The following is a 72089-nucleotide window of genomic DNA, read 5'->3' as shown; positions in this document are numbered from 1 at the left end:
TTTAGACTGTTTCAGAGAAATACAGAGAGTAGAAGCAGAGACAGCAGTATGTGTTGAGATAATAAGGGGTGAGTTGCTCATTAACATTTCTTTTGTTTCCAAGGGTGGGAAGGTGTCTGGTGGAGGGAGTCATTAAGGCCACCTGGCAGGGGGTCTTCAAGAGGAATATGAGGTGTGAATGGTCATTAACATATCTTTTGTTTCCAAGGGTGGGAGAGGTCTGACAAGCTTGGTAGGAACATCCTGTGTTCAGTGTTTTGTCCATTTGAGTACCTTAAAAACGCTTTGCATGTGTTTTTCATAATGAAAAAAGGCTCTGGACAGTATCGGGAACTGGAAGAGTTAAAACAAATTTGCAAACGTTTATAAACGTGATTTGCAAGCGTTTTGCGTTTGAAACACTGATAAAATCGACTGCTGAACGCAAGTTTTATGCGTTAAAAAAAGACTGTAAACTCAAATGCCTATAAATGACTGTAAACGAAGATGTGTACATGGATACATAGGAGAACATTAGGGTGAGTTCAGGGGCTGCTGAAAAAAAAGCTGAACAGCTCCTAAACGTGAGTTTATCAGCGGCAGTGTACATGAGCCCTAATATGTAGTTAATGTCATGCATTCATTTTATATGAAAGATGTACTGTAAAAGTGGTGCCCCTTCTTCTCTGTAACATAAGTAACAATGGGATTAGATCTTCTCTGAGGATAATGACTAATCAAAACTGCTACACTGCTGATTCACCTGATTGGCTCCTGGGATCAGTTTCTCCAAGTCCTGATTCATTTTGTGGAACACAAAAGCCACTTTAGGAGTAAGGATGGGCTGAGTAATTTATTGCTGTATGTGGTCAGCTTTCTCTCAAAGCAGCCCTGGGTGAATCATATCTTGGAAAAACATGCTACAAAAAAGCTGATTAGTTGAATCTGTGATTCATTTAAAAGAAAATATAATTCCCATTCAGCTTTTCCATACTCAGACCGTACAGTATATTGTCCAGGCTCCTTCTGTCTATAGCTCATCTGCTGCCTTTTGTTTTGGGCCAGCTAGGCTTCTTCCAAATAAATGCTTCTGACCTGGTCATGATCTCAGAGTTGAGGTGCTGACCATTCGGCTGCAGACTTAGTATGGTCTTATTAACTACACGTCTGCATGCCAACACTGTGATCCACTAGTGCTGTTGCTAGCCAGGAATTAGTTATGTTATATATGAACTTGGTAGAAAAGTTTGACATCTTGGTTCTACATTTTCCACCCATTTGTTGCTCACCCAGACCCCACCTCACATATTTCCTGGATATGTTCATGGCAGTCGAAGAGTGCTATGCCAAATCACTCAATTCTTTCATCTCAATTGCCAAGAGCTGTGAATCGTGCAATTCCTTTTGGATTGGTGGTATGCCCCTTAACCTCCCTGGCGGTATGATTATTTCCGATTTTCTGTGCTGAAAGCGGTACCATTTTTTTGCATGGAAATATGTAGTTTTTTATTGTAGGCCTGTAATTTTTAGGAATAACTCACTGAAATCTGTCCGAACAAGAGTCTAGTAAACATCCCGGATATGATAAAACTTGAAACACGAAATCATAAATTATAATTTAATAAATAATCATAAAAAATAATAATATAATAATAATATATTTAATTCAATAATATAATCAAACCAAAAACACTGAAATTTGAAATACAGAGGCAAATTCGCACATCGCTGAGCAAAGTCGCAAAATCGTTTTCAGTGTTTGATGACGAATTTCCCCACAAATCATTATCACTCAATTCTGCAAGTGGTTCTGATTGACTATCGCTGTTCTCTAGCTGGTCTAAAACTGCTTTTGACATAAAGGGACGCTTTTTGGACGCCATGGACTTTTCTAAGTTTCCAGGCAGAAAGAACAGTCAAAATGCAGGCAGGGCACAGGACAAAGCACTCGGGACAAAATATATGTGAAATGCATTGAAACAGCAATGTTTTGCTATATAATAATCATTTTAAAAAAATGAAATTTTTTAAAAATTTCAAATTTGCCGCCATACGTCCCGATGTCACAGGGACCGGAACACGGAAGCCGGATGCTGGCATCGGCCGGAGGAGATGGCCGGGGACGCTGCAGGGGACACATCACGGGAGCGAAGGACAAGGTAAGTGCTGCAGGGACTCCCTGAGCAATGCCACATGGTAAGCCCGAGTGTAGCTTGGGGTTACTGCTCTTGGTAGTGACATTGTACCCGAGCTACACTCGGGAATACCGCCAAGGAGGTTAAAGAAGACTGAAGAAGAGAAGGTGGATTCTCTTTGTTCCCTAGTTTAAAAAGCATTGAGTACAGCATGAGCAGTAAGCGCGGGTACAAGTGCACATATGTCCAAGTTAGGTCTGGGTGAGCAACAATGTTAGTGGAGGACAAGGCAGAACCATAGGAAAGGCAGCACTCTAGTCTATTATGTTCAAACAGTACTATAGTCAAGTCCAGGCTAGGATCAGCACTAGTGGATTAGCGCAATGGCATAGAGAAATGCAGTCATAATCAAGTCAAGTCTGCAACTGAACAGTCAATACATCAACTTTCAGGTCTAGGCCAGGTTAGCAACAGATCGCCAATAAAAATGAGCACCATTTATTTATTTGAAATTTTGTGGAAATTTTGCTTTTTTGGAGTAATGCATTGAAGTCAATGGGGTATGTAAAATTAAAGTGGTTTTTATGAGCGCAAAAGGCTTTAAATGGCTCCTTTTGGTTATGGAAGCTCCTTTCAATTATCCTGGATTTGTTCTTGTGCCACAAAAACGTGAGAGATGCGATATCTGGTGCAACTCTTCATAGTAACCAATCAGCTTCCAGGTTTTATTGCCAAAGCATAATGGAACAAGCTGAAGTTAGAAGCTGATTGACTACCATGCACAGCTGAATCAGATTCTGAGTGCACCAGTTTTAGTAAATCTTCCCCTATAGCTGCATTATCACGTTTTTCTTTACACAAAATGAGACAAACTGAACTATCCGCTGACCCTCCCAAAAAAAGAACATGATCTAAATAAATGGTAGATTTTGTTATTAAGAAAATTACAAACAGGTCAGTGGGTACATTTTAAACTGTTTCCAGAATAATTGGTCAAATGGAAGCAGATCAGCTATAGACAAAATGAGCCTGGATTGTACAAGGATTGGATTTGAAATTAGACTGAGAACAAGACTGATCAAATTATCACTTAGCAACTGTTCTGTGCATGGGTTTAAATAGCCTATTTGGCTAATGGTATGCTTCATAATGTGTGTTGGTGCAAACTGCTACAAACCAGGATATGTGATTATGAACAGGCGAAGGAGCATACCTAGGTGCAGCTGCAAAAACACAGTCAGGTGCACGTACATGGCAGGTCTCCTGCCCCCTAGCAAAAGAAGGTATACATAACCATATATAGGAACATATAAAATAGCAAATGTGTATAAAATGTATTAATGTAACCCAGTCTATCTTGACCAACTCAGTTCTCAATAAATTGCAGGTCAGTATTTGCATCCCTGCAATACAAGGGTTTAAATATTTGGGGTATTTAACTTGGATTAATGTAGTTTTTCCTTTAAAGGTAAAATAAAAATGCTATTTTTGAATCAGTCTGTGGGGTCTCCAACAACATGACCTCCCCATCATAGTTCCAGCCACCTTGGAGTGTTCTGATCCCTCCTATTGCATAATATTACTTACATTAAAAATCCATTGAGGAAGTTTGGATGCCCTCTTAATTGCTGTAGCAGAAGTGCAAACCTGTGAACTTAAAGCAAATATTCACCCATAAATCGAAAGTGCCTCTTGTCCACCCCTCCTCTGCCCCATTACCTATGTAGTTTTTTTTTACCCTTTTTTTTCAGAAAAAGGGTTCAGTCCCGCCTCCAATACACATCATTTGCCTAGTTGAATGACATGTACTGTGCCCACTATGCCTCCTGAGATATGTATGTTACATATTCCAGGAGGCCTTAATGATTCATCCACAAAGAAAGATGGGGAGGCCTTGGTTCTGCATCATCGGGAGGCCCACCTGCTGAACCCAGATGAGCTGGCAGGCCTCTCAATGACATCAGAAGCAATATGGTGCCTCAAGACTGAGTAGTGGCAGGGCACTGAGGATCGTAGTGGGACAATGCTAGATCCATTGGATGGGTGAGTATCTGAAATATGCAGATCCCACCTCCCGGTAAGCAGGGGTAAAAAAAGAAGGGTGTGGGAGATCATCTTTAAGTTTCTCACCGAAAAGCACAAGAAATAGATAATTTATCTACCAGGCATCTACCAAAAGGTGAAATTGCCGTTTCAGGTGGACTGAACCTTTAAATTATTGTCATTATCCAGCCTAAGCAAGAGATACATAAATACTTCATCCCAATATCTTGGAATCACTGCCAAATGAAATAAATAAATAAAATACAAACAATTCTATAAAACGTAGAGAAACAATAATCAATTTCGCTACAAACCTTGCAAGTCTATTTTTTTCTGTTTTAAAGATTTCACACCTATTATCAAAGAGCAGCTACATGTGGGAAAATTATCTTGGAGGCGAAAATCAATGATAATTCTGGAAACGGCACAGTACATAAAACATAAGATGCATTATTGTATTTTAGACCTGAACCCAAAGGAGTTGGCTTTTGAAATCTATATTGCCTGAAAAAAATGTTTTCTTTATTAAAAATTATTTTCACTTGTAATATACATCAGACAAATAATGATTTCTGCCATGATACATAAAACAATATAAACAGAGTCAAAGAATCACTCACTACAGGCAATAGTAATAAGCACAGAAAATAATAATTGAAAGTTTGTCACGGCTGATTTTTATACGGCTGATCGGCTGTGTCAAGCGGGTGACATAAATATTGCTGTGGAGAAAACGGGACGCTAATCTATTCATCATCTACTTTCTGTTTAGTGCATTGACATTGTGTCCTACAGATGAAATTACTTTTATTGGAAAGCTTAACAACTGAATAGGTTACAATACAGCTATGACATGTCCACTTTGCCAGAATACTTACATGTTACGTGTAACATCTACAAGGAAGGTGTTCTGGAAGGAATATAATCAACGAAAGAGCTTTCACGTCACAACTATGCATTTTCATTGTATTTAAATTCCTTAAAGTGACTCTGCCACTATTTTTTAAAGTCAAGTCATACCTATAAAAGAAGACAGTAGATACTCACTTTCTCTGATGACCATGCTGCTAGAATCAGCTTCAATCCTGAGAAATCTTCTGCCAAAGTCCGAAGGGAAACCAACAATTCTGGAAGTGTTGCTCTTCTGGATTTCCACAGCTCCCATTGGTTCCTTCCTCGACCCTCCACCCTTTATAGCAGAGAATGATGGCAGAGAGGTCAGCAAGAGAAACAACTGAGAGCCACAAGGGACTCAGGAGACCAATACTTTTGTAAATATTGGTTTCACTGAGGATTTAAGAAGAACATTGGAGAGACGTGTGGCAGTGCAGGCAGCAGGGAAGGGGAGCACATACAATTTATTTTTACACGTATGGTTTAGCTGTAAGGAGCAACTACAGATTCTCAAGGAAAAATAAGCCTTCTGGGTGATCAATGGACATTGCAGGAACTTGAACAAACTTTGAAACAGAATCTTTCCTTTTGTTACATTCTTGTTTCCACAGACTGATCGCATACTCATGTTAAATGGGAAGGTCTTGTTTGATATTAACCAACTGGTGAACTTTTTGTGTTTCAATGAGGAAAGTTGCAGTGTTTGCATCCCTTTAGAGCAGTGTTTCTCAACTCCAGTCCTCATGGACCCCCAACAGGTCATGTTTTCAGGATTTCCATTATTTTGCACAGGTGATTTGATCAGTTTCACTGCCTTAGTAATTACCACAGCTGTTTCATCTGAGGGAAATCCTGAAAACATGACCTGTTGGGGGTCCATGAGGACTGGAGTTGAGAAACACTGCTTTAGAGTAAAGAAGAATTCCAAGCATGGTATTTTTTTATATAGTTACAATGGTCCAGTTTAGATGTATTGATGTATATACCACACCTAATCAATGCTCCGGGAAGCTGGAAATCACTGAAGTAGACACCACACCAGTGATCTCCATTTGCAATGCAGTGATCTGAGCAGCCGACCTGATGCATTGTGACCACAGAAGGTTGGCTGCTCAGCATGGATGCCACTCAGAGAATGCTTTGCATTTTCTGAATGAATGCAAAGCATTCTTTGATTGGACAAGGTAGACCACATGATGTCGTTGCCCCATCTTTCCACCTCATACAATCAGGGATCCCTGTCCAGGGATCTTGGCCAGGTTTTACACATGCATACTTACATTGGTCCAAGCTCAATTGATGTAGCTATGCAACAAAGTCATACCTAAACTTCAGGCTGCTGCTGCATTCATACATTCTATGGTGACGTCTACTTTAAATATACAGTTGAAAAACATATATTTAAAAGAATATATCCCCACCTTGCAGCGCTAGGGCCCTCAGATCAAATGTCAAGCACGGCACTGTCTGCATTGAATTTGCATGTTCTCCCTGTGCTTGCATGGGTTTCCTCCAGATACCTAGGTTTCCTCCCACATTCCAAAAACATTCTGGTAAGCTAATTAGCTCCTGCCAAAATTGACCCAAATATGTGTATGTATGTGAGATAGGGCCCGTGAAGGTAAGCACTGAAGGATGACAACATGTTCAGAACATGTTCAGAACCAACAATTCTACAGGCACCATTACAATGATCCACTACCCTAATGCTGCTCTATATGAGCTCTCTTCCTCATGTAACCCACCTAAGTACATCCCCCTCCAATTCAATGTCCAACTGCAAGCCCGATCTCAGTTTACAGTTGCCATCAGGCAGCACAGTATAAAGACTGATTCAGGTAATTTCATTAAGTGAGCTGAGAAACGATTTCTTAGATTTTCAAGGAACACAATAAATGAGGTGCACATGGGTGCATTTGGCCATGAATCTTAAACAGGCTGCGTATATTTGGTGTATCGGATGTCCTGGAGCTCTTGCTATTAGTGTAAGGTATAGTTTGAAATGCCTCCTACCTGTGTTTGTGCACTGCCTTATGCCAATAGCTGTGTACATGTACGTACAACTGCCTTCACCCAACCATGTCTTTGGGCAGCTGTATGCAGCTGCAGGGTACCTGGGGCACCAGAAATATGCTGCCTGTTTACACTGCCTGGGCAAATGCGCCCATGTGCATGTAGCCATATACATTTGCCCGGAGTTATTACTTAATTCTGTGTCATTTTGACGTTGTCTTGTTTATACAAACGATTTCCACAGTTTTTGCAGCTTTTTCTTGTTAACCTCCTTATCTGCATGAACTTTCATCTTTCTACGCTACGTCTGAGGGGCCTTCTGAGGGTTGGGGACGTTCCTATACGTGGCAGGTGAAATTCTGTGTCCAGGCAACCTCATTTGCCTGAGGCTCCGTTCCTTCACACTCTTGTGCCCAGCAGTTGCAGCTTATTCCATTCTCTCCTCAGAGCTTCCTCTAATGTCTACAACACCAGAAAACAAAACAGATGGGATGGTGGAAAATGAATAATTAGCCTCTGCACCAGTGAGTTCAAGCTAATACTCTGAACCAGGTATGACATCAAATCTTTTCCGGGGGGACGACAAATCACAAATGTCATGATGGAGATGAGAAATTTTCAGATGCCTCTTGTCACAAGCAAACACGAGAAAGGTTTTAACTCTTCCAGTCGTCTCGGCGTCCCTGAGGTTGTGTTTGTTGGTTACAGCCTGGAAGTCACCTCGTTTTCTCCACACAGCAATGGCTGCTACTAGCTTCACTGGCTCCCCCAGGACGCACCATTCTTACTTGAGGCCTAAAGATGTTTTATATCTTTTTTTTTTTTTTTTGCGTACAAAGTCTTGACAAATGTAATGTTTTTTTGCAAGAAAATCTTGCCGTTTGTAGGGAAAAGACTTGTTTAGAGGCTGAGAAATGGTAATTTGATTTTTTTTAGAAAAGCTCCAGGCAGATGTATAGGACAAACAGCGCTGTAGAGATTAACCTATGGCAGCCCACGTAACACATATGTGTGTTGCACATACGCTTCTACTGGGGGGGGGGGGGCAAGTTTTCTGCATTGAGAGCATGCTGACTGCATGCTCCTGGTACCTGTTCCTGATTGTTTACACTCACAGATCTCTCTCCTGTCAGCTGCTCCACCGATCACTGAGTCCCAGCCATGAATCGCTAGTCGGGACCCAGTGAGTGACACCTACAGGAGCCAATGACAGCACAGGTAGGACAGCGCGTGCCCCCTACCCGTAAATGCAATACCACTTATATATATATGATTTTGCGCAGAGCAACAGCCCTGTAAGTAAAACTGCTACGGGTGATCAATAAGTGGTTAAATTAGGTTTTTGGGTAAATTGAATGGACTTTCTTTAGCTGCATTGTTGTCAGGATAGCATTAGGACTTCACTAATTGACTTTACTTGTTATTTGGAGTTGCTCTTTAAGAGCAAATCTCCCTCTGCTGACTTAATAAATGAAATCCTTTTCTTTGTCAAATGTCAGAAAGCTTCTCTGTTGTCTTAAATAGGATAAGAGGTAAATCCTGAGCATCTGGTCCCTAATTGAGTTCACTAAAGTCTCTGACATTTCCCACTAGGTGATGTGAATCAACACAAGATGCCAACATGACTAGCACATAATACATATCTAGGTTTCAATGTGCTCGCTGTGAGCGCCCCACCTGCACCTCCAGTGATTAATTGCTGTCCGTGGAGGCAGCACTCCTGATAGAGTATTGAAAGAACTTCCAGGAACTATAGAGGACTCCGTTCAGTCCATGTGTACAGTCACCAAATATTTGTTAGAGTTGTCTTTTCAAGCCTGTGCTAGGTAACATATCCAGATATGTTCTTTTTAAATGAAAGTGTATATAAAGTCAAAACCTGTAGATTTATTTTGCAGACGGTGTCCCTGATTTGTAGATTCACCTTCTCTCTTTGTACTGGTAACTATTGTCACTGGGACTGAAAGTGAGGGGAGATTAAAAGAGTTGAGCTGTCATTGAACAGCAATAAAGGGGACATTTTTTGCAAAATAGATTTAAAAAAAATGCAAATACTTCCTGCATGCAGACCTATTATATGTTCAAATAACATTAAATAAGTCCTACAAGTCCAGATTCCATATGCCCATAGAACATGGAGGTACATTTCACCCAAAGGGCTGGCAGGTGGCTGAAGGAATGAACAAACGACGGCTTCAATCCACACATACGGACTCTGAGATAGGAATAAAACACACTGCAGTGCACCAGAGTGAAGAAAGCTAAAAAAAACCCCCAAAAAACTGTCTTTCACTTTGCTATGGCCAGAGGTGTATGACGTTGCAGTGGCTGTGATTAAAGAAAGCTGGCCTACACAATGATGCAAAGAGTTGGCATCCTGTTTGCTGTGCTTGTCTGCCAACCACAAGCACCTGTTCGTTGTGCTTAGTTTACACCTGCCTTGGTGTGCTAGTGAGGAACTATAGCATTGTGTATAAGACCTGAGGGCAACCGAGAATCGGTAGCCCTGCTTACATTTTGGGAAAGAGGGGTGCCATAGGTGGGCTTTCAAAATCGTTCAAAGGTAGAATTTTGTTACAACTGAAAATGAAGCCTTGAGATGCATCCATGGAATAAACACCTATATGCTCAGGCTGTTCCCCAGGAGCATAGAAGTGTTCTTTTTAAATATGTTGACATGGATATCATTAGCCTGCTGATCACTAAACTATGTACCTATTCCTGCCTTTCCAGCCACTGCCCAATGGCCTTATTATATGATTTCAAAGTCATAGGTATATGCTCCATGGTGACAATCCCCATTGGTAACATTCTCCAATCAACGTAAGAGGTCTCTACCTTACTGGTGACAGTCCACCTTTGCCACATCATAATGCCCAAAGTTAGGCTAATCCCCAAAGCTGACCTCCAGGAACAGCTAAACATGCAGATGAAATATATACAGTATATGGGAGGCATTTTACCTGCCAAAAGATTTGTATTCCTGTCCATTCATGACTGCAGGATATAGTAGTGATGTTATGGTCAGTGGGAGTAATTACCAAAAGTGTTTCCCAGTGGACTTCCAAAAGTGTTTCCCATTAGACTTCAAAATGTGTTTCCTAGCAGACTTCAGGGGACCATTTTTAAAAATTGTCACCACAGGCTCCAGATAAAGGAAGTATTTTCAGTGTTCTTTTACAAGCATGGCTTCACTATAAAAACTTTTCTGTAGCAACTGGAGACTGTAAGAATAGGTCTACTTTAAGAATACATTGTTGTCTTAAGTTCTGAAAGCTGGATACATTTTGCTTAAAGCACTAACTACTCATTTGGCTGTAAATATTAATTTTGGAATCTCTAAATCACTTCAGAAATAAAAATCTCACACCGGGTTTTTTAAAATAAATAAACACAGATATCTATTTCCTTTAGCCGTGAGTCTTTTTTTTCTGTTCCAACAAAATGGGAATAAAATTAGTAATAACACTGATTAAATTTAATGATAAATAGTTGTAAGGATCAGAGGCTGAAAAAAAAAAGTAGAAAAATAAATGAAAAAATTGCCTGCCAGCTTCATATTAAGGCACTTGGCGCTGGTCTTTATGGCCAGAGCTGCGTTGGTCCAGTTGGCAGATTTTGATCTGTGCATAAATACAGAGCGGCAGTGTGATTATGTGTGAATTTCATTTCTGTGTTTTCCAATACTTGACAGAATATATCTCTGTGCATAAACTGCCTTTTCAGTAATGATGGCACATAGATGAGATGTTTTTTTTTAGGCATCAAGACACCTCAGTGTGTTAAGAGGCCTGCTTATTAGGATTGGTGAAATAAATACCTAATATTTTGTCATACTTTAGCCTACTCCAGTACTAGTTTGCTACTTTTAGAGGATTTTCATTACAACTGCTACCTGCATGCCAAAGCAACAGGTTCACTTTAATATAAACAAAAAAACACTTCAAAAAGTATTCAGGTGGCGCATAAATCAATTGTCAGTGCAAAAAAAAAACTCATATAAAATATATAAATAATATAAATAATATTTTACACATGAAAAGTGTTAATGGTGGAGGAAAACTTGTGCAAAAATAAATGCATAAATAAACATGTAGTTCTCCACTTTCATGTGTGCACTCACTTAAAAGTGTTGCCTCCCACTTTCGTGGTTGGAACACTAGGCTTTAATGGACAATTTTCCAAGGAATAAATCAGATCACTGTGATATTTTATTCTCCTTAATCTTGAAACATTGGAATTCCAGGACAAGCGCTCCCGAACTCCAGCACACAAATTCCTCCTACCAATGCTCTACACTCAAATTACCTTTGATCTCTGATGCTCCCACGTCACTTCCGGTGATCCCCTATGACTAAGTCGGAAGTGACAAAACGCGTCAGGGCGTGGCTGTGCGGCGACCGGAAGTGACGCTGACCGGAAGTGATGCGGGAGCATCAGAGATCGAAGGCCGGCTGTGGTGAGAGCACTGATTCGGCTTTCTTTACATTGAGAGCTTATTAAAGCTAACATCTTTGGGCTTTTTTTTAACCAATTTACATCTTGAAAGTGGCACTCTATTGTGGCAATAAAATCATATAGTTGGTACTGCACCATTTGGGGATCTCTCATTTTTTTCTCCTACATGGTCATTTGAGTGTGGAGCATTGGGAGGAGGAATTTGTGTGCTGGAGTTCAGGAGCGCTTGTCCTGGGATTCCAATGTTTCAAGATTAAGGAGAATAAAATATCACAGTGATCTGATTTATTCCTTGGAAAATCATCCATTAAAGCCTAGTGTGCCAATCACGAGTGGGAGGCAACACTTTTTGGTGAGTGCACACCGTAGAGGGGAGCACTACACGTTTATTTATGCATTTACTTTTGCACAAGTTTTCCTCATGGGGTGATTGTTTTGTGGACTGATTTATTTGGAATCTCTTTTTGGAATATCATCAATTATTAATTATTGTTATACCATTGACACTTTTCATGTGGAAAATATTATTTATATTATTTATATATTTTATAAGAGGTTTTTTTTGAACTGACAAATGATTTAGGCGCCATCTGAATACTTTTTGAAGTTTTTTTTATTAGATTTTAAAGTGGCAGCATAGTGGTTATACTCAGATGTGATATAGCAGTGATAAGCATCACTTATTTACTCATTCAGCGCAGTTTATTGGTCTTATACCGTCACTATTTTCACAGGTTCACTTTAATGTCTACCCCTGTAGCACATACTAACCTTTTCTCTTTTCACCTCACTGCTGTCTTTCCTTCTAGAATCGATGAGAAATACCCGGTGTTCCCAAGTATGGGGGATCACGTGACTCTCTCACTTTTTTTCATATGAGAGTGATGGAGCTTGGCAGCTGGCCACTGATTGCCAGTGCTGAACTATCAATTAGGCAGAATAGGCAATGGCCTATCAGCCTAACGCCATTTAAGGGGCCCACAACAACAGCTACAAATAATAATGATTTGATCTTGAAAGAAAATTGCAATGAAGCTTTCTTAAAGGATAAGTTCATTTAAAAATAAATAAATAAATGCACACTTTTTTGCAGGTAATTTATTATTATTATTTTTTTGAGCCTGTAAAGCATTGCACCAATTATCTGGTGCCATGCAGGTCTTCAGCATACTGTCAATGTAATCTATGTGCTCGTACAAGCAGACCATTTAGCACTGACCGGGAGACTGAATGAACTACAACAGCGTCGCGATAGTTCAATGAGAACTACAAGTTGACATCCGCAAAGGATGTCGGTACTTGTAGTTAATTCATTCATAGAACACTGGGAATGAATGATGCGGCCGTGTGGACAGAGCTCCAGCTAGTATCCAGCTCCTGCCAGCTAGTATCGGGAACTTCTCCCTGTACTCCTGTCACAAGGGGGTCAGCTGCAGTAGTGGGAACATGTTACATGCTCCACCCTAAAAACCAATGGAGCATTTAATATGTTCCCAAAGGTGAAGTTATCCTTTAAATTTCTTACAAAAGATAGAAAAAACGAGTCAGCTCAAAGAAATGAAAACATTTCATTAAAGACTATAGAGAAAATACTGTATTATTGTAATGTACCCAATAATACCGTAAAATACATAAACCATGGACATCAGGTTCACATTACAGTTTGTCTCTTAAAAGCTCATCTTTCTTATGATAATATAAAGATTATATTATAATATCAGTTATTTGCTACAACCTAATGTACAGTAGTAATGGTCATCTCCATCTAATAGCCAACCTGGACACTACTTAGTTCAATGTTAACCCACTAGAACACACATATGAAACCTCCAGACAGGGGCGGACTGACCATTTGGAAACTCAGGCACTGCCCAAGGGCCGGGGGTCAGTAGGGGGCCCCATGAGATCGCCCTTGGTACCTTTTTCATAGGCTTTTTTGAGTTTGGGCAAGGACACAGGGGCCCCATGATCCCCTATTGCCCGGGGCCCCATGAGTTGTCAGTCCACCCCTGCCTCCAGAAAACTGTGAGGGGGGCCCAAGGTTTCAGCTGCATAGGGGTCTCCACTGAGTTTAATCTGGCACTGGCGATTGCTGTCACTTATGGGCAAGTCCTCACCTTTGTATAAGTTCCAAGCTGACTTACACTGGAAGGAAAGTATACACTGCTGGTTCAGCCACTATAAAATCAACCTGCTACTTTGCCCTGCATAGGCAGATATACTGACTAAATAATATACACTGATTTGGGGTATAATGAAACACCTGTTTTTTTTAATAATTTTCAGTCTTTCATTTATGTAGCAAAAAATAAAAAACCCAGTGGTGATCAAATACCACCAAAAAAAAGCTCTATTTATTTGAACTAAATGATAAAAATTTAGTTTGGGTAGAGTGTTGTATGACTGTTCAATAGTCATTCAAAACGCGACAGCGCTGAAAGCTGAAAATCAGCCTGGGCAGGAAGTAGGTCAAAGAGCCAGTAAAACCACTATTGAAGTGGTTAAATTATATCTAAATACATTTTTTTGTTTTCAATTTTTTTTTTCACCGCAGCAATGATGAAATATATTCAGAAGTTGCGTTTTTAAAAACAAGCCTGCAGTGCCATCTACAATAGTTGTGTTCTGACAAACTGCAATTTAAGACTGTGGAGTTAAACTCATTTAGCCATTTAAAAGTATGGAATTTTCATTCAGGTCAGACGTACCCCTTAGAGGGAGAATCAGTGAAGCACAGTCACTATAATGTAATCATAATGAGCAAAAATGTCACCTTACATAGATACTAACAAACTACAGAAAAAAACTACTTCTTATTATTAAGATTATTTGCATCAAGGTAAGCTATAATGGTTTTTCGTCACTTGTGTTTAATGTTTTTTTTTTGTGTTTACAAGTTTATCACATTTTTTAAATATTGTATAATCTCTTCTATTAATTTAATAACATTTTAATTTTACAAATAAATATTTAAAGGATATCTAGATTGTAACCTCATAACATATGCTATCTCCATCCCTTACATAGCGCCAAATACAAACCTGAGATCGATGAGTGACCCTATTCCTGTGCCACGGGCAAAGCTGGGTCAGGCAGCTCTTCTATGCTCCCCACTTAGTTGGCAAGCCATATTGTTCTACACATGTGTGGCCTTTGCTCCATAGAGAAGCCTGCAACTAGCCCCAAAATAGACAGCTTCTTCATTAGGGCTTGTAGTGGAGAAATGTGTAGAATAAACCATGGCCCACCAGCTTCATCTGGAAGAGGGAAGAACAACCCAAGCCTATGTTGCCAGCAACCAGTAGAAGAGGTCACTCACTAATCCGATGTCTGTAGAGTCCCTTATATGTGGGATAAGGAACATGAGAGGGGGTCGTTAGTCTCATAATGTTTAAAACTATTGTTATGCTTTCATACTGCATGCTAACAGTTTTTGTTTTGTTTGAAGAGCTTGCTGGGTTTTCTAATGCAAAAAAAGCCCAGCACTAGCTCTGCAGTTTTTGTCTGCTTCCTTCTCAGTGAATATCAATACAGGGATAAATCAGCAGACCAGGAGATGGGGTGTTTCCCTCGTGTGGTGCATTTATCATGTTCTTAATACAGCTAAACAACCAGAGATCAAATTATACCCCATCATTCTTCACAATACAGAAGTACAACACTGCAAAACACCTCAAGGCACCAGACTCTACATCTCCTTCTGCTGCCTGCACGTGGTTAATATTAAAGATTAACATGCAACATCTGAAATATACCTAATCAAATGAAATCTATTTTTGCTATTTTTTTTTACTTTAAATAGATACATCAATAAATGCAATATACAGTATACAAAAGCACCACATAGCTTATCATATACATAGAAAAATAAATAAATACATAATTAAAAAAAAAAAAAAAAATATATATATATATATATATATATATATATTTGTGTTCAAAATAATAGCAGTCAGACATCACTAACCTGATCAATCACTGTTTTTGGTAGAAATGATATTTCTACATGGCAAATAATTTACTAGCAGGTGTAGTAGAGTAATAGAAATCCAACAGACCCAACAGTCATGACATGCATGCTGCTGATTCTGTGTAATTGAATCACTAATTGAAAGGGGCATGTTCAAAATAATAGCAGTGTGGAGTTCTATTAGTGAGGTCATTCATTGAAAAACAGGTGGCAATTATTGCCCTTATTTAAGGAAGGAAGGCAGAAATGTTGTACATGCTGGTTACAGTGCATTTCTCTCCAAAATTCTGACGAAAATGGGTCGTTCCAGACATTGTTCAGAAGAACAGCGTACCTTGATTAAAAAGTTGATTGGAGAGGGGAAAACATATAAAGAAGTGTAGAAAATGATAGGCTGCTCAGCTAAAATGATCGCAAATGCTTTAAAATGGCAACCAAAACCTGAAAGACGTAGAAAAAGGCGAAAAACTACCATTCGAATGGATAGAAGAATAGCCAAAATGGCAAGGACTCAGCCAACAATCAGCTCCAGGAAGATGAAAGAAGGTGTAAAGTTAACCGTGAGTACTGTTACAATTAGAAGACGCCTATGTGAAGCCAAGCTATCTGCAAGAAGCCCCCGCAAAGTCCCACTGTTGAAAAAAAGACATGTGCTGAAGAGGTTACAATTTTCCAAAGAGCACATTGACTGGCCTAAAGAGAAATGGTGCAACATTTTGTGGACTGATGAAAACAAGATTGTTCTTTTTGGGTCTAGTGGCCGGAGGCAGTTTGTCAGACGACCCCCAAACACTGAATACAAGCCACAGTACACTGTGAAGACAGTGAAGCATGGTGGTGCAAGCATCATGATATGGGGATGTTTCTCATACTACTGTGTTGGGCCTATTTATCGCATACCAGGGATCATAGATCAGTTTGAATACATCAGAATACTTGAAGAGGTCATGCTGCCTTATGCTGAAGAGGAAATGCCCTTGAAATGGGTGTTCCAACAAGACAACGACCCCAAACACACCAGTAAACGTGCAACATCTTGGTTCCAGACCAACAAGATGGACATTGGAGTGTCCAGCCCAATCCCCGGATCTTAATCCAATAGAAAACTTGTGGGGTGACATCAAAAATGCAGTTTCTGAGGCAAAACCAAGAAATAGAGAAGAACTGTGGAATGTCGTCCAATCATCCTGGGCTAGAATACCTGTTCACAGGGGCCAGAAGTTGGGTGACTCCATGCAACACAGATGTACAGCAGTTCTCAGAAACAGTGCTTATACAACGAAATATTCATTAAGCGATACAAAGGAAAGCAAAATCTTCAAACATTTTTCAGTTTATATAGTGAATGTTTGAGTTTGTAAAGAAGAATACAAACACTGCTATTTTTTTGAACAGTCTAATATTCACTTTTCTTCAATTTTTTTAGAGGAACAACACAAATTTGATATATTTTTCTTCATGTTTTGATTTGGAATAGAATGTGTTGTGTTCCCAATGCATTTGTGTGTATGGAAATAAAAGCTATTAGAAGGATTTTGAGCTTGATTCACTTTTTTCAACACACTGCTATTATTTTGAACACAACTGTATATATATATATATATATATATATATATATATATATATATATATATATAAAAACTATATTGCCAAAAGTATTGGGATGCCTGCCTTTACACGCACGTGAATTTTAATGGCATCCCAATCATAGTTCATAGAGTTCAAAATTGAGTTGGCTCACCCTTTGCAGCTATAACAGCTTCAACTCTTCTGGGAATGCTGTCTGCAAGGTTTAAGGGTGTGTCTCTGGGAATGTTTGACCATTCTTTCAGAAGCGCATTTGTCACGTCAGGCACTGATGTCGGACGAGAAGGCCTGGCTCACAGTCTCTGCTCTAATTAATCCCAAAGGTGTTTTGTGGGGCTGAGGTCAGGAGTTTGTGCAGGCCAGTCAAGTTTCTCCACCCCAAACTTGCTCATCCATGTCTTTATGGACCTTGCTTTGTGCACTGGTGCACAGTCATGTTGGAACAGGACGGGCCATCCCCAAAACTGTTCCCACAAAGTAGGGAGCATGACATTGTCCAAAATGTCTTGGTATACTGATAGCTTAAGAGTTACCTTCACTGGAACTAAGGAACTATGCCTAACCCCTGAAAAACAACCCCACACCATAATCCACCCAGCACCAAGCTTTACACTTGGCACAATGCAGTCAGGCAAGTATTGTTCTCCTGGCAACCACCAAATCCAGACACATCCATCGGATTTGCAGACAGAGAAGCATGATTCGGCACTCCAGAGAACACATCTCCAGTGGCAGCTTGCTTTACACCACTGCATCCGATGCTTTGCATTGCACTTGATGATGTAAGGCTTGGATGCAGCTGCTTGGCCATGGAAACCCATTCCATGAAGCTCTCTACGCACTGTTATTGTACCGATCTGAAGGCCACATGAAGTTTGGAGGTCTGTAACTACTGACTCTGCAGACAGTTGGCGACTTCTGCACACTGTGCGCTTCAGCATGCGCTGACCCCCCTCTGTCATTTTATGTGGCCTACCACTTCATGGCTGAGTTGTTGCTGTTCCCAGTTACTTCCACTTTGTTATAATATCACTAACAGTTGACCGTGGAATATTTAGTAGCAAGGAAATTTCAGGGATGGACTTATTGCACAGGTGGCAACCTATCATGGTACCACGCTTGAATTCACTGAGCTCCTGAGAGCGACCCATTCTTTCATAAATGTTTGTAGAAGCAGTCTGCAGTCCTAGGTGCCTGATTTTATACACCTGTGGCCATGGAGGTGATTGGAACACCTGAATCCAATAATTTGGGAGAGTGTCCCAAAGCGTTTGGCAATATAGTGTACATATATATACATAAAAGCATCAAAGGCTGTCAAGCTCCAGAACCTCAAATTATACCCTTAATTTCTTTAAAATGAGTATATATCCATCACATACAATCAAAATCAGTGTCCCTCCAGTGAAAGCCCCTGGACAGTGCCCCCCATCCTAACCCTGGAACACCACCATGAGTCCTGGTTTGGGGAAAACAGGGCTTGCACTGGAGGGACACTGATTTTGATCGTATGTGATAGATATATACTCATTTTGAAGAAATGAAGGGTAGAATTTGATGTTCTGGAATGTGGCGGCCTTTGACGCTTTACTACATGTATGGTGGACTGTGGGGGTCAGTTCAGTTGCAATAGCTTCAAAGGTAATTCATCTAGCAGCCCAATTTGTTTGAACTTGTGAATATATACTATATACCCCATATATATATATATATATATATATATATATATATATATATATATATATATTCATAGTTCACATAAATGTAAAGGCCAGTTGTTTCTATTAAAGCTTGCCCTTGCCAGGCAAAGTAGGTCTGATTTCCTCATATTGTTTTAAAAACAAATTAGCATTTTTTCTTTTCTCACATTTTAGAGCTTTTCATTGATTAGTAATTATATTCTCTTTCCCTTGTCGTCGTACTGTGTTTGATCCACCATCTGTCTAACCTTAGAGGTTACTAGTTGCATAAACCACCAAACTGTTGAGGATCAGATGGGAAGGACTGAATGATTTAATCACGACCCTTTCAACTGATGTTTTCTTATTTGGTCTGGTCAAGATGTCTTGCAGTATATAGAAGAGATGCTAATGCATATTTTATTGAGTCGGTGTGGGAGAAGGTAATTGCCTGTCAAAAGTGCTATTACTGACCTGAAGAATGGGAAAAGACAGGTAGATGTGTACGGGTTAACAACAAGCCTGGTGTTAGGACAAGGTTAACTTGACTTCCATGCAGGCCACGTATTGGCACAGGAGGGTTTAGGATGCATAAAACTCTATGAGTTGTGGTGTGTTTCCTGTAACATATTGAAGCATATGTTTTCAGTAGGAAGGTTTAATAGATTTAGATTAGTTTTCTGTGCACTTTAAGTAAGTATCTCATGGTTCATTAGATTGTGACATTCAGGATCACTTTTACAGGTGCACCAAGATGAATGACAGATGGTGCTTTGTAAAGCCATGTGAAAAGTTCTATGGGAAGTATACTGTTTCATCCTAATTCAGGTATACTTAGTTCAGGAGAGGATCAAGGACAAGGGAGGAATCAATGGAGATTTGGGTAACCTCTCGTTGGACCGAGGGCACTCCCTCCAGTGCATGCTGCCCACTGAAGCACGTAAAGAGATTCTGTCACCCATTCATAGTAAAGTGGTTTTCTTGCACGAACAACCCCTTTCCCATTGATACTTACCTTTGATATGCTCCCTTGCCGCTCCATTACCCCATAGGAGCCCTTGGTAAATAACCCCAAGGAAATACCAAGATCAGACCTCCTCTTTTTCCTCATGGTGCTCATGGAAGATCACCAAATTGATAGACCCAAACACAGCTTTAAGACCATCCAACACAGAGCTTACAATAGGGTTGGGACTTTCAGCTCAGAGTAATGGAGTGATGAAGGAGCATGGCAAATGTATCAGTGGGCAAGGGGGGGGGGGGGGTTATTCTTTCCAGACAACCTGTTGCTTTGCCCTGAATGGGAAAAATGACAAAGTCTACTTGCATTCCTAACCTGGTCAGTTATAAGTCCTATGGCCTGTGCATCTATAGTTCACTACAGTTTTCCTGCTGATGGGGACAAAAAAAAGGCCTGGAAAGAAGAAAAATTGTCTCATGCCAGCCATAGGGGACACCACCTAAGATGAGATCTTTATCATGAAACTTATCATTAGGCACTTTAGGACCAGTATTGATTTCACTCCATAGTGAATTCAGGTCCTGGTCAACTTACACAACCTGGTTTGACTAAATAGACCACATTTCATGGGTCCCATTAACCTGTAGACAGGTTTGCATTTTGTGTTGTGAGATTTGGGGGATGTGTCTAAGAGCTTGGCTTTATGCTAGAAATAGTCTCTAGTGAGCACCTTGGTTCAGGGGCCCCCAAGGGGCACAGGAGATAAAAAATAAAAATAGTGTATATTTACAGCACCTGGTGGTACCCTCTATTAGGGGAATATGCCTCTCTGATAGCGGTGTTGTAGAAGTGGGTTTAGATTCGGGGGTCTATAACATTCAATAAAGATGAAAGAAAGGATTATACCTGCTATGTAAAGTGAAAGAAAATAAATTCTTACTAAACACTTACTCTAGGTTCACTTCTGTGAGGGTGTGAGAGTGTGTTCAAATCAAATCCGTTCCTGCGCCATCACACATCCGCACAAAAAATGCCCCGCTTTTAGGAAAATGCACGGGGGTGCTATTAACTCTCAATGGAACCCCCATGCACTGAAAAACATGATGTGATTTCCCGAACACGGAAATGCATGGTGTCAAAGCACCATGTGGTTTCTATATAGCTGCATTTTAAAAAAGGTTCAGAGACCTTATTCGTGCAGGAAACACTGGAACAGCCACCCATTCAGATGAATGGGATGCTGTGCCTGCACAAATGTGGCATGTAGAACTGCAAAGATGTGAACCAAGACTTAGAAAGCTTCTTTGTGTTGTTTGGATGTGATAAGAATCCTAACTGCTGTTTTGTGTTGTAAAGATTGCTGTGAAGTATCCCCAACATCCCTTTGGCCATGCATACATATATCAGATTTTATTTTTATAAGGATCCACTGGAAAAGCTCTAAAACTTAGTGAAGCAGAAAAATACTGAAGCTTTTGGGTCGGCCTGAACTAGTCTGGGAAATTGGAAAGCAATGGTTAGCAATGCCATACCTCACTACACGGTTTCTTTAAAGTGCGTGTCAGCAAACTGAAACAATAAAAGCCATACCTATGAGAAGACGTGGATAACTACCTTTCCTTCTGCCCGTGCCCCGACTACTGATCTGTTGAAGAGGAATGAAGTCTTCTTCAGAAGCAAACAATTCTGACACTGTTGATGATCTCCTGGTCATTCTCAATGCTTAGAGGTCCCGCCTGACAACCTCCATGTCACTACAGGTGGTGTGTGCAGCAGGGAAAGTAAGTATTCACTGTCTTTTTTACAGGTAAAGCTTTTTTGAGAGCTTGTATTCTAACACGAACCCTACTCAGACTTGCAAAGTCTTTTAGTAATCCATGCACAATGTGCAAATACTACTAAAAAAACTAAAGGCTAATACAGTTCCTCTTTAACATGTACCTATCTAAAGCAACTAGCATGTAATATAGTATTAAAAAAAACAGTATAATAAAAAGTTGAAGAAAAGTCATAATTCCCTATTTTCATACTCATATAGAATAATTCTAGGAAACAAAGCAGGCATAATAAGCAGGCAGCTAATTTTCAGGCCAGTAGTGGCTGCCTATATGTAGGCAAGCTGCCTACTGTTAGCTGGCTAGAGCGCTGCTTCAGTAGGGAAAGAGTTAATATGCTATGCACCGTTCCACAGGTTTTCTCTTGGCTGGCTTTTTTGGTGTTCAAACCAACGGTCCTGTAACATATACCGGTAAAAGGAACATGGGTCCAGAACCCGGGGGGGCATTCTTGCTTGTCTCTGCGAGTTTTGCCGTTGTTCTTGGGCCTGAGTCTTGGAGCCTTCAACGTGTAGGGGGCCTGCAGTCTGCCCTGAAACGCACCATCTGCTGGAGTACTGCCAAAATGGACTTGCCTATACATGGAAATCACCTCTCCAGGTACACTGGGGCAGCCAACCCTGAGTTAGGGACTAGGATAGGGAAGAACTGTTATGCTGTTGACTGTAATGGCTAAGTTATTCCAAATAAAGCTTTGAAACATTTCCTTGTCTTGTCTGAAAGTATTAAAGGGGTGTGTGGAAGTAAATGCCAACCACATTTAGTCTACAGTTGGGGTCAGTAAGGCACATTAGGGTATGAAGACAACACTCTTAGAGTCAAACTGGTGCAAAGAACAGCATGTGGTTACCAAGGGTATCAAAGGTCTAGTATGCAGCCTGTCGTGGAGCGTGTACCTATGACAGGTGGGAAGTCCTCTTGCAGCGATAAAGTTGTTGTCTGCTCTCTCCCCTGGCGGCCCATCTCCCCTGGCAATAGGGGAAGATCTGCACCGCAGAGCTCGTGCACTAGATACGGTAGAGGAAGAGTTAATGAAGAGCATGCATGGTATCTGTGCTAGGTGCTTGGTGGGGCTGAGAGCGAGTTACCGGACATACAATGGGAAGGTGGAGTGGGCATAGGCTCAGTGTGTCCCCCCTAAATGCAACAGTGACAGCAAGGTGTACATTGACACGGGGATAGAGAGAGTTAACTGAACTCCAATTTATTGCTCAAGTTTACATGGTGTACAGCCATGTCTAAGTTGGAGGGCTGCCTAAGGGTTGAGGTATTTGTGAAAGTGGCCTCCGCCTTGTCATAGGGCATTGATATGCATGGTAACCCATGTGCAGGAGAATGACCTCTGAATACGTGCCTAGCATAGCCTAGAGGAACCCAGGGGCTCTCCCTCCCGGAGTCAACCCACAACATGGCTCTCAATTACAGCTTATTGAGAGGCTCCAACTCCCCTGTCTCATATACATATTTCTTTCATGATAGTGATCCTTTAAATTTAGAACATAGTTCTGTAGTGCCATATGTAGTGAAACACCCGTAGGGGCCACTGGTAATAGCTGGTTCTTTCCCAAGTAGTATAGAGGCTGCCTCTCCCCAAAGCACCCAGTGCATGTACACCGGCTCCAGTAACACAGTCTAGGGGATGTCTTTTTGTTATTTATTGTTTGAAGAACTTTAAACAGGTGTGGGGTTAGGGCATGGGATGGAAATTGTAATTGGAAATATTGAACAGTCTAAGGCCTTACAGCTGTAGACCATAAGGCAATTTTCTATGGCATCTGGTTACCTTGAGCCACTGCACATCTATTGGTACCTAATGCGATTTCTAGTACACAGCACAGTGACAGGGGCACTTCCTCCAGGCTCACTCTCCAGGATTCTTCTCAGGACCGGGAAATGACTAACCCTATTAAAGTCGTCCATAGCTACCACCAGCAGTTACATCCCCAAAAGCACACACAGTTACCTGGAATCAAATCAGGATCTTTACTCACATGTCCCCAGGACAGCTACCACCTTCCAGCTTTCTCTGGATACAGTACAGTGAGGGAGAAATTCTTTCTCAAACCAGACCCCTTGTCGTGAAGTCCTACAGCCATCTTCTTAGGAGATCCATCCATTCCCTCAGCCCTGACACCGCTGAGGCCTCAAGATCTGCTACACAGTCCAAGGACAGTTTGGAACCCTCCTGGGGAGACAAACAATCTCCCTCCCTAAATTATGGAAGCTTCTTCCAGAGGCAGGGGGAAGCAATCAAACTCCCAGCCTGTGAAACCCTGAACACACAGGAACGAACATTGATTGCTCCTTTGAGTACAGAAGGAGCCAAAAACTAGACTTGCCTAGCATCCTACTCTAGAAGGGTGCTCCTCATATAATCAAAGATGATGCCCAGTGTATCTTTTAGCAAAAATAATTTTCAGTTTACACCAACAAATTCAACAAAATTGCAACCACTTACCGTACTTTACAGGCATTTCCAAGAATGTGTGCATACTCGGTACAGTACTTTTTTGGGGTTCATAAAAAAAGAAGGGTTCACTCTGGTACCTGCCAGCATCTCTATATGTAATGATAAACTGTAAAAAGCTATTCCCTGATTAGTTGGGACTTTAATGGCAGAAATACACCAACTGTTAAAAAACTACATTCATCTTTATTGTGTCAACAAACAATAAAAAATTATGGTTATAAAAAACATTCAATGACCGTTGTTCCTTCATATAAGTACATTACTACACCGCTATATTACATATTGTAGTTGTTACATGGATACTTGAAATGCAGTTTGTCATATAATAACCAACGCATATCAGTCAATTAGCTCCTTCTTCAGGGGTAGCTCTGCAAGAGGTGCAGCGTGATCTACAAGATTGAAATTACAGATTTTAGAACACACATTCTATACATACTGTATATTCTATCCTATTGTCATATTTGTATGAGTGTATTATGGTCACACTGTAATAAACAGAAAAGTAGAAAAAAAAATATAAATAAAACCAGCCATTCCTCTGTCTACACATCCATAAGGTCCCGGCCACTTGGGGCCTGCCAAACAGTCACTGAGGCCTAGGGATGGTGCTAGACTATTTTGTGCCCTAGGCAAGACCAGCCACTTGCACCACCCCCCCTAAAAAAAAAAATAAACATTTTTAAAAACTGTAGAAAATATTAAATCAACAAAACATGAAACTGCTACTTTACTTTTAATTTGCAAAAATAAGTGCCATAAAATGCTACCAGCACCAATATTAAAAACAAAATCTGTGGCTGGCAGTGGCAGGGGGACAGTTGCAGTGAGTGGAGAATGATGGATCCACAATCTGACAGATCTCAGGGTGGAATTCCCCAGGCAATCGGGGGAGATAAAACTCTCTGACAGCAGGCAGCTGAACTGAGTGATCCCATACAGTGACAGACCTGACACAACACACCACCAAAAACACTGACACAGATCAGCAGGCCCAGCAGGCGCTTGAAGAGCAGGCTGTGGGATCCTGATAATGTCATCACTCACTGACACATTGCATATGTGATGGATGACCACAGTCACACAGACACGAGATATCAGAGTCAGACATTACCTTCCTCCTCAGGCACATCTCCAGCTCTGCTGATGAATAGCAAGAGAAGGGCTATAACTCCACAGTGATCAGCAGCCACTAGCCAGCTTGCAGTAAGGGACTAAGTCTGAGAGGAACACTGGAAGGAGTAGCAGCTCAGCTGCTACTCTAGCCCCAGACACTCGACATCTTCCTCTGTCCTTTTGTCCTCCCCTCTGCTGCCCCTCCTCTCAGCTGAAGGATCATTCATGACTTGGCGGCATCCCACACAGAGAGAGTGCCGGCCTGTGCTGAGCCCAGGTGCCCCTAGGTGGCAGTGTGCCCTAGGTGGCTGCCTAGTTTGTGTAGTGGAAGCACTGGTCCTGCTGAGGCCACCTAAATGCCAACACATGAGGGGATGTGTATTAATGTCAAAAACTTTATAAGAATAATCAAAGAATAATCAAATGAGACTATAAATCACCCACTAATAGGTATTTATCAATATAGGTGTATGCACAGATGAATTATGAGTCATCCACACCGAATATTGTATCCAGTAGTAGAGGAAAAAATGATTTCTAAAGAAAATTATATATATATATATATATATATATATAGTGCAAATGAGTACACCCCTTTTGGAAAGTAAGATTTTAATTAATATCTCAATGAACACAAGAACAATTTCCAATATGTTGACAAAACTGAGTTTTATAGAACATTTGTTTAGCTCATTACATATGAAAGTAAGGTTAATAATATAACTTAGATTACAAAATTTTCAGTTTTACTCAAATTAGTTGATGCAAAAATGAATACACCACACAACAAAAACTGCTACATCTAGTATTTTTTTTTTCCCAAATATACTTTATTGTTTTAAGAGAAAACCAAAGCATTTAGAGCATGTACAGCCATGGATCACAGTCAACATCTAGTATTTTGTATGATCTCCATGATTTGTAAGGACAACACCAAGTCTTCTGGGCATTGGATGAACAAGTTGGCGACATGTTGCAACATCTATCTTTTTCCAGTCTTCAAGAACGACCTCTTTTAGAGCCTGGATGCTGGAAGGAGAGTGATGCTCAACTTGTCTCTTCAGAATTCCCCATAGGTGTTCGATTAGGTTCAGATCATGAGACATATTGGCCACTGAATTACTTTCACCCTGTTCTTCTTCAGAAATGCAACAGTGGCCTTAGATGTGTGTTTTGGATCATTGTCATGTTAGAAAAGTACATGACGTGATGGTAGCATCATCTTCTTCAATATAGAGCAGTACATCTGTGAATTCATGATAACATCAATGAATGCAGCTCCTCGACACCAGCAGCACTCATGAAACCCTACAGAAGGACACTGCCACCACCATGTTTCACTGTAGCCACCATGCATTTTTCTTTGTGCTCCTCCTCTATGCGATGCCGTACAGTTTTAAAGCCATCAGTTCCAAAAACATTTATCTTGGTCTCAACACTCCAGAGTACAGAGCCCAAGTAGTTTTCTTTTTCAGCATGGGCCCTGGAAAATTCTAGGTTGGCTTTTTTGTGCACAGGCTTTAGGAGAGGCTTCCTTCGTGGATGACACCCATGCATGCTATTCCTCTGCAGTGTATGCCTTATTGTGTCACGTGAAACAATCACCCCAGTTTGGCTTTAACTTCTTTAGCTAACTGTAGTGAACTTGCATAGTGATTTTCTTCAACCCTTCTCATCAGAAGACACTCCTGTCCAGGTGTTAACTTCTGTGGACAGCCTGGATGTCTCTGTGAGATAGTTGCAGTTCCATCTGTTGAATTTTTGTATCACTTTTGCTACAGTATTCTGACTGATAAGTAAAGCTTTGCTGATCTTCTTGTAACCTTCACCTTTCTTGTGTAAAGAAATTATTTTCTTGCTCAGGCCTTGTGACATTTCTCTTCCATGTGGTGCCATTGCTGAGAGCATGAAATGGGAAGAAGATTTCTTTATTAAGTAACGCCCTTTTATAATCAACTGTCTGTCCTAATTAGGATTTTGTTGTCCAAAATTTAGCTTTGCTTTGAAGACTTTCATTAGGGTGTATTAATTTTTGCAACATGGTCTTGAATGAATTTGTTAGGAAAAATACTTTTTTGTGTGTATATGAACAAATTTTGTTTGCAATCAATGGCCCACATTTGTGGGAGTATTTTGTAGTATAGTGTCCCATAGAAAATGTTGATTCTAAAAGGAACGTAAAGGTTTTTTGCCAAATCTGTTAGGGTGTACTGATTTACAGTGAAGTATTTAGGTTTTGTGCTGCCCTAGACAACACAAAAATTGGACCCCCCCCCCCCGCAAAGAGAGTCTGACACTGACCCAGACCACCACCCCTTCCCCCCCATAGTGAGAACCTTCTACTAACACACATCCCCCCCCTCCCTGCTAGAGAGAAAAAGAGACTCACCTTCACAGCTCCGGACATCCCTGGGAACGAGTTGGACTCTGCATACACCATGAAGCAGCCCGCAGCCTCTCTCAAATCCCACCTGGTCCCTGTGCTGCATGTGTCCCTTCTTCAGTCCCTTCTTCTGGGGGAGGGGTGGTGTTGCTGCCCTCCTGAAAAATGCCGCCCTAGGCAGATGCCTTGTTTGCCTTGTGGTAAATAGGTAAATACGCCCCTGCTCATTTATGCTAAGCACTGTGTGTGTATATATATATATAAAATAAAGAGCCATGTATTCAAAATATGTTATTTACACTCTTCTAGCATTTAGTAATATTTTTGAGATTCAAACAAGTGAGGAGGCACCATAGCTCATCCTCACCACCTGTCAAGGACCCTCTGAAACACAATCCATCACGAATCACTCTTCAATGGGCACTTCTGGTGTAAATGAGCCCTAACGTGAGTGATCACATGAAATCCTGAATCCTGTTGAAATAAGAACTCCAGTCTTTTTTTACTTCATTGGCTGATTGTAGCTGTATTAGTGCACTTGCGACACAAACAATTGAGTACTGTCCGTGATACTTTTTTTATTTGGACTAACATACAATTTTCAGGACAAGCTTTTGGGGTATGTCCCCTTCTTTAAAGTCCAAGCTTGTCCTGAAAATTGCATGTTAGGGCAAATAATAAAAGTATCACGGACAGTACTCAATTGTTACATCATTGGAAGATTGAATGAAACAATAGTGAAAGGAGAGACCCCTTTTAATTAGACATCACTGATGCACACCATTACTAGTGAAGCATATTTGTAGGAATCTTCTTTCTGACATATGGGAAACCTCGGAACGTATCTTTGCTCTGACAGCTGTGCCGTGTTCAGTATCGGAGGCATTCTACGACATTATCTTATCAAAAACGGAAAGTTTTTCTTTCTTTTTTTTTTTTTATTAACTTTTCTCAGAAGGGCACATTGAGTGATTTGCTACCTATATGAAAATCCAAAAGTTATTAGAGTTGAGCTGATTAACCACACAGTTAATTTATATAGGGGCCTAATTATGAGCCGGCTACACTTTGGTGGTTTTCTTGTTAAATAGATGCCTTTTCTCCTCCATTTGCTACGACAACATAAAGAGTCGCTGCCAAGTGCAAGTATGGCTGATGTCAGGGGGAAGAAAAAACTATTTCTGATCAGAGTAGCATTGCCGCAGCCTTTGTCACTAAAGGACAGAGACTGCAGAGGGTCTTTGTAATGGCTACAGAGAATCTGAGATGGATTGTTACTTCAGGGCATGCAGATTGCAGCTCACAGAAATCTCAGGAAAAAGTAGCTTTTCTTAGGAATTTTTAAAGTTGAACTATTGGCAGATATGGGGCAGCAGAGTGGCTAAATGGTTAGCACTTCTGCCTGGCAGCAATAGGGCTGTTGGTTCAAATCCCAACCACAGAACAACCTACCTGGAGTTTGCACGTTCTCCCTTTGCCTGTGTGGGTTTCCTCTAGGGACCCCACTCTCCAAAGACATGCTGGTAGGTAAATTGGCCCTAGTATGTATGTTAGTTAGGGACCTTAGATTGTACACCCCTTGAGGGTTAGGTTCATGTGCTGGAAATTTATGCTGATAGGAGGAGAGAGTAGAGTGACAGAGAGATGAGCCAATCATTGGGGTTTATTTAAGAAAGGCAATTAGACCAGTCTTTTTCGTTCAGGGTGCCCAGACACTCTGGGGTGCCTTGAGGTTTCTTCAGGGGTGCCTTGGCCAAATGTCTACAAAATGCCTAATCCTTGTAAACAAGCCAGCAGGTAGAACAAGCCTGCCTTTTATTTACACAAAGCCACATGATTTCATTGTGCACCATTACAACCTTCTAGCCTCCGGCGTCCTGACAACCAATCACATCATCAGTTGATAAGGAGGATGTCAGTTGCCTGCACAGCATCCTAGTTTGACCCTCCCCTGCCCCTCCCCATCAGTGCTGGGGTCACATTAGCTCAGTGATGGAGAAAAACTGAGGGAGAAGAGAAACACTGGAATACTAGTCAGTACCAGTGTGCAAAAGTGTATTTGCTTTGGAAGAATAAATCACCTCTAATGTTGGGCTTCCTACATGTGTGGATGTTGATGCGTTATATAAAACTATAAAACTATAAAACTTAGAATAATTTTTACATTTTAGAATGGGGTGCCTCAAGACTGTCCAGAATTCTAAAGGGTGCCTTGACATTGTCCATAATTTTAGACGGGACTGTCCATAATTTTAGAGGGTACCTCGAGATTGTCCATAATTTTAGAGGTTACCTCGGGACTGTCCATAATTTTAAATGGTGCCTCGGGACTGTCCATAATTTTAGAGGGTGCCTCGGGACTGTCCATAATTTTAGAGGGTGCCTTGGGACTGTCCATAATTTTAGAGGGTACCTCGAGACTGTCCATAATTTTAGAGGGTGCCCCGGGACTGTCCATAATTTTAGAGGGTGCCCCGGGACTGTTTATAATTTTAGAGGGTACCTTGGGATTGTCCATAATTTTAAAGGGTGCCTCGGGACTGTCCATAATTTTGAAGGGTGCCTTGACTGAAAAAAGGTTGAGAAACACTGAATTAGACAGTGCACTTTGCAAGTGTAGTTGCACCAGAGCTTAGTAAATGAGGGGAAACTCTGCTGACTTCCATCATCCAATCATGTGCAAGCAAAAATGCTGTTGTTTTGGGGTCTTTTTTAGTTTTTCTTGCACGTGATTGGGTATTCTTTGCAAAATAAAGCTTCAGCTCATTTAATAAGAGCTGGAGCAACTGAACTTGTAAAGTGCAGAGCAGGGGCGGACTGACCATTCAAGCACTCAGGCACTGCCCGAGGGCCCGAGGTCAGTAGGGGGCCCCATGAAATGCCCCTGGTACCTTTTTATAGGCTTTTTTGGGTGTGCTTTGAGTGTGGGCAAGGACACAGGGGCCCCATGATCCCCTATTGCCTGGGGGCCCCATGAGTTTTCAGTCCACCCCTGGTACAGAGTCTATTTGCCCTTAGTAATTCAACTCCACTGTTCTGCTTCTCCTCTCACTGTCCAGACACAGGCTGTGATGGATTTGGGACAACCTGGGCTCAGAGGAAGTGGGTTAAACCATGTTAGCCATGAGACTGAGGACATCTAGCAGCAGAACAATGTATGTGTGTGTGGGGATTCCTGGATTGAATATTCCAGCAAAAGTTGGCTTTGCTATTCTATCTTTTAATGGGCTTTTAATTTGTCTCTTTTTTGGCTGGATTTCTGCATTAAAGTGTATCATGTATCTAACACCATTTTTTTATCATGTTTTGGATAGAGTAGGGATGGCTTAGCCCCTCAGTTCGGATTTTCTTGCTGTTTATTTTCCAGCTGGGGAGATTCAATTTCTCCAATTGTCTTGCTGTCCATTGTCACCAGAACTGAAATGAAAGTAAATGCAACATTCTAGGTTGTAATTGGAAGCAGAGAAGTCTTTCAATAGGGACACTTATTAAAGAATATGTAAACCCAGCATTTCATTATCCTGATATGTGCCTACTGTACCATGTGCTTGTATGAAAAAGTATCCTGCTCTCTTTGTATTGCTTCCTTTGTGTGAAATCTGACAGTTCCTCTACTTTCCTAGCAAAAATGGACCACACTAGGCATGAGAGAACAGCATGGTCAGTTCTATAGCTATGATGAGAACTTAGCCTGCTCTCTTCCAATGATTAGACTTGCTCTGACTGCCCCCCCCCTACACAACAATTCACTGGGAAGATCAGTGTCCTGCTGTTTCTCCTCCCTCAGCTCTTATGCAGTTGAAAACAGAGGAAATGTGATCACGTATAATAAAGGGGAAATAGTGTTTATAATATTTATTCTTATCTATACACACATGCTTTGCCTTTCATTTCTATTTGAAACTGAATGGGTTGTTTTACAAGGTTAGGGTTAACACATGCTTTAAGTTGTTGCATTGAAAAAAGGGCCAGTTCACACTACATGCTTTTCAGTTGCTTTTTTTCTGCATCCAAAATGCACAATAAGTAGGTTATATGGTTGTCAATGTCATAGTTCATATCAGTGCTTGCAGTTCCAGTGCATTCCGGTTGCAGAAAAAGTGTAGAATATGCTGCATTTTTTCTGCACAGAACTGTACTGGAATGCGGTAAAAAATTCACCGGAATGCACCAAAAATGCACTGGAACGCACATGTCCTTATTTAAATTGAAGAAAAAGAGAGGGGGAAAAATCACTGGAACGCGGCAAAAATGCATCAAAGACACACTGGAACGTACCAAAAATGCGTGTGCGGAATAGCATCTGGAATGCATCTAGACTGCATTTCTATAGTGTGAACCGGCCCTAAGGGAGGATTTACCTCACTTACTGTAGTGTCTACAAAACATGAACAGAAGAGAAGTCTCATCAATGGGATGTTAGATGGCAGAAAATGAAGGGGTTTAACCTCTGCCTATTTCATCCAAATCTAACAAAAAATGGTTTTGGATATATTTTAAAATTGGACTTCAGGTAGACAACAAGATATACAGTTGAAATACATACTGTATGCAATATGTGAACTCTTTTATTGGCTAGGATTTGTAATTCTGCTCAGCCAGTCTTGCGATCCAGGCATGCTTGCAAATTGCATAGCCAAATCCCTGCATATATATGCATAGCAGAGCAATACAAAGCAGCATGTTTACACAGTAAAGCACACACAGACAACACAGTAAAACAGCACACAGTTAACCTTTTCTTCATCACAGATGTTAACCCCTTCCTGCCCAGTGCCATTAGTACAGTGTCACTGCTTTTTATTAGCACTGATCACTGTATTAATGTCACTGGGGATGTCAGTGGCAGTTAGTTCCCTCCAGTGTCAGAATGCCCGCCGCAGTCCCGCTATAAGTCACTGATCACCGCCATTACTAGTATAAAAAAAAAATTCCAGTATATATACCGCCGTTTGTAGATGCTAGAATGTTCATGTAAACCAATTAATTTACACGTATTGGGATTTCTTCCAAATAGGACATTATTTGCCTCTGCTTGGTTCTAGGGAGTGTTCTCCAGTAGGTAGAGTGGATAAACTGTATTGGGTCATAAATATTTGTTCTGTGCTGGCCAATCATCGACAGGTTTATACCAATGATGTGGCGGGGGAAGGAGATAAATATTTGGAGAGAGCTTCTAGAAGGGTCCTTGCCTTCCTGGTTCTGCATGGAGAGCATTTGAGTCCTGGAAGTCTTTGCCTGTTGCCTGTGTCAAGGCCTGAGGAATCAGCGCTGGCTTGTTTAAGGCCTGAAGAACTAGGCAAGTGGCTGCCCATTGAAGTATCTTCAGAAGAGTCTGCTATGTGGAAGGATGTCCAGATGAGATTAGGGGAAGCTGCTGCCGGATGGACATTACTCAGCATTTAGGATTGCTTGGACCTTAACAAGGACCTTCATGGCAGGACCTCCGGGTATAAAATTCATTAATGCTACAGACTATCAAAGATAAAATCTAGTGATTGGGTTTCATATACTTTAAACTAGTCTTCCCACTTTCAAAGATATTATTTATTATTATTATTATTATTATTATACAGTATTTATAAGATATTGTCTTATTGGTTGCCTTGAGTTTCTGAAAATGATTGCTCTCAATGTAATTAAAGATGGAGTTTAATCTGCTTATATTTTGCATTTCCTGGTTCCTATTTCCCCCCATAACATGCTACTAAAAATTATAAATAAATCTTTTTATTTTCATGAGTAGATGCCAGTAATGATGATGATGATGCTCCGTGATTGAAAGAACTAAAATGAATTAATGAAGGAGTTGGCCAGGCACAGTCAGACTGAGAACTAAAAGGCTGGATGATGCTGGATGTTGTCCAACCAGGGAATGTGGCAGGCTCTGTCTGACTTGCTGAAGCTTCTAATGCACACTATTAGGAGCTTACAGTGTGCAGTGAAATATGAGTAAGCAACTTCTGCACAGGAGAGAAACCTGTACAATTATTCAAGACTAAAAGTAAGGCTGGAGCTCGGCTTTAAATAGCCATTATTAACTTTGCACTTTGGATTCGTTCAAAACCACTAGGAATTATTTTATTTTGGAAATATTTTTGGGACCAACAATAATTGGGAGCGAAGGAGAGCTCTAGCCATTGATTTACGATAACAAGATTATTACCGCACTGCCCAAAGTGGCTTTTTCTTAATGTATAATCATGTAGCAGATCATGTATTCATTTGTATTATTAAATAAAGACTAACATAGTTGTACACCCAGTAGAGCATACGGAATGCACAAAGGATCATGGGTTCCCATAATCCCTTGCTCCCTCTTGGAAAGCCTGTGACTCATTCCCTAAGCAATCAGTGTTGTGTGCCATTACAAATGGGATGGTTAATAGGCCTGCATCCATTATCATTAGTGCATCTCAGCATGCAGGTACATGATGGGTCTTGCCAGAACGTTTGCTCCAGCTCACTGAGCCAAGGGCCATGCTCCATTGCAAATGAGGATGAGGAACACCTGCTCCAGGGTTTTTCAGCAGACCGGCGTCATCCTTCACATCTCATGCAACACTTGTTCTGTCAGAATGCAAGGTTGGCACAGGCCAAAACAGCGATTTGCCAGCCGTCCAACTAAATATTATAGACTTCCCTGTGGTCTTCTGCCGAAGTTCAGCTTTGAATATTTTCAAGCAGACCTTTTTAAAAATTTAGCATCTCTGGTATTAGGAATTCAGTCATTATGTTGAAAGTTAAAAATAAATCACCTTTGTAATCCAAACTTTTTTTTTCTTATCTTATACCTCTTCTTAAACAACTTTTTTTTGTATTGTAGCTTTTATTCACACAGAATATATAATTTTCTTACAGTATAAAAATACATTTAGAATACTGATTGCAGATAAACACCAAGTGGTTCACCACGTCTGTTCTTTATTAACTTTCTATAACAACTTACTTTTTACATGCTTAAACATATTTTTGTCTGAGAATACTTTTAAGATAAAACTGTTAAAAAAATAATAAAAAGTATTTAGTGTATTAACAATAAGGCATTTTTTTGTCTTTCTTTGTATGTCTGGTTTGTTTAGATGATTATATAGCATTATCAGTAGACATGTAGACTTACAAACATACAAAAAATAAATAAACACAAAAAAAAGTAAAAAACAGCATACGTTGCAGTATATCCATAAGATATATACTTAGACTATATGACAGTTTTACACCCTAATTTTTCTTTTTCCAATTTTTTTTTAATTCTTGGACTTTTACATTCTTGATTTATTTTTCTTTTAATTGCATTCTTTTTTTCTGTTTAATTATCTCTTTATTTTTATTTCTTCATTTCCAACATATGTAGCAGTATATCCAAAAGATATATACAGTATATATACTATATGACGGTTCTACACCCTAATTTTTCTTTTTCCACTTTTTTTCTTTAATTCTTGGACTAATTTTGCCCTTTTAGATTTTTATACCTGTTATCCCCCCCCCTTCCTTCCTTACTTGCTTTCCTTCCTATTCTCTTTCCTTCTCTTCCTTTCTGGTTCCTTCTTTTGTTTTACCCTTTTAATAACATTTTAACTTTCTTCACTAATCTAGTATTTAAAATGTATAATCTAGCCACAAAAAAGTACTGGATATTTTTCTGGATGATGACTGCATTCTTGTATCATTCTGTTTGTTTTTAGCTTTTTATTTACATGTACATTTAATGTTGGGGCACTTATAATTATTTCTATCCTCTCCTGCTTTATGCCACCTGGGTCCAGACAAATAAACATCAATCACTGAGATACCACACGAGGAGGATTTAAATGGATTCTACCCATTCCTAAATTCTTTCACAAATGATTCTGGCTTGGTGCAGTATGTTGGCAGGCTATCAGATGGATGATATTGTCCTCCCTGCTCTCTAAAACAAACAATATTGGTGAGCACTGGAACATCTCACAGATTACCTCGCACAGCAAAGGAAAAAACTGTGCAAACTTCACCAGTTCCAAATCTAATAATTATGTTCAATTTATCAATTTCATGATGATTAAAATATAACACACAATATAAATAGTAGGTAAACTTAAACAAGTTTATTTTTTAACTACTTCTAATTATTGCGAGCCTAAGCATACCTGCCCTGAGGGTTACAAATCTTTGTTCAGCATGTCATTTTGGACCTAGTGCAATAGACTGCTGTGCATGCATGTATAAATGGATTTGTCTGCTTATACTCATGAATGTGTGCATGCAGACAACAGATGGAGAAGCCACCAAAGACTTAGTTACACTCATTGCAAGGTTGGTGTCCTTCACGGACCCTTGCTGACAAATCTACATCTCTTGATTGTATTTCTGGTTTTGTGGCTCAGTATTCTGGTAACTATTGTAAACCTAATTGCAAAGTAGATTCTCTGCTTAGCTTGTTGCTTTGATTCTGGTTACTGATAAACTATGATCTTAGTTCCCTATCGCCAAGATTCGGTATTTCCAAATTAAAATGGACCATGGGTTACATGTTTATGTTACAGGTTCATATCAGACAGTCATAGATGAGTTGTTAGGTTTTAGCAGTCTTGCTGGAAACTCTATGGGCTGCACATTATAGTTTTAACGTGACTTGGAAACAACCTCAATACATAGAGAAAGCCAAGCATGCCAGGTAACATGTTTGATATAACAGTAAGAGTAATATTAGTTAACGTACCATCAGTCACAATGTTAGTCATTAATAAACTATGCAAAGAGAAGGCAGTAGAAACTATAAGACATAGTGTGAAGGTTATACATTGTTGTATCTAAAGGGGAGTCCAGGACTGGGGCAGATGTAAACCAATAGGGCCATCAGTTAGGCATCATTGCTGGGAAGAATTGAGCAATACTTAACTCAGACTATCAGTCAGTGGCTTCTTTGTCTGCAGTTCACATATGTGCGTCTTTTGGTTGCACAGGAGAAGTTGACATAAGGAATACACCCACATGGACAGCAGTAAAGACTTGGACATTTCAAGGCAAACTTCTAAACAGAGTATACTCTAACCAAGCTGCGACTGGAAAACACTTTAAAAAACTATATGTGGCGTGGTCCCAAATGGTATACAGTCTAATAAAGTTTCACTTCAGGGAATGCCAGCTAATCAGTCTTTTCACCCTACAATCTCAAGGAGCCTCCACCTGGGGTCTTGATGACTTCCTTCAGTGAGTACTACTCCTTCTGCTTGGTGGCAACTCTATTCTGATCTCACAGGCATGCTTTGATTTCCCCTCAACACCTTTTCTGGGGCTCTCATCCCCAATCAATTTAAAGACAGGTTCCGACACTAGCAGGGAAGACTTCTGAGCCCCAACCACCTCACATCCACATTTATAGTGGATATGCCACACTCATGCATGCCTATAACTACTAAAAGCACAATCTTTTCCTTTTAGTGCACTTACCTAAGATTTCAAAGAGACAGAATAATTGAAATGCGAACAAAAAGTAGACTCTCGCGGAATAAAATATATTCCTTTTTATGTTTTTAAAAGAGAAGTTCAGGATTATGAAAAAATAAACATTCACACTCACCTTGGTGGATGCAGCATCAGTTCAATGCCTCATCTGTGCCCCGCTGCTTCTAGGACTGAGAACTGAGTGATCAAACATCTCTGATCAGTTGTTGGTCTTCAATGAGCAGAGAGTCAGTGCCTGTCATCTCAGACTGTCTGCTCTGCTCTACTCCTCCAGCCCTCACTGGAACACTGGGCTGAGCAGGGGGGTGGGAGCAGCTGGCTCAGGCTATCAGCAGCATGCTGAGAGGCTGAACCAGTTGCCAGTCCAGGCATATGGGTGGATCCTGACATTAAAATCTGGATCTCTCCAGAGTCTGGACCTACTTAGTGACATCAGCCAAAAGTGGGTTTTAACTGGCTGATGGCTGAAAAGTGCACTCCTGTGATCCCGATCCATAGGAGAAGTAGGGCCAAACAAGCTTTAGTCCTACTTCTCCTTTAAGTATTTCCTAAAAGCTAGCTTTTATTAAAGATAATGCTTAGGGAAACATATTGATGGTTAATTGTTATCCTACCCACATCCAATTCTCATTAATGAAGACTCTTTTCTCTTACTCAGTTTCCTTTGTCACACTCACACTACATAGAAGACCATGCCATATAACAACTGGACCCCAAGGATATACTGTAACTAATACATTTTGTGGAAAAAAGATTATTTTTTCATAAGTAGATACCAATTTACGTTATATATTTTCAAATAAATAATTGTAAGATATTGTGAAGCTCTTCAAGTGCATCTCTCTATATATTACCTGCATCTAGAAATAATTTTACTCATGTACTGCATATGTGTGTACTGCATATGTGTGTGTTCATGTGTATACATGTGCACACTGATTTGGTTGAAGGGATTTCTTTTTTTACTCCTTTACTCCCTTTTCCCAATACACAGCATGGTTATACTATCTCACTGGGCCTCAATCCCTACTCCATAGAAGCCACGGTTTCCATACACTGTACTGATGATGGCCAAAGGGACTGAAACAGCTAGACTATATTGCCAAAAGTATTGGGATGCCTGCCTTGCCTTCAATATTGAGTTGGCCCACCCTTTGCAGCTATAACAGCTTCAATTCTTCTGGGAAGGCTGTCTACAAGGTTTAGTAGTGTGTCTATGGGAATGTTAGACCATTCTTCCAGAAGCACATTTGTGAGGTCAGGCACTGATGTTGGACGAGCAGGCCCAGCTCACAGTCTCCGCTCTAATTCATCCAAAAAGGTGTTTTATCGGGTTGAGATCAGGAATCTGTGCAGTAAAGAATAAAACACAACGGGAACCACTAACGGTAAATGTACGGTACATTAATGCTGGCTACCAACTCACCCCAAAGGATAAGATGTCTAGAGGAGGACAAGGCCACTCAAGTTCCTCCACCCCAAACTCACTCATCCATGTCTTTATAGACCTTTCTTTGTGCACTTTGGGGATGGCCCCTTCCTGTTCCAACATGACTGCGCACCAGCGCAGTCATGTTGGAACAGGAGGGGGCCATCCCCAAATTGTTCCCACAAAATTGGCAGCATGAAATTGTCCACAATGTCTTGGTATACTGATGCCTTAAGAGTTACCTTCACTGGAGCTAAGGGGCCAAGCCCAACCCCTGATAAACAACCCCACACCATAATGCCCCCTCTATCAAACTTTGCACTTAACACAATGCAGTCAGGCAAGTACCATTCTGGCAACCGCCAAATCCAGTCACGTCCATCTGATTTCCAGACAGAGAAGCGTGATTTGTCACTCCAGAGAACACATCTCCACGGCTCTGGAGTCCAGTGGCAGCATGCTTTACACCACTGTATCCAACGCTTATTGAACAGGTGGCAACATATCATGGTACCACGCTTGAATTCACTGAGCTCCTGAGAGCTACCCATTCTTTCACAAATGTTTGCAGAAGCAGTCTGCTTGCATAGGTGATGATTTTATACATCTGTGGTCATGGAGGTGATTGGAATACCTGAATCCAATGATTTGGAGGGGTGTCCCAATACTTTTGACAATATAGTGTATTATGAAGTTTGGAATAAACGGCTCTGTAATATTGGGCTGTTTTCTGGATGTGAATTTGGCTGTTGGGGATGTGAATACATCCTGTTTTAGAAAGACTTTACTGCGATATATATATATATATGTATGTATGTGTATATATATATATATATATATATATAGATAGATATAAGTATAGTTTTTTTAATCTTTCCTGGGAGGTCTGAGATCTTATCTAGTAAAACTGGAACAACATTCTTCATTGTATGAGTACTTACCCTTTAGTGAAGTGCATTGTTGACACAGAGAGGTTTTATAGACAAGTCTGATTGCACAGGTGGACACAACTCCACAAGGATGCTCACAAAAAAACAGAAAGCTCCTGTGTTCGAGATTTGTACGAGGAGCCACAGGGAGCCACATCTGTAAAATTATACAGGAAGCTTCCCTCAACAACTGATTCGCCCTGACAGTTTTACTGGAGTATATGAAAATTAGTATTAAAGATGTGATATGTAGGCTTCCTTCCAAGAATTCCAATCTGGTTTCAATAAAATGGAGAGGATGATTAGAACTGAAGATACCTCCTGGTTTTGCCTTTGGCTATTATGTGTTCATTCGTGAAATGACTGAATGCTGCAACTCCTTTTAATATTCACCTTTTTAGTTTATCTTCCGTCCCGGACACAGTGGAATGATTAAAATAGCACTACCAGCCCATTCCGATTTTCCCTTTAATTTGAAGCAGCCCTTGCCGGAGAAGAAAAATGACTTTGCCTGTGAAGTCCATCCTGTCTTTTCATTCACTTTCTCTGACACTCTCTGGGAGTGCTGTATTCATTTGAAGAAGGTTGTTTTGTGTCTGTAGAACTTACTTTAAAAATGAGGGATTGTTATTTGCTGCTAAAGAGATGTTTAGCAGTTAAAGTAACACTTTTTTTGGTTCTTGTTTGGAAATGGACAGAGATGGCTGCAGGGTTCTATGTGAAATTTAAGCAAACTTAGCACGTGCTCAGCACATACTGTATTGACAGATCTGATTTGCAAAATACTTGTTCTGCTTACTTCCGGAGCTCCACCTTCACAATAGCAACATCTGATATTAGTGTTTCATCCCTTTGGTGATTTATTGTAGGTATAAGCCAATACCTTCTTGGGACATGATTAAGTATGTTTTAAACTAGTGGTTCCCAACCTCAATCCTCAAGTACCCCCAACAGGTCATGTTTTCAGAATGTCCTTCACCTTGCATGGGTGCTTTAAATCAATGTCAAACATTAGTATTTATGACAGCTATTTTATTTCAAGAAAACCAAAAAACAAAGCCTTTTGGGGGTACTTGAGAACTGGGTTTGGGAATGAAGCACGGTTGGACCCATGCTACAGCAATACCTCTAAAGTTACCAATAAGCAAATATAACATTTCTTACCTGACCCAAGACTGTGTTAGGTCATAATGGTTCCCTCTGGTCCTTTTTATGCCCTAGATTGTCTTTTTCTTCATCTCATCTCAATTCTGAACTTTCATTCCAGCCTGTGTGTGTTATTTCACTTCTCTTTGATTGTTTGACAGCCCTATAAGTTCCCTATTCTTCAACTCTACCTTCATGTTGTCTGTCATAACAAACTGTTTGTTTCATGGACGCTCCCTTTATGTATCATACAACTAAAATCTTGTCTCCTGGCCAATTCTAGATGCTTTTTTGACTTCTTGTATTATGAATGTTGACAAGGCATGTGACAAGAGAAGTTAATTTATTAAAGGCAAAAAGGCTGTTTACTTTGCAAGTGAATTTGCTCCAGAACTTAGTGAATACAGGAAAGTTTCATGTTCCAAAGAATACCCAATTACAAGCAGGAAAAAAAAACAGCATTTATGCTTAGGCTTGGGTCATACCTATGTGCTTTTTAGTGCTTTTTGCACTTTTAGACACTGCATTTTTGGATAGATTTTGATTCATTTGTTCTCGCAGCAGATTACAACATGCATAGGTGTGAACAGGCCTTATACATTATTGGATGATGGACGTCAGCAGAGCTGATTCACTAAACTCTGAGGAAAAATATCCTTGTTGCCTTTAGTAAATAACCCCCAGAAAGTCTGTGTATAACCCATGGTGTTTCATCTGGAAAGCCCAAATGGAATACCCCTTATGAATGTCCAGGTTCAGAGATGTTCTAGTATAGCGGCTAATTGGGTCACCTGCTTGAGGCCTAGACTTGGCTAGACTAACCTTTTACAAATATTTTTATATATATCTAAGGTTATCTTTAGGTGCACAGATCACTCACTTGAAATGAAAGGTGGTAGGAATTTTTCATGTCCTGTCTAGGTGTGGAAATTGCGAGGAAACTTCAAATTTTCTTCCTGTGTAGTGAGATGATAGTATGTTAGGACAAATGTCTTTTTTTTGGTAAGGAAGGGATAGACCCTATGTCAAGCTATCTATGTCCTTGTTGGGAACCTCCTTGTCCTGGAAACTATTGTCATTAAGAAAAAAAGTGAAAGAAATTCAAGTAAGTAGAGGGAAATCTCAGAGGGACACAAACAGTAAAAATAATCTGATAGTGGTTTCTACTCTATCCAAAATGTTTTGCTTTTACCTACATTTTATAGTGGGAGTACAGGCTAACAAACCATGCCTATGTGATTTATCACTGTTACAGTATTACACAGATCTGTGTCTAATGCCCCCTTTTTAAAAATAATTTCCCCTCAGGTTCAGGTCAACAAAATAAAATGCTATTAGACCAAAACTCCCCTGAGGAGGTGCCAGTGGAGATACATGGTACTTTAGATTTCAACACACGTAACCACCCATGAAGTCTTTACTCCAAAGTAGACTATCATCAGAGCAGGGAGTGGGCACTTACACTTGCAAGCCTTCTATGATTACTTCTTTGTTGTGAGTGCAGATAATAGAATCTTGAGATATACAGTTCGCCTGATTAATCTCACATCACAGGACATGAAGTGGAGGGGTCACTGTTATTTTTCCCACAGGATTTGAATGCTGCAAGGGGCTGCAAAACTAAAAATAAGGTCATTTTAAATATTTTTGAACAGTAAATTTGGTTCATCTATTCTAAAATGGGGTAACGGGGGAACTTGATAGTTTAATAACCTAGAGTTTATTTTTAAAGGGCACTGTTGAGGGTTAATTGGAATTGCTGACTCCAGCCTTGGGTGGTTGATTTAGTTTAGCAGAAACCTCAACAACTTTTTACAGGGCAATTCTTCACATACGTTCCATGGAATTAACTACGTTTCCTGTGTCATTACAACTGAGAAGGAAACTGTCAGAAGTGGGGCAAGTAGATATTTCAGGTTTATCTGCACCACCTGCACCAGTTTCAATTGTAGAGTAAAGTAGAAACCAGCACAGGGCTTCACCTGATTAACAGAGGGAATGTGGCAGTTTTCCATATAGAAAACTGCCACATATTCCTGCTAGGTGTGACCTTGTCAGATGGGAAGTAATCAGACAGCAACAGCTTCACGCCTTCTCTGCCTGAGCAGTGATTACACAGCACGAGCAGAGATTGCACAGGGTTAACACCCTCCTCCCTCTGCTCTGAGCTGAACAAGGGGCAAGGTCAGCTGTGAGATGGGGGCATGCAGCTCAAGTTCTTCGTTCTCTGTATTGTGTGATGGGGAAATTGCATATTTCATATTTTACTGTGTGATGTGTCTTTCACAGCCACAGAACAAAGAACTAATCACTGCTAATTAATCACTGCTAATTAACCAAGGGGTTTTTGCTCCTTTGTTAATTAGGGGTAGCAGCAATTCCATGTTCTAAGTTTAGAATAGTTGTGCAAGTATCTTGCTTGTACAGCTCATTGTTAATTCCACCATTGCCTATTTCACTTTGAGAACAGCCTATCTTATAAGAGAATCTTTTGCTTTTTCCATTCAAGGCAAAGTGACATGTTCTCTTGACAGAGCACCTCCCCACACACTAAGGCTTCATGTAGACTGGGCATAAGAAATGCTGCTTCTAGAGGCATTTTGCATTTTTTTCTTCAGCCTGTTAAAGTAGCTCTGTTAGCCTATATGTCCATGCACACTAGGGCTTTTAGAGGCATATTTGCAGAGGAGCATTTAGAGGCAGAAAAAAAACCATCAAAAGTGCATTTTTGAGAGGAGTTTTCAGGCAGAAAAAATGCTAAATGCTGATAAAACGCACATCAGCATGCATAACATGGTGTTTAGAAGTGTTTGGCCTTTTCAAGTGTACATTGAAAAATGAGCAGAGGGGAATGTTTTGGGAAAAAATGCTTATAAAAGCAAATGCCCATAAACTTTCCTAAACTTTTGTGCATCTTGAGCTTTTTTATGCTACTTTTTCTGCCAGAGGTTCTGACATTTTTTTATGCTTCTAGTGTGCATGAAACCTAATACTCGTTCTCAAGGCTTTTTTTCTCAGAAAATCAGTGCAGGAATTCCCCCTGAGTCCCCCCTTGTCTCCACACCCTACCCTCCTCTGAGCACCGTCCCTTGATTCCACCCCTTCCCAACCCCTAGTACTGCCCCTTTTAGAGAATACAAACCCAAGAATCATTTTGTGGTGCTACATAATTTGTATGGAATAAGTTAATGATAACAAGAAAAGCAGTAAAATAGATCCCCTGCAGCCAGCAACAATAGATCACCCCAGCAACAATAGACCCCAACCCATCAATAATTGATCCGTCACACAACAATAGACTCTCCCAGCAACAATGGACCCCACCTCAGCAACAATAGGTCCCCTTAGCAACAATAAATCCCACTCCAGCAACAATAGATCCCCTGCCGCATCAATAGACCCCACTCCAGCAACATTAGATCACTCACACAACAATTGACCCCCACACAGCAACAATGGTCCACCCACAACAAAATATTCTACCCCAGCAACAAAATATCCACCCACAACAAAATACCTACCCCAGCAACAAAAGATCCACCCCAGCAACATTACCACCCCCCAGCAGCAACACCATATCTTCCAGCATCAATAGACCCCCCCCAGCAGCCAGCAACCTCTCCTTCAACAATAGACCCCTACCAGCAACATAAGACCCTTTCAACAATATATCCCCAACCAGCAACAATAGACCCTCACACAAAAACAGATCCCCACCAATGATAATAGATCCCTAGCAGCCAGTATCAATAGACCCTCCAGCACACCCCACACCCCTTGCCATTGCATACATTCAGTGCTGGAGGTGTCAGAACTGCATTCCCCCATGTTCCCGCTGAAAAAAAGCTCTGCTCATTCTTTTGTGCTCTCCCACCACTCCATTACTTTGGAATAGGGTAAAATGTGACCTTCAAATTCCAGGTCTGAGCTGCCAATCCCCAGGCTCAAACACTGTCACATGAAGGTAGATGAAAGAGAGAAGGCTGAAGAAAATGTAAATGCTAGCCTTCAAGAAGCTTACAAAGGGTTAAGGCTAGATGCTGACAGAGGAAAAGAGCAGTGGGACACTATGAGAAAGGCAAGTATTGTTGGGTATGGGGTTCTCCTTCACCTTAAAGCTCTCCTTGTAGATCAACTCTAACCAAAAACATTTGTGTGTTTGGGTGGAATCTGACAGAGTTCCTGCTGAACTTGCTGGATACAGGAAAGCTGTGTCACCTTCCCTTGGCTACATAGACATAGCCCCTAAGATCGTTGACAATAGCTTGAAAGGAAAGTTGAGTCTTGGATCTCACCCCATCCATTCTACACAAAATGTGAAAATCCATTTTGTGAGGAGTTGCTCTTTAAAACAATTAAATAAATATATAAAACCACATTCACTCTATAAATGTTTGATTAAAAAGAAAAAGAAAATTTAAATATCTCTATTTGTATGGGAAAAGATGTTTCAACCAGGCAGGATTTATCTTTCAGGAAGTATACATTATTCAAAAAGAGAAAGACAAATGACTCTGTGAAAAGGGAAAAAAGCAGAAGGTTATGTCAGGTTTATTATGCTGACAATATTTCATATTAAGTGCTCCTGAATAGCAATCCGGTGTTACAAAGACAGAATGGCAATACACAAATTTTCCACTTCTTTAAAACTGATTTTAGCTCTCATCTCTTTACCTGATACCTCAAATTGTGGGTCCTTTACAATGCAAAGTGAGCCTGCTATTCTGAAGAGCTGGATTAATAACAATTCAAGGTCATGCAGATCTTTTCCTAGACCTTCCTAACTTTACTAACCTAGAGGACCGCCAAGCAATGGCTAGTTAACCACTGTAAAAGGCTTCTTTACTGAAGAACGTCGATAACTCTTGGAGCTTGTAAAGGGCTGGAAATCCAATACTTTTTTCTCCCAAAGTGACCACATCAGAAGAAAGTTTCCTTTGTACATAAAATAGCTGCTTATGTCTAGAATTAAAAGTAAAAATGACACTGAACTCTTGAAGAAGATAATCTTTCCCCAAGGTTTTGGAAGGATATTTTTTGTAAAATCATTAGATCTTTGTTCTCATGTTAGGAAAAAAAAATGTACAGCTTAAATATGTATAGGCCACAGTTATCATGTTCAATTATGTAGAGGTTAGAAGCTGCACTGACCTGACTGTGTACTGTGGTGGAGAAACAGAGACATGGGGCAAAAAGGCAACATCCATGGCTGTAATAATTAGACCCCACTGGTGATGTTACCCATCTACCTCTGCACAACTGCACTTCTTTTTTTCTGAGCATGAATGCTGGTAGAGTTTTCAACTAAATTAATTAAAGCGACCTTAACTACACTAAATGTCAGAGGGCTTTGGTGGGCTCTTACCCTAATGTAGAAGTATGCATCTCCTCCAAAGTTACAAAGTCCAGGCTTCAGTCGTTGATCCACCAATGCCATCTCCCCTTCTTTTCCTTCAGATCCTGTGTTGCTTCTTTTCGATCATTGAATAGTCACTGATGATATAATTGCACATTCACACAGTAGGTATATTGTCTGCAGAACACAGCTGTATTCATTCCAAAAGGACAAGCATGTTCAGCATGCTGAGAATACACCAAAATGTACACTGTGTTAGGCATGTTGTACAATGTGAGGAGCAGCATAGGAACAAGGATTTAGATTGTGTTTTCTCATTGTGTCATGACTGTGTCATCTCTGAACCAGTATCTCAGTCCAGGATGTAGATGCTGACTCTGCATAGTTCCTGAATAAACATGGCACAGGAGAAAAAAGCTGAAAAGCTGATGAATCAGAGGTGTACAGTCAACCAGAAAGTATTCATAGCGCTTAACTTTTACCGCATTTTGTTATGTTACAGCCTTATTCCAAAATTGATTGAATTAGTTTTTTTCCTCAGCATTTTACAAACAATACCCCATAACGACAACATGAAAGAAGTTCATTTTGAAATCTTTGCAATTTATTAAAAAAACAAAACAAAAAAAAACACATGTACATAAGTATTCTCAGCCTTTGCCATGACACTCAAAATTGAGCTCTGGTGCATCCTGTCCCCACTGATCATCCTTGAGATGTTTCCACAACTTGATTGGAGTCCACCTGTGGGAAATTCAGTTGATTGGACATGATTAGGAAAGGCATAAACCTGTCTATATAAGGTCCCACAGTTAACAGTCCATGTCAGAGCACAAACCAAGCCATGAAGTCCAAGGAATTGTCCGTAGACCTCCGAGACAGGATTGTATCAAGGCACAGATCTGGGGAAGGGTACAAAAAATTTCTGCAGCATTGAAGCTCCCAATAAGCACAATGTCCTCCAACATCCATAAATGGAAAAAGTTTGGAACCACCAGGAATCTTCCTAGAGCGGGCCTCCCGGCCAAAATGAGTGATCGAGAGAGAAGGGCCTTAGCCAGGGAGGTAACCAAGGACCCAATGGTCACTCTGAAAGAGCTCCAGCATTTCTCTGTGGAGAGAGGAGAACCTTACAGAAGAACAACCACCTCTGCAGCACTCCACCAATTAGGCCTGTATGGTAGAGTGGCCAGACAGAAGCCACTCCTCAGTAAAAGGCAAATGGCAGCCCGCCTGGAGTTTGCCAAAAGGCACCTGGGGGACTCTCAGACCGTGAGAAACAAAACTCTCTGGTCTGATGAAACAAAGATTGAACTCTATGGCCTGAATGCCAAGCGTCCTGTCAGGAGGAAAGCAGACACCGGTCACCACCTGGCCAATACGAACCCTACAATGAAGCATGGTGGTGGCAGCATCATGCTGTGGGGATGCTTTTCAGCGGCAGGAACTGGGAGACTAGTCAGGATTGAAGGAAAGATGAATGCAGCAATGTACAGAGACATCCTTGATGAAAACCTGTTCCAGAGTGCTCTGGACCTTAGACTGGGGTGACGGTTCATCTTTCAACAGGACAACGACCCTAAGCACACAGCCCACATAACAAAGGAGTGGATACGGGCCTACTCTGTGAATGTCTTGGAGTGGCCCAGCCAGAGCCCAGACTTGAAGCCAATTGAACATCTCTGGAGAGATCTGAAAATGGCTGGGCACCGATGCTCCCCATCCAACCTGATGGAGCTTGAGAGGTACTGCAAAGAAGAATGGGAGAAAGTGCCCAAAAATTGGTGTGCCCAGCTTGTAGCATCATACCCAAAACGACTTGAGGCTGTAATTGGTGCTAAAGGTGCTTCAACAAAGTATTGAGCAAAGGATGTGAATACTTATGTGTTTATTTTTCGTTTTTTATTTTTAATAAATTGCAGATTTCAAAACGAACTTCTTTCACGTTGTCATTATGGGATATTTGTTTGTAGAATGTTGAGGAAAAAAATTAAATTAATCCATTTTGGAATAAGGCTGTAACATAACAAAATGTGTCAAAAGTTAAGCACTGTAAATACTTTCTGGATGCACTGTAAGTATAGGGGTTGCAGGGGTCACAATTGCGACCTGGCCCCATGCTCCAGGGGGCCCATGCGGCTTCTGTCACGTTTTGTTCTAGTGGATAGGAGGGGTAGTGGGGGCGGCATATAAAGGAACCAATGCCTTTTCTGAATAAACACATCCTTTTCTGAATAGACACAGTGAGTGATCGGTACTGATCACTCCTGTGTCCATTCATAACTGAGGCATAGAAAACTGTGTTTACTATGCTTCAGTTTTTTATAAACGGGAAGCTCTGTACTCTGCTATTCCTGTCCATTCATCTTGTGCAGCAGAGGCTGCAGAGATGGACAATCAGGGTTGTGTCCTCAATCTTCTTCCTCTTTATCAAAAGTGAAACATCAGAGGTCTGATATCTCATCAAAGCCCCCAAACGGGGCTACTAAAAATAAAAAAAATTAAAAATAACATTGTAAAAAATAAATAAATAAATAAATAGATAACAATAATAATATTAAACAAATAATAAAAATAAACAACTACTGACCCATCCACTGCCCTATTGATCACGTACACTGCCATACTGACACCGCCCACTGCAGGGCCCTGTGATTGGAGTAACAGCCCTCGGGATAGCTGAAAAGGGCCCTGGGATCAGAGTTAAGGGCCCTGGTCGGGGATCTTGGGGGTCCTTTATGGTTTCTTGCACAGGGGCCCTGAAGGTTCTAGTTATGCCTCTTTGATGAATGCATTAAAAGGGGAAGTAGTGTTGTCTCTGTGTGAGGCATTATATCCCAATAAGCACTACACCTACAAATTACCTAGTGTGTAGAAATTTATTCGATGCTAGGTCCACTTTAAATAGTATACTTTAGTAAGCAAATTTCTTTTTCCCTTAGCAATGGCAGATTAATATTCTAGGAAGGGACAAATCCATATACAGGTTATATTACAGAGAATCCCAGGAATCAGTACCATTATCATTTATCAACTCTGTTCCCACCACTCAGTGACTATTCATGAGTTCTTAATATTCCGAACTACCTTTTATCTGACCTGCAGCATTTAGTACGCCCAGCTCTCCTTTATTGTACTCATTTCTATATTGTAGTGTCAGAAACAGCTGTGAATTTCTTTCTTCCAGAAAGATCTAGTATACAAGTTCTCATGACTGAGTGATCCCTTTCCCAACTCATGATGACCAGACTTTGGTATACTCTACTTTGCAAGAGATCTTCTGTATATAAGGCTTGACAAGCCTTCCTCATACTGTCTATCTGCCTCCTCTCTCAGGCTCCTACAGGTACATGCTGGTTTGGGCTGTCCATAATGGAAAATACAAGGAATTAAACTTGTCTTTACTATTTTATCAAGGTAAGGATTTCTCTTGTGAGTATCTGTTATATTTCTGTAATGTATAAGCAAGGTGTGTCTAATCTAGGACATACACACAGCAGGTACTGTATGGCCAAATTCTGAGCCATTATGATGGGCAAAGTTCAGGCAGTTCCAAGTAGTGTCAGAAGTTGTCTCTAAGCCCATCCCCACAAATTACTATTGGCCTATGATGATCAGCCCCATTGGGCAATAAGAATGAACAAGAGGTATAAAGGGGCGTGTACACTTTTAGGAAGCGTGGAAGCTTTGCCTGTTAGAACAGCCTGAGATTCAGCCATGAAAGGAATGTTTGGGAGGCTATCACAGTTATTTGCAGTAGTCCCACTCCCCCGCCCCCCCAGAGAAAATGTCAGAGTCTCTTTAACTGCATTTAACAACCTTAATCCCTAACTACGAACTAATACCAGCTCCTAGTCTGCTGGATATTCATCTCGCCCAGCAGCAGGAGCTCAAAAGAAACAGCACACTGATATTATGCATCACCAAAATACCCAGGGCAGTGATAAACTGATCCTATAATTGCAATAGTATGCCACGGGACAGTAAACCTCTGGTGCCCAACCTCTGGCACTTATTGTGGGGTTCTATAGGCACTTGCATATCGTAGTCTATGTTCCTTTTATATAGGTTCTTACTCAAACCGGTAAAGGAAACATATACTTTAGAAAAAATTTTAGTAATAAATGCAGTCTACTCATTTTTATCTTTTTATACTTGTTTCCCTTTGATCTTATAAGAATCTTGGTGAGAGAAATATCAAATGTAGTACAAGTCATTTTTTGGGAGGTAGTGGGTAGTACAGTTGTGGTTGCATTGATTTGTAAAGGATTGTGAGACAGTGATCTCTAGCAGTCTCATATAATGTGTCTACAGTCCTTGACGACCTCCTGAAGCATTTCCCTAGTCTCCAACAACTCCTGTGGCATGTTTGCAGTCTCTGACCATCTCCTGTGGCATGTCTGCAATCTTTGATCATCTAGGATTAAGCCTGATGTGGGTGAAACATGTCACAGGGGTATGACTGATGGGTAGTGATTCGAGCTGAAGCTCGATTTTCATTTACTTCACACAGGAGTTGAATACTGTGTGTGGTGATGCTTGTAGGCTATATCATTCCTTAGAGGGAGATATGCTCTATCTTTGCCAGCACCTGCATACATAGTGTAAACCTGGGAGACTGATACTTTGGGGTTGGAGTGATGCTTAACAGTTATGGTATCTCTTGTAGCATGCCTTTAGTCTCTGATCATCTCCTGTAACATGTCTGCAATCTCTGAACATCTGCTAGGACCTGGGTCTGAACCCAGGACCTCTGCTGTGTCTGGCAGTAACTGTTCTTTCTGAGCCACCTGAGATGCTGGACAGCTCCCTTCTGATCCATTAGACAATCTTGCCTTGTACCTTGCTCCTCCCATTAACTACCTGATTTATAAGATATATAGGGAGTGGGAGATAGAGAAAAGATGGCTCTCCGTACCCTTGTAACCATGGCTTTACTGGTACCACACCCCTAATGAGAATTATGTTGAAAAGGACCCTAACCAAGAAACACTGGTGGCGCTTTAGAGGTACCAAACCATATCAATAAACATAAATTAAACAAAAATGTAAGAACAGTTTATAAAATTGAACACCTTTTATTAGGTTAAAAAAACACCAAAAGGTGGGGCATGATCATCAGACATATACATAGAAAATCATAAAATAAAATACAATAAATGAGACCTGGCCACAGTAATTGTTGCTGATGTCCTAGACACAAAAGACATCACAGGCATCAGCCACAAACAACCAACAGCTATAGCCTCAGGACATGAAGGCTAAGCTGTAAACAAAGATAGACATGATGGTGCATGGCTAACTATGAAAACATATAATTATATATAGGTTGGCATAGAACACCTAAACATATAGTATTATAGGTGTTGATAAACATATACTGGTAGATATGTAGTTTCCACTTGGAACCATGAATAGGTACTTTGTTAAAAGATTCCGATGCGTTTCGTGGGACTGAGCCCGCTTCTTCAGGGAAAAAACAAAACAAAAATTCCAGTTGATGATACCAGCACATTCCCAGATGGCTCATGCAAAATATAGGTCAATCATATCTGGATGGACAGAGGGGGGCCTCCAGCAACTATAAATAATGATCATCAATCAAGAATGGATCTATGTTCACTTAAGTAAAACTAAGTAAAACTAAGTAAAACTAAGTAAAACAGCAGAATCAACATTCATACAATTAGAGATCTAGTGGCCAAATGCTCCTGAAAATGAAGTATCGTAAGACTCAAATTGTTTCCCATCAATAGGAGAAAAAAAAACATAAGATTCTTTTCAAAGGAATAAGATTCTTATCAACTGGAATTTGAGTTTTGTTTTTTTCCCTGAAGAAGCGGACTCTGCCCCGCAAAACGTGCTGCAATCTTTAAACAAAGTACCTACTCATGGTTCCAAGAGGAAACTACATATGTACAGTTGCAAGAAAAAGTATGTGAACCCCTTGGGATTACGTGGAGTTTTGCATGAATTGGGCATAAAATGTGCTCTGAACGTCATCTAAGTCACAACAATAGAAGAACACAGTCTGCTAAACATAATACTACACAAACATTAGATGTTGCCATGGTTTAATTGCACATAACATGTAAACATTCACAGTGCAGGGAGGAAAAAGTATGTGAGGCCCTAGCTTAATGACTTCTCCCAGAGCTAATTAGAGCCAGGAGTGAGCCAACCTTGACTCCAATCAGTGTGATGATATTGGATGTGTTGCTGACAGCTTCCTGCCCTTAAAAAACACACACCTGTTTTGGGTTTACTGGTTTCAAGAATCACTGTCTGATGTGAACCATGCCTCGCAGAAAAGAGCTCTCAGAAGATCTACGATCAAGAATTGTTGACTTGCATGAAGCTGGAAAGGGTTACAAAAGTATCTCCAAAAGCCTTGATGTTCATGTGTCCACGGTAAGACAGACTGTCTACAAATGGAGAAAGTTGAGCACTGTTGCTACTCTCCCTAGCGTGGTTGTCCTGTAAAAATGACTGCAAGAGCACAGTGCAGAATGCTGCATGAGGTAAAGAAGAATCCTAGAGTGTCAGCTAAAGACCTACAAAAATCTCTGGCACATGCTAACATTTTTGTTGACACATTTACAATAAGGAAAACATTAAACAAGAATGGAGTACATGGGAGGACACCACGGAGGAAGCCATTGCTGTCCAAAAAGAATATTTCAGCACGTTTGAAGTTTGCAAAAGAGCACCTGGATGTTCCACAGCACTACTGGCAAAATATACTGTATACAGATGAAACCAAGATTGAGTTGTTTGGGAAGAACACACAACACTATGTGTGGAGAAAAAAAGGCACAGCACACCAACATCAAAACCTCATCCCCACTGTAAAACATGGCGGAGGGAACATCATGGTTTGGGGCTGCTTTGCTGCCTCAGGGCCTGGACGGATTGTTGTCATTGATGGGAAAATGAATTCCAGAGTTTATCAAGACATTTTGCAGGAAAATATACGACCATCTGTCCACCAACTGAAGCTCCGCAGAGGATGGGTGATGCAACAGGACAATAACCCAAAGCATACAAGTAATTCAACAAAACAATGGCTACAACAGCACAGAATACACCTTCTGGAGTGGCCCAGTCAGAGTCCTGACCTCAACCCAATTGAAATGCTGTGGCATGACCTTAAGAGAGCGATTCACACCAGACATCCCAAGAATATTGCTACACTGAAACAGTTTTGTGAAGAGGAGTGGTCCAAAATTACTCCAGATCATTGTGCAGGTCTGATCTGCAACTACAGGAAACGTTTGGTTGAGGTTATTGCTGCCAAAGGAGGGTCAACCAATTATTAAGTCCAAAGGTTCACATACTTTTTCCTCCCTGCACTGTGAATGTTTACATGTTATGTGCAATTAAACCATGGCAACATCTAATGTTTGTGTAGTATTATGTTCAGCAGACTGTGTTCTTCTATTGTAGTGACTTAGATGACGTTTAGAGCACATTTTATGACCAATTCATGCAAAACTCTGCGTAATCCCAAGGGGTTCACATACTTTTTCTTGCAACTGTATATGTTTAGGTGTTCTATACCAACTTATATATAATTATATGTTTCCATTGTTTCCAATGTTTCCATGTACCGTCATGTCTATCTTGGTTTACAGATTAGCCTTCATATCCTGAGGCTATAGCTGTTGGTTGTTTGTGGCTGATGCCCGTGACGCCTTTTGCGTCTAGGACATCAGTAACAATTACTGTGCCAGGTCTCATTTATTGTATTCTATTTTATGATTTTCTATGTATATGTCTGATGATTATGCTCCACCTGTTGGTGTTTTTTTAACCTAATAAAAGGTGTTCAATTTTATACACTGTCCTAATATTTTTGTTTAATTTATGTTTATTGATATGGTTTGGTACCTCTAAAGAGCCACTAGTTTTTCTTGGCTAGAGTCCTTTTCATCATAACTTCCTGATTTAACCCATGTCTTTGCACTTCCTGTTTCCCAGATTGTTGTGCTCTTTCCAGCCAATATCTCACTATTGCCACTCCTGCTGCTTTCCATATGTTTGGTACCACTCGTTTCCAACCATTGGCTTGTTCCTTGACTATGCTTATGCCTGGTCCCAACCAGCGACCTTGTGTTACTGACCTTTAGCTTGTTTACTGACTATGCTTATGCCTGATCCCTACCTGCTATATCTACAACTGTACCCCAGCTTGCTCACCTCCTGGTGGGGCGATCTTGAGGACCGCAACCTGGTACTAACATTCACCAAAACCCATCTCCACCATCAGGAGCTTTAGTGAACACCAGTTAGCACTTAGGCTCCTCAGCTTGGATAAACCTGGTTCATCTGCTAGGGTGAGTTGCTGCTGCACATATCCAGCTGGTCGGCAGGAGGCTCTTTACTGCTATAGCTACTGGCCTCAGAGCCTGACCCCTGACCTTGACATCATATCTTTTAGCATGCCTTTAGTCTCTAAACATCTTCAGTTGCATGTCTACAGTCTCTGATAGCTATCTATTGGATTCCATTCACTGAATATTATGTTGTGATGATGTCCAGGACCGCATTTGAGGCCCATTATATCAAGAAACTTGACCGCCACTGCTAAAAAAACTCTTGTTCTGTGGCATAAAGGAAGTGTAGTTTGTCTCCTTTAATTTATTAAAAATAAACCTCAAAATCATCCACCAAATAAAAACATTATGAGGCTCAACACCTTCTAAATATTGATTATTTCTATTGTTATAATGCTAGCATGCTATGAATTTTCTTCTAATAATTCTTACACACAAGCAAACCCTTCACATTATTTTCTTAAATTATTTCCATAAACAAAGGGAAAAAATGCTTTTCTCAGCAGGCAATTAAACAAGTGTATCTCATCTTGTCACGTCTTTGGTTCATCCACAGTAAACACGGCTAACTACCAAGTCATAAAACATATCAGCTGGGTTCATTACTTTTAAACATCTTTCCAAATGTGCAGTAAAATAAAGGCAGCTGCCATTTTAAAATCTTATTATTATCAAGGGCCAGCTCCTTCAACAGCACCTGCTTTGCAGCAATCTGCTAGGGAAGAGACGGGATCATTATTTTATGCATGTATTTTCTTTTAAATTTTTACATCGACAGTTTAAGGTCTTCATGCTTTGTTCTGGAGCTCTCCTTGGTCTCTGGTAGGTGAGTCCTCTCGACCATCCGTTGGTATTGAGAAAGGGTCGCGGGTTCACCTATGATGTCTGCTTGACAGCTTCGCCACACACATCAGGCCCTGCCAAATGCTCCGCCATTAATTTATGATTTAAAGTAATTAACTTTTGCTGATTAAAGTAATTATTTCGAGTGCATTGCACTCAAGCCCAAATGATGCACGCAGCCCCCTCTCCAGTTTGAGATAGCAGCATGCCAAGTGCTTAAAAGCTGCACCAGGGAGCATGTCATGGCTTCTGCCAGTCTAATAGATATGCCATGTTTATGGCTGAGTTGTACTAACTGCTCATTTTAATGCTGAACGCTGGCAGAACATTGACACAGTGTGAAACCTTCATACGGTAAACAAGACAAGCTTCAAATCGGTGACACCAATGACAGGGCAGAATGCTTTAAATGAATCTTGCCTGCAGCCTTCCAGAGGTGGTATGTTTTGACTGCAATATATTCTGTACCTAGTTTGACGAGTACAAAATACACAACTTCATTCAGGTTCCTGACTTGTAGACGCTCTTCTGAATAGTTTTTTTTCTTTTCACGTGTATGAACCAGAATAAAGATACAAAGCACAAAGGGAAAACGACTGTCCACAGGAATGAAAAAGATGTCCTAAAGGGGAATTCCAACATATACCATTATCTCAATAATAGACAAGTGCAAGAACTTCCATGCTTGTGATGTACTTTGTATGTAGAAAAAAAAAAGAAAAATATATTATGCCCCAGATCGATTTGTTATTAATCTCGACAACCTTTGGATCCCAACTTGCACTGCAAGACTTGAAATGATTGTAAAATCTATTTTATTAAAATAACAAACATGTTATACTTACCTGCTCTGTGCAATAGTATTGCACAGAGTGGCCCCAATCCTCCTCTTCTGGGGTCCCAGATGAAATTCCTGGCTCCTCTTTTTTTTGGTGTGCAACCATAGGAAGCCACTTCCTACAGTGGTACACCTGTGGGCTTGATTATGAGCCATGCTGCTTGCATCCATAGACACAGATAACGTGGCTTGGTCCTGCCCTCTGCTCCTTCGTGACATGACTTGAATGACAACAGCAGGAGCCAATGATTCCTGATGCCTCAGCAAAGCCTGTTAGGGCAGGCAGAAATGCTACAGATGGGCACAGTCCTGGATTGAGTGAGGACAAAGGTAAGTATAAAGGAGATGAGGAGGAAATACAGGTACTGGAACATTTTTTACATAAAAGGATGCATATGGCTAAAGTTCTTTTGGCCAAACTTCTGTGGATCTCAGGGGTTCACTTAGTTCTGCACTCTTGGGACCCAGATTCAGCCATCAATGAGCTTAAGTCAACTGTGGGCTGATGTCCAGGTCCTGCAGGGATCCAAACAATAATGTCGGGATCTGCCCAGATGCCTGAATGGCAGCTGGTCCAGCCTCCCAGTTTGTTGCAGAGAGCCTTAGCCAGCTGCTCCCACCCCCTCCCCAGCCCAGCACTCCCGGTGCTGTGTCTCAGCCATTGAGGAAAGAGAGATCCGAGAGAGCTACTGCTTCTGTGCACAGCACTGGATTGAAATTGAGCTCAGGTAAGCATTAGGGGGGCTATGGGGGAGCAGCACACAGAAGGGGTTTTACTTTCTTGCAAGAAAATGCATAAAGGAAAAAAAAAAATCTTCAGCCTTTGCAAGCACTTTAATATAGTTCACTGCCATCAGTATTTCAGGACATAAGCCTAATCATTGCGTAGATCTCTGGGACAGACACAACAAGTATCATCTTTGGTTCTCCTTTATCTAGATTTTGTTAGTGGAAGTATTTGGGTGAAAATGGGTCTAGCCAGATTTCACCAGGCACACTAGGCACATGACTAGAGACTAGTGATAGGCAAATCTGACCAAATTTGATTCTCCAAGGGTCCATCGAATCTTGCTCAACATTTGGAAAGCCCAAAAAGTAAAAGGTTAAAGTGTATTGGATGGGGGAGAGGGGATCTGTTTTTTTTTAGCTACTTTCAGGACTAATAGGCAAATAATGTCAAAAAAGGCATGGAGAGGGCTAGGGAGGACATATACCAATTTAAAAATTATTTTTTAGAAAAATACTATACAGTGGGGAGATGATTTTTCAAGTAGCTTTAAAGGCAGCTTTGGAAATACACAAATCCTCTAAATAAGATGTTGGAGGATGCCTTAAAGCTGTATGCTTTGTTACAGAACAGCATGATTTTCATGGACAGCAACAGTTGCAGTGCATATTTGGAATTATTTAATACATTAATTAAATAAACAATATATTTCTTTCTTTATCAATTAGCCTACCTTATATACATCAGCAACACTAAAATCCCATTCAGTTCAGTTTGAAAAAAAAAAGGCATTCTAGGCAGCTTTAGCAGTAACACCTGGTTTTTCAACAAACAGCAATATACCCAGCACATAGAAATTGGTCAGTAGTTCACTGTGGCTTGTCCTTGTTCTTGCTAATGCAAAATTGTTCTGCCACTTGCAAATTTCTATCAAGCCCTAATTAAGAATTAAGAGAACACAGATGATACAATATTTTAATATTGGCCAGCAGCAGGACATTTTTAATGAGGGAGAATTGGCCAAAATGTACTCAATCAAAAAGTAAAGCCATGTATTTTACTACAAGATGTAAGAGACTAAAGGTGACACAGTAGTGTGGCTAGCAGCTGGACAATTGCTGAGCAAGGCTAGGCCTAACTTTACTAGAGACCAAAGAGCAAAGGCTGGGGCTTTTGCTACAAGAATTATTATACTGCAGAGTCTACAGCAGCGTAATACTGGCTAGCAGCAGCACAAGCTTTAATCGGGGATAATAGGTCTAAATTCCTATTATTTTATCTTTGGGGATGGGGATGCTGAAAATGAGTGATATAATGTGAAGTAGTTTAGGTGCACACTGTTCTTGCACTTAGTTTTTTTTCATTCAAACAATGCAGTAGTGATGCTGTAAACAACGACAACTCCAATTCCGGATGGTAAGTAATAAGTGACAGCTTCACTTTGAGCAACAAATCTTCACCCTTTAAAACAAGTTTTCTCCTCTCCACAACATCCCCCACTTCTGCTACAAAAATGTCTTTCTTTTTTTTTCATTGAATAGGTTTCAGCCCAATCCTCCCTCCTTGCCTAGGCAAATTACATCAATGCCCCCGATGCCTTCTGGAAATATCTGATGTGCATATCTCAGGAGGCACTGAAGTCAATCCATTCTCTACAGGTGGGCCTAGCGGCACGCCAACAGGGGGCTGCACCTGAACCCAGAAGAGCTTGCAATCTCCCAATGACGTCACAAGGGAACATGGCAGCATGGGACCTAAGGTAGCGGATCTTTGCAGTACAATACTGGATTTGCTGGGTGGTGAGTAACTGAATTGAGGACAACCCAGAATCAGATAAGCAGGGAAGAAATTAATAGGGGGTGGGGGGAGAGCGAAGTATCTATTTAAAAAGCCCCGGCAGCATAAAATAAAAATGAATAATAAAAGATAAATGATAATTTCAAAATAACACCCCTAAAACAGAAACCCACCTTTTTAAAGGAAGCCATGCAAAAAAAACAGTTTAATCTAAAATAAAGGTCCCATCTGCATAAAATAAAAACTAATATACCCCAAACTACTTGAAAAATCCCAAAATGCCAACCCTTGAAACATAAGTTTTGCTAAAACAAAAGTTTGCTATGGATGAGACAGCAGCCAAAAGAGCCTGCCGACCTCAAATCAACTACAAAACATGACAAAAAAATAACACGGACAACAGAAAAAGTAGTGAAAGGGTTGACCCCAATCTCCCTGTGCAGTTTGTCAGCATTTCCTTTGCTTTCCCAACAACTTCCATTTCACTGACGCTTTGGGGTTGGTATACTAAAAATGGAAAGTGCAAACTCAGGTGCAGCTCTGCACAGAAACCAATCAGCTGAAAGGTTTTTTAGTCAAAGCCTAATTGAACACGTTGAAGTGAGAAGGACATAGTTCAAAGACTATGCACTGCATTATGGTTTGAAAACATTTTCCCAGGCAGATTTGCACATACATTTACTAGGACCATGAATCCTAAATCCTTAGGATTTGCCTTGAACCTGAACCTCATTCCTACTACAGGATAATCTTGGTTCCGAAATAAATAGACTGGTTATGACAAACTTTTCTTGCACTACCCAGTTGGTGTGCAAGAGACCCAGCCACTCAGTAGTTGTCACGTACCTGATTGGAGACTGAAATGACGAGGTCAGCCTCACCTGACCCCACTGGAAGTGGAACAGAGGGTGTCTAGGGATCAGGGGGACAAGAGCGCCAGCAGATGTTGTTTGCAGCTCTTGCAGCTGGGGACTTTGGAAGACTGATGAACCTCTGATTCAGGAACAGTAGCGATATGCATAACTGGTATGGTAGGTCGCCAGGTGTGCAGGCAGGAAGCTGGGATGGGAGACAGGAGTAATGTCATAGGAATAGCTGGGGTCATCAACGGGCGGACAGCGAGGTACCAAATCATAAGCAAGCCAAAATCAGGAACAAGTATCAAGCAGGAGAGTAATCAGAGTCAGGTCAGGAATAAGCCGGGTCAGCAACAAGGAAATCACACAGGAACGAGCAGGAAACGGGGAACAGCTGAAGACCAGTCAGCACAGGCAGAGGCACCTTTTAAATAGTCTGTCTGCTGCCAATCTTCACCGTGCGCGTGCATGTGCGCGATCGCGCATTTCTGTGCGCATGCGCACATCTATTCACCAGCCTTCTCATGGGAATTCCCTTACAGTAGTACAGGATACAGTTGATCCTCCACTCATCCAAAGTAACATGACTTCTTCAGTTCCTGATCCTACTCTGCAGACTATGTGTTACCACTATAGGAGTGTGACTCAGAGGCAGCATGTTGGGAGCTGAAGCACCATGAGTAGGGGAATGAGATAATGACCCTCCTTCTCAGAGTCAACATATACTAAAAAGCAGAGAGAATCAAGAAAGAGTTGGCTTGCTTTGTCTGTTGTCTGACCTGCATCTTCTTGGACTGCAAACCCAGCAGTACACTTACAGGTAAGTTGTTGTGGCCCAGATTGATGGTGCTTGAAGATTAATGGGGATTTACTAGGGGTGAACTTCTAAGAGGGGGGATTTCTGGCGTATCTTAAAAACTACAAAGGTGGAAGTACTGTGTGAGGGTGATATCCCGCTGTCCAATACGGGCTGGACCCATCTTAAGCTTCTGGTATGCGCAACCTTGGGGCAGTGCAGCCAGCAAATACAGCAATTTTCTGCAGCAGAATTATTGGTTACAAAAGCCATTATTGATGTAAAGGCCAGAGGGGATGAGAAATGTCATAATTTTAAAGTGTGCTTATTCTTTAAAAAAACCCAACCGTGTCAACATTTCTATACTTTACAGAGCATTTTCCGAGTTGTTAACATCCTAATGTGAAAATCATGTAAGAGTGATTTAAGAAAATGACTATAAATTTGTCATTGTCAAAATTTAGATGATATATTTCTCCAATTAGCAAAACAACCTTTGTATATTAGACATTAATATGGCTACAGCATTGTAACAAATCAGTTTGGGGTTGTGATGTTGAATTTCAGTGCAGCAACTAGTGAGGGGATGTTAATTTAATCGCCCTGTTAATCAGAGGCAGATCAAGTCAGTATAGAGTGTGAACTCATTAATATAGAACGTGATACACTGAAAGGAAATTGAACCCAAAGGAGTTTACATGAAAACATTGCAAACATTTTACTATTTCCACTGGGCTATTCAGATATGCAAATAGGAAAGTTTAATAAAAACTCTCTGTAGACCGTGATATAGTAAGTTCCAGTACATGATTATGTCACATGGGGGTCTCATGTTGAGTGACATGAAGGCTGCTTAATTAACTGCAGCACTTACAGTGGGGTGAGAGCACAATCTTTCTATATGTTCATTTAGAGGAAAAAATGCATAGTTTTAGCAAATATTCATTCACGCAACATTTACTAGCAAGCAATCTTTGACTTGTTTGCCACATTTTAAATGACTGTATTTTCTTTTTACTGCTATATTTTATATACAAAATGGTGACAACTGGAGGGCACATGTATCTATATGTTTAGACAATGCAATCTGTTTCCTTGCTTAATAAAGGACTTACGGAATAATCAGCACATCAGTCAATAGACAATCAACTTGTAGAAAGCACTATTGTTATAGAAATACAGAAGACTGACTGTAAAAATTTGGTCCATTAATTTTGTCCTTTTTTAAAAAAATGTTTAAAACTGACCCTATTTATCCTAGGTAGGCATACATTCAATGTTAACTGGCTTACTACTTACGCATTCACCACTTTATCTGTAAAACCATACTTCCCATTGTATCTCATGAATGTTTCTCATGCTAGTTGAAGGTCATTTTCCTGTGTTTTTTAGCTCAATTTTATAGTCAAGAGTATAACAAGAGATAGAAAGGTTAGGTTTATTAGATGTTCCAAAGATTTACCTGTCATGGATGAGTTTGATTGCTTGTAGAAAGCCTTATTGCAGGGAATTTAATTTTTGAAGGTATTGGTGGTGTGCCCCCCCCCCCCCCCAAGCTACAGGACCTGTACTGTACGGATACTGTATGACTTGGAATTTAATATTTGATATTTTAAAATGTCTTGTGATACTGCTAATCATTCTATTGCATCCATCTAGATGAGGTTGTTGGCCTCAATTAGTTCTTCCGTCATCTTTATATACTGAGAAGCACTCGTTGGCCCAAGCTCTAGTGAGCAAGATCCCATAATAGGGCTGGGCTCACACTCAGCAAGGGAACTGCTAAGGGGTCCTTCAAACACTTTACCAGACTACTGAAAGGATATGCTTTCCCAGTGGTGAATTATCGATATTGCCTAATATTGTTCTGCCAAAAATTCAACTGAATTTGGCGGAAATCCTAATTCAGGCAAACCCATACACTCATCACTAGTCATAAAAAGGCAGCTGTCATATTAAATCAGGTTACAGGCCAAAGTTATAGCTTGATACATAGTTCCTCTGCACAGTGTATTGCTTCCTGGCAAAAGGCATTACTGAAAATGTATTTTTAATGTGCTACTAAAACAGAGGTCTCAGTTGGGAATTAGAGTTTTATTTTTGGTAAAAGTTGCAAACAGATTTTAAATGTCACTCTCCTTTGCTGGCTGACGTAGCTGAGTGCTGGGTATTTTTATTTTATGTGCCTACAGTGCATTGTTGCACCTAATTCTATATCTATAGAATGATTCTTTGCTTGTGTTTTTTACACATATGGGAAGTTTTTACCTCTCTGTAAGTTTAGAACTGTCTTAAAGTTTCTCTTAAAGGTGGCATATAGTAATCTTTAGGTTGTATGGAAGCATTCTGCATGAAGCACATTACAAACCAAGGTATGGGCAGCCAGCTAATTACATTTTGCATACTAAGCATCAAAGCGCAGTTTAAACAAACTCTTCAAAAGCGACAGGCAGTGTGGTAAACTTTTATGTGAAACTTCACAGCCAGGGTGACTTCTATGAGACTACCCTGTAACCCATTTGCTCCCCCTCCCATCTATGACATCCTATTTATCTCACATCTATATAATTTCATGCATTCCTCCTGACAACCTGTGCAGTGTAAGCTGAGACTGTTAAAGAAGCAATCTGATCAGTTTTGGCTATGTGTTTACAGGGTTGCTATAATATAGTAAACAAAACTCTGCCTTAGAAATCCAACATGTAGGTGCCAATGGGACTGTTCATATGGGCAAACAGTTTCCCATTAGGGCAACAATTGCAGTTGGTGATTCTGTGGTCTGGGCACAGATTTTCTTTAATCCCTAAATCCAAGAAAGCATATACTGTACTTATATTTACTTACTCCTCTGTTGCTACATTCAGCTCTGTAATTAAGGTTTCAGGTCTCTACAATTAAGCCCAACATGTGTGAAACACATTAAACATAGATGGTCCAGGCGGGGTTTGTTCCTAAAAACCTGGATCAGGAAAGTAGAAGAAAAATGCTGAAGATATAGTGTGTGTCACATCTTGTTTGCATGCATGCACAGGGACAAGCTCTGTTGTGGCTCAGTACTAAGGTGTCAGAGATGGATGCTGAACATGGCTTAAGAGAAGTGTTACTTCTCCTTTAGATAAAGGAAAAACCTGCAATTCTAGGTATGGAGGAGCATAGGACTCTATATCATATGACAGCGATGGGCCAATCAGCACTGTCAAATGGAAGTCCATAACACCATGTGAGCTGCTAGACTCATAGTGTGAATAGGTCTTTTACTCCCACTAGCTCAAGAGAGCTGTGGGTGAGTGAAAGGGAATTTAGAGAACAGAGCTCTATCTGGTTGAACATGGTGCCACATCCCAAAAATGTATTCCAATGAAAGAGCTAGAAGCTGGAGGATTATGAGGCTACACCAGGGGATATATAAGTCACATCCCCATCAACCAGTTGATACACAGGGCAACCAACCACAATGTGGCTGTGCTGCTACAGCCTTCCTTGGAACTACGATTTGGTAGTTTTGGGGAAGATTGTAGCAACACAGCCACATTGTACTTGGTTGCACCATGTATCTGCTGGATGATCGGGATATGGCTTATATGTCTCCCTGTGCAGCTTCATAATCCTCCAGCTTCTAGCTCTTTCATTGGTAGCCTGATGGTTATATTATCAAGTATTCCAGTTTTGCACCTTCTTGAACATGCAGGCTTTACTACCATTTTTCTTGACATACCAAGGGAGGGAAAATCCAGCAGTGTCCTTTGTGCTTCGGAGACTGGTCCATAAGATAGACTGCTCCCTCCCTCCTGGAAAAATATGTTATAAAGTAACTTTTGGTCCTAATGTACCACTGGGATACACATCCCCCTGATGAAGATCTGAAACGCGTTGGAGTTTATACATGTAATTATGCCATTGTATCCCACTGTGGTTTCATGTATACTATTATGGACCAATTTTTCATGTTGTTTTAATATTCAGGGTGTTTTAGCATTTTTAATAAATTATAATAAAAAAACCTTTTTTGGTTTTAATTCTCTTTGTTTTTTTGATGCCTTTTAAAGTCCCCTATTTTTTGCTAGTTTTCTTTTGAATGGAAATTTAGTATAACTGTCTCTGGCGGTCTTCATTAAAATTTACATGTTTCCTTGCCTTGAAGTGGCAAAGGACATATTTGCCTTAAAATCCCATTGGGCAGAGAGCATATGGTCCATGTACTCCATAATATGAGAAATTCGTAAATGTAGATGAGGGGGTGGGCAAAGAAACAAAAAGTTTTAGGAAGTCAGACACTGGAAAGCTTAGTAGCTACTCTCCAGTAACATGAAAAGGAGGTCAAAGGATTAGCTGGTTATATATCTTGATGCCAAATATTAACAATATTTTGTTTTCCTATCAGACAAGAATTCTATATTGAATCATTGGCTATAGGTCTCTCCTTTACATTGCTGCCAACTTTCTTTTTTGCACAAGGAATTTCTTCGGTCCCGAGTAATGAATTAGTCCATTTCCACGGCTGCAATGGCCTCCAGCCTACAGGAGAGAGCCTATTAGAAGTCATTTGCAGTCGACATGCAGGTTTGTTTCCGCTCAAATATTATCAATGAGCTTGTCAAGGCGCGCTTTAACCTTCTCCGCTCACTTCATCTGCTTCTCCTTTCAGATGTCTGTCCTGGTCCCCGCAGCCCCCAAATGACTAGCAACAGGATGTCATACACCTGTTTTGCTTAAGGCTGGGATTCGGAGCCCGCGTGCGATTTTGTGTACGCCTTGGCTGGCTTGCTGCTTTTCTCAACGTCTATGTCAGAATGTCAGATGATCGTTGTTGTATGTGCAGCTGTTGCATAAGAACAGTGCCAGGGGCACAAATTTCCTGCAGCGAGCTTTAATTTGCTCTGTCCTCCCCAAAGAGATCCCTCAATTCACCTTGCTGAATTTGCTGTTGCTGAATAAAAACTACGGCCTGTACGTATCTTAGACAACCTTCACAGAAGGGGGGAGGTGTCTAAAGTGGAAAAAAAAAATGGAACAACAACTGTGCGGCCATTGCATTCAGATGAGACAGGCTTCCTGGTAAAGAAAAAAAAAAGACAAAGTAGCTAGCCAGTGTTGGGTTGCGTAAAGATACAAACGACAGCGGTGGCAAACACACAGGGACTTCTGAGGCAGTCAGTTTGCATTAGATTTGGATAATAGCAGAGGACAGCTCCTTGTAACCTGACTAAGCCATAACCTGACGAGATATTCATGAGTGATTTGACTAGCTCTCCTCACTGGTACAGAATTGGGTTGACAATCAAAACAGCTGTAGAGAAAAATTGCAACCAGATTGCCAAAGGCAAAGAAAGGGCCTGTCAGATTTCTTAAAGGAGCAGAATGACAACAGGCTCTGATGTACATTCATACGGGACATTACTGGCTGCTAGGAAAGGCCTGTACTCTTATGGTGATGGCGATAATTTGTTATTAATATATTATGTGATGCAAAATGCTTACTATGCTTGCAGGATGAGCAGGCACATGATGATGTGTTGTCTCTTTAATAATGCAGCATGAATGGGCATTGTTATATGTGTATATCACAGGAGTCACATGAATATATGTAAAATAGGCAGTAAAATATATGATGAGATTGGGTGAATTGTTATGCCGTATATATTTGGAGAGCAGTGATGGCACAAATGTAGAAATAAAGCCTATATTTTGGAATGTAGGGGGGGTTCATTTATGAAGCCGCAATATGCTGTCTTGCAAAATTTTTAACACACTGGAACCACCCATGGAATCCTTAATGAGATCTGGAATAACAGAAACAGCAAATTGCTTTTTTACTAGTAGACTCTGATATTCTGAGACAATGCAAATTCTATTAATGTAAGAGTAAAGGTAAAAATAGGCAAAAAGAATAGGACAGCTATCTTACTTCAATTTATTCCATTTGCAGAGTGTTGGAGATTTGCTTAAAGTAGAAATATTGTACAAGGCAATTTTTTGTCCATTTTGGATAGAGTAAGTTATTTCTATATCTATATATTCATCTGTGTCCCATTGTGGAGATTTCCCTTCACATTGTGCCCCATAGTCAAAACAGGAAATCCCTCTAAAGCAGCCTTTCTTAACCTTTTTTAACACTGTGAAATAACGTTCCGGTGTCAGGGAACCCCGGCTAAAAATTACTATAACTGTAATAAATGATAAGTAAATGAGTAATAGTGAGCGCACATCAAAAAAAATCATCCGCTAAGCACAAAAGGTAACCAACAAACCTCCAATGATCAATAAAAAGGAAAAAGTGCAGCGCTAAATCGTTAAAATAAAATATGATACAATAGGTGATGTAAAAATCAGAAGGTGACTATAAAATGTTCAATAAAATTATAGTGATCAGTAATTCTCCTTAGTTCGGTGCTGGTGCGATAAGATGTGGACAAAATGCGCACTCACCAGAACACATATTTAAATGCAAGTGGACTCCTGATGTCATCAGATGTCATCCAAGTAGGGGCAGGACTGAGAAAACCTTGATCCAGGTACATGGGTCGTAGGACTTCTGATGCGGATCAGGTGGAAATGCCAGAGTCCCCCTTTAAGGGATGGATGGGTGCTGCTCCACAGGTACAACAGGAGGCTCCCTCTCTGGGGTCTGGAAGCTGTGTTATCTGAAAAATAATACTCCCCAGGGGAGTTAAATAGAAGATCTCCCATAGTGTAGCAGTTGGAGGAGTCTGCCATTCCCCTCAGAAGACGTGTGGGTGCACAAAACGCGTCAGTAGGAGCCAATAACGCAGTGACGTCACGCCGCCGGATCAACGTGGAGCTCTAGTGGCCATCTTTGACTGTGGATGGTCAGTCCCTGTTTTTTATGCTGCATATATATTGATTTCTTATTACTTGGATTTACACTCTGGCTACTTGAGTTTTATACATTAAAATCCTTAACAACTACTACAATATGGGAGCTCTTCTATTTAACTCCCTTGGGGAGTATTAATTTTCAGATAACACAGCTTCCAGACCCCAGAGAGGAAGCCTCCTGTTGTACCTGTGGAGCAGCACCCATCCATCCCTTAAAGGGGGACTCTGGCATTTCCACCTGATCCTGCATCTGAAGTCCTAGGACCCATATACCTGGATCAAGGTTTTATCAGTCCTGCCCCTACTTGGATGACATCTGATGACATCAGGAGTCCACTTATATTTTTGCGCATTTAAATATGTGTTCTGGTGAGTGCGCATTTTGTCCACATCTTATCGCACCAGCACCGAACTAAGGAGAATTACGGATCACTATAATTTTATTGAACATTTTAAAGTCACATTCTGATTTTTACGTCACCTATTGTATCATATTTTATTTTATTGATTTAGCGCTGCACTTTTTCTTTTTTAATGTAATAAATGATGCATTGTGTGATGGTCAGTGGGAAGAATGCTCCTTACACTTGTAGCCAGTAGGAAGAATTACACCCTTACAGTTTGCTAAAAAGATCAAAGGTGTCAGTGGGAACTTATCTGAGAGGCATAAATTGCTCATTGCTCAAGGAAAGCCTGCAACCTCCAGAGGAATTTTAGGGTCTCATTGAACCCTAGTTGGTGGACCCTGCTCTAAAGTGAGGAAATCCCATGGTTGTCAACAGTGCCACCAGAACTAGTGTTGGAAAATTTCCCCTCCATTACTTTTCTGAGGACAACCCAAAATTTGTGATTTTCTTTTACTTTCACTCTTGGTGATAGCGGTAAACAGGTCAAATAAAAAGGATGAATCTCCCTAATGGGGGCACAGAGAGCAACAAAAACCTAACAGGTGTTGTTATTCCTTTCTGCTCTATGAAAAAAAAATTGCAAGGAAGGGGCAAGTGAAATGTCAGAAAAACACACCTTTGTTGAAAAACTGTTGTTTCTGAATCTCTCTGGCTGTGTAGTCATGTGATCTCTGCCATGGTTGACTCTTAGACAGAGCTTTCCAATCAGCAGCATGAACTGTGATCATTTCATTAGCAGAGGCTACTCTCCCAGTACTTGACCTGCAATAGGAGGGGGGACTTCTGTATTCTTTTAGTAAGGTACATTTTAATAATACAAAATTGCTGCCACTTCCAAAAAGATTTAATATAACACATAAATGAACACTCAAAGTGATTCAGTGGCGCAAGATTATAAGTGAGTAGAGTGTGAACATAAAAAACAACATAAGTGAAAAATAAAGTCCAAAGAAAGTCCAAAAACAGTTCTTATCCACCAGATGATTCTTCAATTTCTTCAAAATAAATCACCAGGTGTAAAAAGAAACCAGTTTCCCCTCTTTCAGGTATATACTCACCATATGGTGTTGCCCCCCACTCTCATGGTTGGCAAAAAAACGCTCAATGGATATATCTCAGTGGGATAAAGAATCAATAAGTATCGATCTGCTACCTCTCCTCCAATCTCCAAAATCACCTTTCCCCAAAATAACTGGCAATAATGTCATATGATGTTGGATTCCTAATATGGAGGCACTTAGGGTAGCATAGAGGAATACCTCCTTCTCCTGAATACTACGCACTTAGGTATAGTGATCATGTAAGACAAAGCAAGAGAAGCCCCAATGGTGCAGTACAAAAAAAAAACAAAATTTTACTATGGGACCCCATTATCTGTAGCCATACCCCTATTCAGCAGAGTAAGGATAGTATTACAGAACAATATCATCACTAAACCTCTGCATAAAAAAATACATATAACAATGGCCTCCAAGAGCTTTATGTGATAATCTACTAATATGTACCGCACATTCTGGTAGACCTACCTATCAAATGATCCCCTCCAGTGCTGTCGTGTAAGGACCGTTGGCTGTCATGAACAGTTCTACTGCCTCTGGGGCTTCCTTCATGGTTCAGACTCATTGGCCAATTGATTGACTGGGCTGTACCCTTGAATGTTACAGGTGCTTCAACCTGGTTTTCCTTCTGGGTTCAAACTCTACAGCCACTTGATTGGTTGGGCTCTGATAACACCACTCTGATACATGCACATAGTCTCATCATGACACAGAGTGGAGGTGCAAATGTATGCTGAGCCGCGCATACATAACTCAACAAGCAGGGAGAGGTAGGTAGGACAGAAGAGACCCATAGGGTCACTTCTGCCATACAAATCCTACCTGTCAGAATTTTTCTTTTTTAACTTTTAACATCCATTTCAAGACTATTGCAATATAACAGGGAGAAGGACAAAAGTTAGGTCTAACTGCAATGAGAATTTAAAGATTTTGACATTGTCTTTATATCTGTTTGAAGATGTTATTTTTGATTAGAGCTTCTCTATAACTCATACTCTAAACTTCTTTCTGAAACTTAAACAATAGAAGCGAATTTGCGCTGTAGTATTTATAGAATTACATTTATTTTTATAATTTGCATGCACAAAGCCAATGTTCACACCTCTTAATAAATCTTAGCAAGCCTTGATGTATTAATAAAACATTCACAAGAGTCTGAATTTGGAATTTCAATGACAAGTATGCACCAGTGCACTAAAACTTAATAAGAGTATAATCAATTAAGAATCTGTAAACCAAAACAATAACCTCCATTTTTATGCCTTCTGACTAATTTAAAAGCTATTATTGCGTGCATACTTCATGGCACGCGTGTTTGATGCATATTTCCTACTGTTAATGAGTAAAAATGAATATATTCCAAGGCAGACTTGTATTATGTACTTTCATGTTTCCTCATTGCACTAAATTACTACTGACAGCATTATAATTCATACTAGACAACTTAGCCCGAGCAGGTGGTCATAATTTTCAAGAAACAACGTGATTTCAGATTATGCCTACAGGATTTTCGGTATAATGGTTGATTCAACCTCCACAATTACACAAGAGGATTTCCGCAACAAAGTATTATATGTCAAATTTTACCAGCTGCACTACAACAGCAAAAGTATGAAATAAAAAAAATACATATATATCATTGATTTCAACTTTTGTGAAGAACACAAAAAAGGGGGTGGCGTATAAAAACAGCTCACACAGTAAAAACAAAAGAAAAAACACTTAGGGGTAGTTGACTATTAGCCAATCAAGTGCTAGCTTTCAACTTTTTTAGGTTTAGGTTAGGTTTAAGGTGTTTTATAAACTGTCCAACTGCATTCTTCCATCATCCATACAATATGTAAGCAGTACATGGCAGTTGCAAGTATACAGGTGCACTTTGGACCTTTTGAAGTTTATGTAACCCCTATTACTAAAATCTCCTGTAAGCTTTACCATGCAATGTATTTCAAAAATAATTTTCAATATATTTAAATCTGAAGTTTTCATTAAAATAATACATGGTGATCCTGCATTGACTGTCCTTGTTTAGGCACTTCCTTTCTTAAGGTGGCATTGCTCTGTCCTTGTCTTCTAATCTACTCTCTCCCTTGTTCTTGTGTTGTCACCCTGTTGAAGGTCTTGTGATTGAGACTATCGGTGGTCAGTTCTACACACATTGTATAACCATGTTGTTACCATCAAAAAGCCTGTCCTGGCAAATGCCATCACTGGAATTCATATAGAAAGTGGCTGCAAAGAGGCCTTAAGAGAGATCAGCAGCACTAAGACACAACAAAAGATGAAAGAAAGGTGAAAACATTATTTAAAAATTCCAATTGTTTAGAATACATGGCACTTTGCCAAACTAAATGTCATTTATTTCAGAGTTTAACTCTAAGTTCCTTAGCTAACATTATAAACTTCTTTAAGCACCGCAGTGCAGTATGCACAATCAAAACACCAAGTGCAATAAAAAAGTGAGCACACAAAATGTGAAGCACACAAAAAAATGCACAGGGTGTACACATGGTCCTCCAAAGAGAAAGAACCCTGGCCCTGATCCTCTGGTACTCATGACCCACCTAGTCGAAACCTGGGGGACTCCATTTTGCAGAGGATCTTAGGCAAGGTCCACCTAAGTACTAAATGGGGCTCCCCTGAAGGGAGACCCATGGGAAGGGGAAAACCTGACCATAAGTCCTTGTGTCCTCCCACCATGATTTTCAGGACAAGTCAAAGGACCCACATCCTACGAACCAAGAATGACTGAAGTGCATAAGTGCTGTATAAAAAGTGCTTAATTGGGTGTCAATGTACAGAACAATGGCTGGCCAATAATAAACACTGAACTAGATTCTGCTCCAGATTGGGGGAATTTGGGGTAAGCAAATATTCATTACGGACTGTGTTTCTTTTGAACCCTTTGATAGGTACCTGACAGAGACAGAGCACGGTCTTCTTTCTCCTCACTTACAGTCCTCTTTGAACCCTAATTCCCCAATCCCTCTGCAAATCAACAAAATCCTGACCACCTATGGACCTAAGGGCAGGCTTCCCCATTGACCATGTAAAGGACCTCTATATTAGTTTACCACAAGCAGGACAGACTTCACATATATCTACTCTGCAAAGTGAATCTTGGCTTCCTCACTGCAGAATTGCTGGTGAAATGGATTTTCTGAAATGTGTTCATCACTGATTACAGAATATTATAACAAAGTCCCCACATGTACCTTCACTATCCAGAAGCATAGAACTGTGTTGGGACAGGTCCTGACAAACAGGCACAGTGTGCCTAATTATGTCTGAAACTTACAATAACTATGCAAATGCTATTGTTAAGCATGCACATATATGAAAATAAAGCAAAAGTGTCATTGTAAATTTCTTGGCTTTGCTAAATAAAGATGAAAAAAATCAGCTCATTACTCATTTTTAAATTGCCCCCATTCAGTCCCGAGTTTGACTTGCATGGCACAAGTGCAGAGCAGAGTTCCAGGAAGGAAACCCTGGTATATAAATACATCAGACTTTCCACGTCCTGAAGACACCACGCTAGTGACTTGCTAATTCATTACGGTGTTGTAATGCATGCACAATTTATGGCTGCAGCCTACAGTACGTTAATAATTTTTACTGATTGACAGATTATAAAAGGCATGAAACTGCTAATAATGAGCCAGTGAACACAGTGGAAAGGCAAATCTATCTTACTGAAATGTTAGATTGTTATAAAGTTTTAAATAAGATTCAGTACAAGTCATTTGTATAATATTCACAG

Source organism: Staurois parvus, unplaced genomic scaffold (genome assembly GCF_062004578.1).
Source record: "Staurois parvus isolate SC_StPar_1 unplaced genomic scaffold, SC_StPar_1.0 ptg000009l, whole genome shotgun sequence".
NCBI classification, from domain to species: Eukaryota; Metazoa; Chordata; class Amphibia; order Anura; family Ranidae; genus Staurois; species Staurois parvus.
The sequence above is the reverse complement of the archived record's forward strand: the minus strand, read 5'-3'. Positions refer to the sequence as shown.